The sequence below is a fragment of the Haliotis rubra genome, unplaced genomic scaffold, assembly GCF_003918875.1.
Source record: "Haliotis rubra isolate DU_JTF1 unplaced genomic scaffold, ASM391887v1 Scf108, whole genome shotgun sequence".
Taxonomy (NCBI): domain Eukaryota; kingdom Metazoa; phylum Mollusca; class Gastropoda; order Lepetellida; family Haliotidae; genus Haliotis; species Haliotis rubra.
In genome coordinates, this window is record NW_025764981.1 from 505,339 (window position 1) to 577,427 (window position 72,089).

The 72,089-nt window shown below is 39.3% G+C and overlaps 1 protein-coding gene and 1 long non-coding RNA gene across 2 annotated transcripts in view; both read left to right on the top strand.

Moving 5' to 3' along the window:
- Positions 1-62, top strand: part of LOC124281653 (sodium- and chloride-dependent GABA transporter 3-like) — a 6,619-nt gene extending 6,557 nt beyond the window's left edge. Inside the window, exon 8 of the mRNA XM_046717593.1 lies at positions 1-62. This exon is cut by the window's left edge and continues 7 nt beyond it. Coding sequence (XP_046573549.1) covers positions 1-62 — 62 coding nt within the window.
- Positions 63-32,192: 32,130 nt separating this feature from the next.
- Positions 32,193-55,278, top strand: LOC124281052. The gene is made up of 3 exons (XR_006899836.1): positions 32,193-32,204; positions 40,157-40,160; positions 55,126-55,278. It is a non-coding gene; the product is annotated as an uncharacterized LOC124281052 (long non-coding RNA).
- The last annotated feature ends 16,811 nt before the right edge of the window (positions 55,279-72,089 follow it).

Genomic DNA, 72,089 nt, shown 5'->3' on the forward strand with positions numbered 1-72,089 from the left:
AGAGTGGTCGGTGGTTGTTGATGGTGACGTACGCGCCGTCCACAGATATCCCACACGATTGACAAGTGACAAGTATTGACTGTAAATGCTAGCAGTGGTAAGGTGGTATGACACTCAGTTACAACGTGAGTACTGTGCACTCGTGCGCTGTCATCCTGAAACACGAAACGAAGACAATGTTGGCGCGCAAATGGCCCAACGTGTGCCTCAAGGTGTTACCACGGTCGTTAACATGTAAAGGCACAGTGATCCCTTCCCACACCATTTCTGAGCCAACCCTAAAGCGGTCGTCCTATATAAAGTTAACGCCATGAAAAGCGCATTCCATCTACGCCACACTCTGTTTTACCTTTTGAGAAAGGCCAATGCATCCGACAAAATATTTCGTTTGCCCGACGGCGACTGGTCCCGATACCAGCGTGATTTTGCAGTAATGTGACGTGTAGCCAGTAACGAATCGTTTGTCCATTCACTGTTACACCTTCAGCTCTGTGAAGCTGACCTCCAACCAAAATGGAATAGCCCACCTGTCTTGAAAACAGGAAAAGGGACTTAGTGAGTGAGTATGATGTTACGAGGTATATCGCTTTTTGCAATATACCAGCAATATCAAGGCGGCCGAAAGAAATTGGCTTCACAATGTACCCATGTGGGGAAATCATGTTTTCAGTCTGACGAGTGCATGCACGACGAACCCGAAAAAGATATAGATATACGATTTATCCTTACAAAGTACCAAAACTTAGCATGGCCACTTCATTATTTTCTTCGACACAAGCTTGTCAACATGTGATGTGGAATGGTATTTCTCCCATTGCAACAGCATGACGTTATAAAGTGAGTGAGTTTAGTTTTACGCCGCCTTTAGCAATATTCCAGCAATATCACGACGGGAGACAACAGATATGGGCTTCACACTTTGTACAATTCAGGTTTGGTAATCTTGAAAATACACGTCTTATTATACCATATCTTGTTTTAGGGTGGAATATACGTGGTGACGCTTGTTGACTGGTACGCCTACTTCCCATCGACGGCCGTGTTTGGCGTCCTTGAGTGCATTGCTGTGGGTTGGTGTTATGGTAAGAATTCATCATTATTGGTGCCCTTAAAAAACGTGAAACTACTTTAAGTCCCTTTAATTTGCTTATATGAATACTGATAAGTCAAAATAGAGTAGTGCATCAAAAATCGTTTTCGTTACTATTGCGTCATATATTGAAATTATTTCCTTATGTCTACAATAAAATTTTGTCAGTTTTACCGGGGCCTTCCGTGTTGAAATCTTGATCGGACATCTTCTGAGCAAGAGTTGGCACCATTTGAAATCTTGATAAAAAGAGCTTGCTCGATTGCGAAATGTAACCATCAAAATCTGAAGCTGTTGGAATATTGCTCAATGTGAAGAAAAGGTTGACTGTCGGAAAGATGACATCATTCCTTTTATCATACAGCTTTGTGGAAAGGTTTATGTCACACTGAACTCAAACAACTAAATATGAAATACATGAGGGACTCGCATTTGTCCCCTATTTCATTGATGTTCATGGAACAATATTACATTATCGATATGCCTGAAGGTAAAGGGGAACGTTTTGACTAAACTACCTTGTTGCCTACTTCCTGTCTAAATGTTTTACCCCCGCGTTTTAAGCAGATGTTAACAATGAGGAAGTCCCGCATTCACATTTGTTTTCTCATAACCCTTCATTTGTGTTCTTCTGTCCTTTCAGGAACGTATTTTTGCAAAGCTGAAGATGAAACTCTTTGATGTGTTCATTTCATTGCCTTTATTTGTTCTGCAAAAGAGGCATGCTTGCTGTTATAAATGTGAAAAGTTTCTCATGATGATTTTTCCCTCGAAGGAGCAAAGAGGCTTCAGGAGGACATCCGTTCGATGTGGGGAAAGACGATACCTCGGGTCATGGTCATAAGTTTCAAGTTTGTGTGCCCTTTGTTTCTGTTTGTAAGTAATTCCTGATTTCAAAAGCTTTTATACTAGTACAAACCTGAGAAATTGTCGCGTATCCTACAAAACTCTTTTGTAGCTGAATCTCTTTATATTAACCATGAAAGTGCTCGACTAAACTGAAAGTTGAATGGCGTAAAACCTGCAGTCAACAATATTCCAGCAATGTCATGTGGATTGTTCAGTGTGAACAAGGGTCAAGCCAAATGTTTGCACAAATAGAGCCTAAACCGAACATTTGTGGAAAACTAACCCAAACATCTGTTGACAATATGAAATATTGGCAAACTGTTTGGTGATATTGTCCTCCGCACTATCCATATAGGTATATGTCTTCCGTAAACCATGCTTGTCGTAAGAGGCCACAAACGGGATCGGGTGGTCAGGCTCGCTGGCTTGGTTGACACATGTCATCAGTTCCCGATTGCGCAGATCGATGCTAATGCTGTTGATCACTGGATTGTCTGGTCCAGACTCGATTATTTACAGAACCCCGCCATATAGCTGGAATAATACTGAGTGCAGCGTAAAACTAAACTCACTCACTCACCCTTCGTGGCACAACGCCATTATCATCCCTATACCAAAACCTGGCAGGGATCATACCGATCCCTCAAACTACCGTCCTATATCACTAACTAGCTGTGTTTGTAAAACCATGGAGCGCATGGTCAACAATCGATTAATCTGGTACCTGGAGACCAATAACCTCCTCAGTGACCTCCAATGTGGTTTCCGAAAAACGAAGTACCATTGACCATCTGGTGCGTCTGGAATCTTTCATAAAAAATTCCATCGTCAACAAACAACATACTGTATCTATCTTCTTCGATTTAGAAAAAGCATACGATACAACGTGGAAACATGGTATCTTAAAATATTTACATGAATTTGGATTGAGGGGCAGATTGCCTCAGTTCATATCTCAGTTTTTAAACAACAGACAATTTCAAGTACGGTTAGGTTCCACATTGTCTGATTATTTCCACCAAGATCAGGGCGTCCCCCAAGGCAGCATCCTGTCTGTCACCCTTTTAGCATCAAAATTAACAGCCTCACTAACGTCCTGAACAGTTGTGTTGATGGGTCCCTTTTCGTGGACGATTTCAATATTTCATGTCGTGGTAAGAACATGCACGCAATAGAAAGGCAGCTACAACTCTGCCTTAACAAAATCCAAAAATGGGCCAATGAAAATGGCTTTAAGTTTTCAAAATCCAAAACAAATTGTATTCACTTTTGTCGTAAATACAGACCACACAAGGATACAGACCTATCTTTAGATGGTACTCCCATCAAGGTAGTAGAAGAGGCCAAATTCCTGGGACTCATATTCGACCGCCACCTGACATTCTTGCCACACATAAAATATGTGAAAACCAAGTGCTTGAAGGCTCTGGACTTACTAAAAGTCGTTTCAAATACAGAGTGGGGAGGGGATCAGATTACCCTCCTTCACCTGTACAGATCTTTGGTTCGCTCTAAACTAGACTACGGCTCCATTGTTTATGGTGGAGCCTGCAAAAGCAATTTAGAAAAATTAGATTCTATCCACCACCAAGGCCTGAGGCTCTGCCTGGGAGCTTTTAGGACCTCTCCGGTAGACAGTCTATATGCAGAGGCTAACGAACCTTCCCTTGAACAACGCCGCATTAAACTTTCACTGCAGTATATCACTAAACTACGTTCAAATCAGTCCAACCCAGCATCCAATTGTGTTTTCAACCCTCTCTATGAAAACTTGTTTCCTAAACTGCCAAGCCTGGTTCTACCACTTGGAATCAGAATTCAACCACACATATCTGCAGCTAAAATTGAACTCAATAGCATAGCACCTTACCGACTCCTGTCTTCACCATCCTGGCAGATGGTGAAACCACAGGTCGATCTTACCCTCACTAAATTCAAAAAGTCTGAAACAAATCCCTTGGTGTTCCAACAGGAATACATCCAGTTACGTTCCAAGTATGACACCCATAGATCCATTTTCACAGACGGATCCAAGGATGAGGGCCAAGTCGCCAGTGCTACAGTCATTGGATCTAAGACTGTCTCCTCTAGGATTCCCGACAACAGTTCCATTTTCACTGCCGAGGCCAAAGCTATCTTTTCAGCTTTGACCTATATTAAACAGCAGAATCATTCCAAAAACTTCATCGTTTTCACAGATTCATTATCATGCCTTCAATCACTTCAAAATGTTACTTCAAGTCACCCAAACGACCTCTCTACTGGCCAATGTGACATCGTCCCCTGCTGGTTGCCGGGTCACGTCGGCATAGCAGGTAACACAAAAGCCGATGCTGCAGCAAAAGCAGCTCTTGACAAGCCCTTATCTCCACTGCTGATCCCGTACAGTGATTTCAAACCCACTATCAAAAGCTATACTCGGGACCTCATGCAAAAACGATGGGACACTCAAGTAGGAAGAAATAAACTGTATGAATTGAAACCAACAATTGGTTATACCTACTTGGGTTGTCAGTCAAGACGTGATGAGGTAATTTTACGACGATGTCGTATTGGCCACAGTCGATTTTCTCATGACTATCTGCTGAAAACGGATGGGGATGTACCCCCCAAGTGTGTCTCTTGCAATGAGGTTTTCACCATCAAGCATATTCTGCTTGAATGCGTGGACTTATCGTCTGCAAGGGACTCACACTTTGATGCAACAAATCTGAAAGATCTGTTCTCCCGCGTGAGCGCTCATCTGATAGTGAACTACCTGCGGGAAGTTGATCTGTATCATAAATTGTAACTGTGAAATGTAACTATCATAAATTATACCTGTGAAATGTGACTAACAAATTGCCTGCCTTTAAATTTGATGCTATGATTTTTTCTGCTTTTAAATGACAATATAATGAATATATGTTTTTGAAATAAAACTCATTCCGAGTATGTACTTACAATGTTTATTAATGCAAACTTGTTCTCGTCACTATATGGCTGGAATAATGCCGATGTGACGCAAAACCCAACTCAACAACTCAACACTCACTCTTATTTCAGCTTCATGACGTTCTATTATGGGGGGATTCAGACAAATCAGTGATTGGCATGTTATGAACGACGAATCACTCCGTCGGTTCATGATGGATGGCATGTGATCAATCAATAATGATCCATTTTATGCCTCTTTGAGATACACATCGCTGCTGGGTATTAGTTCTAAACAGTGCTTCACAAATGGTCAGATCCTTGTGCATGATAAAAATTTACATGGTTTCCCAGAGATACTTACGTGAATATTTTATGATAAAGTTTAACGAAAGCGAAATATATGGAGATCATCACACGATCATCAGTTTTGTAGTCCGAGATGAAAATCATGATTGTGTATTATGTTTCAACTGTTATACTAGGTGATCTGCTGCTACTCCTTCTACTCCTACCGACCCCCGAAGTACGGGGACTACATCTACCCCACCTGGGCAACAGCTCTTGGGTGGCTCATGTCCTTTTCATCACTCCTGCCGTTTCCGATTGTTTTCATCTGGACGGTTTACAACACTCCAGGGGCAACAATGAAAGAGGTAAACACAACTAAAAGACTCAAGTTATTTTAATCTGCTTGGCACTCTACAATTCATTTGGTGGATACTGTCACATATATAGCATATCTGTTCTGGCTTGTACTTTTTCTAACATGAAGCAGTTGGACTGTGACAGTATGCTTACATTAACACAATGATTCTTGCAGGTCACAAGAAAAACACTCAAAATATTTACCTTTCTTTTCAGAAAGAATCCTTAAAGTACCAGGTGTGTACTCTCGGATGACCAATATTTTGTCAATAATGCCATTTTATGTCTGAGCGGGAACTAGCTGCTGGAGTGTTTGGGGCACCTGTCACATGAACGTGTCATGTCACGAAGCATGCAAATCAATTTCTCATCATATGTACCTTCCTGAGGGATCCTGTGTTTGTAAAATATTACCATCTGTTTGATGAATATCAATATGTTTTGATCACATTCACATTTCAGAAAATGAAGAAATCTTTCGAACCCAATTATTACTGGGATCGATCACAGCCTGCGGAAGGTGACCCGGATGTGTTCCAACCAATGGAAATACTTCAGAATGACGCTGTCTGAAAAAGGAAGTTCATCAACTCTCGAACAGCTCAAGTATATAATCTATATTTGTTTTTCTTCAGATGTTTTATTTTTAATTTTATGCTCAATAGATCGACGTGAAACACCAGCTTCATAGGCATGTGTATCTAGAACATCCCAGATTTTTGTTGACTACTTGGCTAATGGATATTTGCTATTACATACTCTTTAAAAAAAGTAGGGGAATCTGAGGTTTCAATTTGGATAGGAAATAGCGTTAACAAACTGTTCAAAGACAGGCATTTTATGAACGCACCACCATAACTCTTTATCACCACCCCTAAACACAACGCACGAGATGCGCGTGCACAATGCAGCAGCCCCTTACACGTGCATGGGATGTCGTTCTTGATTTTGACGGTTTTCAAGAAGGTCGATAATTCAATGTTGACCATTATTTTTGACAATGATCTTGCATCACACAGTTGTTAGTGTTTGTTTCTAGCCGTTTTTGTTTGTTTGTTTGAAAATGAAAAACATATACATGAAATTTCATGTCATACACCAATCATCTTTCAAGAGCGATTTCTGTACAATCAACTATAGTCATAAGGAAGTGCAAGTGGCGATGCACTCTCAAAAAAGTAATTATTAACATATCAACATTGCTTGACACCGATGTACGTCCCAATGTTTACAATCGTAACTTAAAAAATGAAGTTCCCCTACTTATTTAAAGAGTGTACTATATAGTGAGAGAAATGTATGTCCAATGTATTGAAAGATGACCATTAATGTAACTGTGATCAGCAGTTAGGAATATATGCAATCTGACAATGATTACCACTTGTTTTCTGGTACAACCGAAATGATCCCTACATGAGTTAGCTGAGATGCGTTTACATGCACCGTGTTTGTTCCTCAGGGAAAATGTGTCCGACGTTACAAAGGAGAAAACTCATGCTGGGATCAAATGATTCATAACATATATGGAGTATTGAGTTTTGGCCTTTCTATCTCAATGTGTATACTATCAGAGGAGGGGAAGGGCAAATGTTGTTAGACGTTACTATTATGAGTGTGAATGCCCGTTTAGATTTTTTCGAAATATTAATTGTACTCTTTTGAAAATAGAAACAAGCATTGGTACAAAGAACATGCTGGAAAGACGCAAAAGGTCGATGTAAATATGACACGTGTTACTAAAGTTCAACATTGGAATAGTCATAGTCCCGACTGGTTGAAAATAGGGGTTCAAAGGAAAGGGTTTTTCAAAATTAAATTGACAAATAACCTCCAAAAATAAGAGGTCATTTCTTGGAAAAAAGAGCGACATTCCATATTCCATTTAAATGACCACAGTTTAAAGAAATAGTGAAAGGAATGCTGAGCGAATAAAGAATAGACTTTGGTGTTTTTTTTAAATTCTATTTCAATTCACAAATAAATTGCATATGACATAAAAGGCAATATATATGACATCATTGAGGCTTTTTGGGTTATAAGAGAAAAATATACATAAAATATTGTTTCAGTTTCTGTTGAGGGTGGATAAGATTGAAGGAATAAGTTTGAATAGTAGTGAGTGTAGTGAGTGGAGACTGAAAATATCAATTGATACGTTAAGAGCACTTCGATGCTCAGTACATAACAAGGCAGATAATGTTTCCACTTCTTTAACAAGGGATCTAAGCTATTAATTTTATTATTATTATTATATATATTAATGAATATATATATTAAAAAGTAAGAGTATGTTGTTTAATACTTGAAACTTGAGGAGTATAATATGATTTAGTATTTTATTGTTTGGGCACACTCCAAACATGATAATGAATTTTGTAATGTGTCATTACATTGGAGATGTGTATTTAAAAAGTGGTCTACATTTACACATATCCATATCAACTACCTTCACCCTCAATAGTTCTTTCTTTGTATATATTATTCTGCAAATACATCTGTACTGAAAGTCTAACAGCTTACAATGATTTGTACATTTCTTGTAATAACTGAATACATAATTCCAAATTATATCATGCTCAAAGACAGTATTCCATTACTCTAGTACCTTAGGGGTATTGTTGTTCTCAATCAATTTATCATGGAATATCCTTGAGCATTTAACATGTGAGATCATATCTTGGTAAACACAACTGATGTTTAATTGATTTAAGCAGAGAATTCTGTTTCTTAAAAGCTGACTCCAGTTCACTGGAATGTTATTTAACAAATGTCTAGAATCTGAGAAGGTTCCTCTTATTTTGTACCTCTGTTTTAGATATACAAAACTGATAAATCCATTTTCATTACAAATATCTCTGGCATAATGTATATCGCAATCAAAATTTGGCATTGGTGAAAATTCAATGTCAATCTTTCATCCTTCCTCATACGTTCTACTCACATTTGACTTTTTATTCTTATCCTTTTCATCATTCCATATGAATCTGGTACGTAAGTCCCAAAAACTTTCAAAGTAAAATATAAATTTACCACATTTTAAACGTAGTATTTTTGTTATTTTAACTGTTGGCTAAAATTTCCTCCAATCGCCAGCGGCTGAAGGATGGTGTAAATCCAGCTTGGGTCCATGCAGGTAGCAGAAGTAATGTCCCCATGGTTCCTAGTATGGTGATCTGCGTTCGGTTGTTGGCGATCTATAGCCCGTGTTTTAGACTGTTTTGTCTTCTTTACTTGGACTGTTTTAGCTTTTATATTATATCTGTGATTTTCTAGTATTTTTACTGTCCATCGTCGACAGGTTTTAATCTTCAAAATGTTTTTTCTATTGTATAAATTGTTTTCGTCACGATATGGCTGAGATAGTGCCGATGTGACGTTAAATATTCACTCACTCACTCACTCACTCCCATATGAATCTATAGATTATTTTATTGAGTTGAATGAATCAATGAATGTTTTTGGCGGGTTAGGGGGTGCAGAGAAGATATGAACTAGAGTAGAAATTGCTAGAGTTTTGATAACAGTGATTTACCCAATTAGCATCAAGTTATTTCTTCGCCAAGTAGCGGTTCTTGGTGTTTTCTTGTATCAATTGCCCAAAGGTCTTTAAGAGAAGGATTCACTGTGCCAGTGAAGATATAGGTCATTGGCATTTGCCTTGTTTATGTTTATTTTGAGTCCTGGCATCTGATGGAATTTAGGAACTGAGGCTTGTTTCAGATCCATGTAGATATAGTTGTGTATAATCAGAATATTGTCCAAGTTTCTGTTCGATATATAGAGCGAATACGATAACACGGAAAGTCACGAGTTTCATATAATACGAATTATACGAAACGAGTGTCCTTCCTATGGTATCTGACCGAGCGAAAGCGATAACAAAGGAACGTCACGAGTTTCGTATAATTCGTATGTTATGAGACCGAGTGAGGTATTTTATTTATTACCCACGTCTTACATGCATTAAATTGAAAAAATGGCGTATTGCGTTTTTGTTATGTTTTTGGTTTCAAACCGAAACCGGTTTCATAAAGAGGTTGCGGAAGAGTTTTGTACTGTAGTGCAATATTTGAATGAATTCACGTGTTTGTTATGAATGAAAAAATATTTACGTCAGAATGTGACCTACTTGAGAGGCCATCGGTTATCCAATCAAGTCGTTAGAATCTCAGGCCAAGTCGTTACGACACAGGTCAACGCGATACGACACTCGTGTGACGTACGAGATTAGTATGCAACTACCAATACGTTGACGTCGTGGGTAATAATATTAAGTATCATACCCTTCATATCAGGATTCACCTTATTACTGTGCCTAACATTTCAACTGCAAGGATAAATAAACGAGGTGAGACCGGATTTCCCTGTCTACATCCCCGTTCCTGATAGAATAAGGAAGAAATGTGTCCTTTTGTATCACAGCGGCTGTATTATTAGTCAGAATTTGAGTGAGAGAGTGAGTGAGTTAAAATTTATCGTCACATCGGCAATATATTAGCCATATCGTGACGAGAACAATTAACTTTATACATAGTAATTAATGGTAAATTGTAAAAATCTGTCAACGAAGGACAGTAAAATAACTAGATTGTCACGAATTTAAAACTTTTAATTATATCTAAAACAGTTTAACTATAGATGACAATACAAGGTAAAAACAGGCTATAAATTGCCAAAAAACTGAAGGTAGACCACCATACTTGGGACCATGGGGAGGTCAGAATTTGAACTTTGAACTGCTTTATACTTTGTATTATTTTGTAAAGGAAATCTAGTTATGAAATAAGGCAGATTTTTCTGTCTCTGTTTGTCTTAGGCAAACAAGTAATAATTCCTCTATTCATTGTAATAGTTAATTCATTATTTGCAAAGGTTTCTATTATAAATCTATAGACCCATGGGCCTACACCTCTCCAAAAGAACTTAAAGAATTAAATGGTGTAGCCATCAATTCCTGTGCTTTTATCATTCTCGGTGGAAAGAACAGCTGTATTATTATCTTCTAAGCTTATCTCTTTTTTCCATGTCCTCACATTCTGTCTTAGTTACATTCGGAATGATAATAGACTTAAATATATATCATTTTCTTCCTCATGTGGGTGAATGTCTCTATACAGATTACTGTAAAATTGTTTTAGTTCATCTAAAATACCACTACCATCTGTAATCAAATCGCCATTATTTTGCTTAACACTACATATAAGCTTACTAGTAAAGTTCCTGTTTTCCAGGTGACAAAACTAGCTGGTTGGTTTCTCACCTACTACATACCATTTAGTTCTTTTATAAATTGAGTTATTCTTACATATTTTTCATTAATTTGTTCAAAAAGTGTTTTCTTAGTACCTAATTCTCCTCAATAGTTTTCACTTAGATTGTTAAAGTCGCTTCGTATATTTTCTTCAAGAGTTTGTATTGTTTCTTCAAGATCGTGTCTGTGTTTTTTTCTCTATTTATCTTAATGTATTCAGAAAATGAAATTGTTTTTCCTCTCAAATTCATTAAGAAAATTTCAAGAAATAAAGATTAAGATATTTTCAATTCATGCGTTCCATCTTTATAAGGTTGTTGAATTCATAGTCTTTGTCCATATGTGTTTCATATTCGTGCAGACTATCATGTAATGCGTTTCTGACATTGTTTTATGTATTCTTCGTTGTGGAAGAGTGAGGTATTGAATTTCCAATAAACACGGCCTCTTTCAATACCTATTTTTTTTTAAAGTGATAGTATAATTGGGGAATGGTCTGGCTTATAACCTGGGGCAATATCTCTTTCATAAGACACATTGAACAGATCCCGAGAGACTAGGAAAACATCGAGTCTAGCTTGCTGCTTAGGGTTTTTCTTCCACCATGTAAATTTCGTACATCCACTGTTTTGTTCTCTCCAAATATATAACAAATCTATTCCAGAACAGTATTTATTGCACTGGGGTTGTTGACGTTTTGGTAATTTTCAAGATCCACTGAAGAGTTAAGCACCAGATTCCAGTAACCACAAATAATAAATGATTCATTTCCGAATTCCACGATATTATTAAATAACTTATTATAGAATATAGGTTCTTCCTTGTTTGGACCATACAGAGTACTCAAGGTAATATTCATTCCATCCATTTGTTAGGTGGAAATTGTTATTTCCGTCAATTAGGGATTTACGAACTTTGCCTTGGATGTTGTTGTTAAAAAGAATTGCTACACCTCTTGAATTAGTTTTAAGAGCGGCAATAATACCGTTTAAGCCCCTTTCATTTTTCATAATATCTATATCTTTATCTGCCGAAGACCTACAACCACGCAGTATGTGAATCCCATTTCTGGTTTAACCCGCTGTGATATTGCTGGAATATTCCTAAAACGGCTTAAAACCACATTCATTCACTCCTTCATATACATTTGGGTTGCCATTGTAGAACTTGATATAATGAAGAAAATTCCATTGAGTCCAGAGCGTTGACCATAAACCTGACTCACACCTACATAAAGAATCAGTTTAGACAGCATCAAACACACAAGAATCGCTATACGCTTATATACAAGTAAATATAAAACAATATTTCAAATTTATCAAATAACTTTGGATTTATCTAGCGCTGGTATCCAGTGGATCACTGCTCAAGAGCCTTTGACTGGAGAAATATTAATGTCATCAAATACATAATGAAAATTGTCATACCATATGAACCTTGTTAGAATCAGTGTACAAAAATTAAACAAATGATTCCCTCTGAATTTGGGTAAATTCAAAAGAATTCATGAAGGACTTTATGAAGACGGAGACTCATTATTTTCGACTATCTGATGAATGGATGACTGAAGATCGGTGATGCGCATGCCTATGGCTATTTAGACGCTTTTCATTAAAATGCCAATCATTTAAACGTTAAAACGTCCCTTGCCACTCCAAGGTCACGGAGTTTCGATTCCCAACGAAGAGACCTAAAATCAGTATGACACGTCTGTATACCATTCTGTGTATTTCCTACAACTGCAGGTATTGGCGGTGTTGCTGTAACGTGGATATTCGTGAGCTACTTCAACGTCAACTTTATCACCATTCTCCTTTATCACCATCTAAATAGCACTTTTATATCAACAATTGCTGTAATGTAATTATATATTACCCGTAACAATTATGCAAAGCAATTTCTTAAATATGAGCACTTGTTACAAATGTTTATTAAATTTTAATGTTTATCATGCTCTAATTGCACTGATAAACAGGTGTGCAACATGGAAACCAGCAGTTTTTGATAAGATAAAGAACATAATTATGTTTAAAAGTTCTTGAAAAACAATTTGGAAAAGTATTTATGTTTTCAAGAGAGAGATAGAGGCTTCTATTCTTAATCTGAATTTCTTGGTGAATGAGTAAATTCTTTTCAACAATAATGAGACATACCGGTTACCTATTTCAGACAGTCAAGGCTCATGTCATATAGGAACTTCATGTCATGGGCTCATAGTAGGCAGAAAGTAAGTACAGGGGTAAGGAAGGTGATACCTGCTTGTGTCATCAGAAAATTTAGAGAGAACTTCCCAGGACAACAATACACAGACGTTAAAGAAGTTAACGAAGCCATGCATCTTCACGAGTGATCTGAAAGTGATATTGTCTTCCTGTTTCTTGAAATTCAGGAGCAATAATGTTATCCAAATATATTGTGGTTGGATGAAAATAAATAGTGGCGTCTGTTGTGTGTAAATGTATGCTATCTATTAAATAATGGATAACGTTATAATATAGATGGTAGTATAATAACAAATTATATATCTGACAATACTCACCTAACTGAGTACACAATAATATCAGTTGATCACTCAACAAATGTCCTTCATTCCTGTTTATCAAGCAAATTGCAGGGGCCATGAGTTACTCCTACCACAATATTCATCAAACTTGCAACAATAATATCAGAAGAACACTCAACACAATGTCCTTCAATACTCATCACACCGAGTACAATAAAGCTCCTGCAGAGATGTGGCAGGCCATCCAGAGGCAAAGTTTACTTCTGGAGCAGGTCCTGTCCTCACTACGTGGTCCCCTACTCAAGGGGGACAGCAGAACGTGTCTAGCGGGGTAGCGACCACCTGAAGCTTCCCCAAGGCCCCCTCAGTTCCAAGGGACATTGGTGCTGCGACCGTGCAGGCCCCGACAGTCCCGTTAGGATCGTCCAAAGGGGACGGGCATCGTCCTATGGACGTAGACTCGGACCCGGATGACACCTCGTCCGTGGACTCGAGCATCCTGTACGAGGAGGAGTCTCACACTAGGCTGGGACCCGCCTCTACCGTCCAGGGCAGTCGGGGTCTATCCACTTCCTCGGAAGTGGCAGAGGGGAGTGCCGTGGGGCATTATTCCTTCACCGAGTCCATCCTCGGTGCGACCGGACAGCAAATCCTTCAGAACTAGGACCCCCACAGCAGGAGGCCACCTGCCAGAGGACGGTAGGTCCATGAAGACGGGTAAAGTGCTGGCAGCTCCCCCCGTGCCCCCAGAGTTCTTCTCACGGTTTCCCGTGCCAAACCCAGCTAAATTGCTGATAGCTTTGGAAACCTGAGGAGATGTGCCGCCACTCTTGGCGTGATCTTGCATCTCTTCTGGCTCCTCGGTGGGAGCTTTCTGGCCCTACCTAAGGACGGGGGGCGGACGCACCTCCCTTGCAAGCGTGGATGACATCGGCTCTGACTGTGTTGTCTCATCTGTCACGCTTGCAAGGGCGCCTCATGGCAGGTCTCCTGCTAACGAGGTGAGACGCGTCCTTGACTGCTTGTTCCTATGTCGAGCAGACAAGAGTGCAGTTTAGGTGTGCCCCCATTGAGAGCTGGCAGCTCTTTGGTGCGAGTCTCCCCGACCGAATGCAGCAGCTAGCAGACAGACGGAAAGACGACGCGCTGTACACCCGTCAGGCTGTTCCTGACTCCCTCCCTCACGAGACAGATCGGCGGAGCTCCACAGGGAGCCTCCGATGCCAGTGTGTGTACATGGGACCCGGTACCCACACAGGCCTCCGTATCAGGGGCAAAATTCCCTATAGCTGGCAGGTTGTCAGGCTTCCTACCAGCATGGGAAGAGGAGACGCTCAACCCTTGGGTACAGTCCGCACTAAGGGTCGGGTATTGCTTTCAGTTTCACGGCATACCGTACCCACCATCCTCTGTCTGAACCCCCCAAGGGAGTTTCTTGGAAAAGGGGTGATCGTTCCTCTCCCGAAACCCATGTCGGGATTTTACTCACGACTGTTCCTAGTCCCCAAAAGAAACGGACACTGGAGGCCAGTATTAGACCTGTCTCACCTGAACAAGTACACGCTAGTAGAGGCGTTTAAAATGGAAAATCTCACTTTCATAAGAACCTCTCTAAATCAAGGCGACTGGGCTTTTCAATAGACTTGAAAGACGCCTATCTTCACATTCCTATTCAGAAAACGTCGAGAAAATACCTCCGGTTTGTGTTTGAGGATCACCTGTACGAGTTCCATGCTCTCCCGTCTCCAGCCCCCTATGTGTTCTCCCGAGGCAAGGCTCCACTGCCTGGGTCTCCGGTTCCATGCTTACGTGGACGATTCCCTGAGTCCTGCCAGGTCGAATCTCCTCTGTGCTTCAGAACGATTCAGCAGATTCAGGAACTATTTGTGAAACTAGGGTTTGTAATAAATTTCGAACTCGTTCCTTTCCAGAAATTTACTTTTCTCGGGGTGAAATTCTACCTATCGGAAGCCGCTTTGTCTCCCGCAGATCACCGTCTGAACGCTTTTGTCAAGAATTCTGCCTTGGGCGAAACTGGCAAAAAGAGAGCTATAGCTGATGCTAGCCTCCAAGTGGGACCATCTGAGCTGGGACACACCCATTCCCCTCGGGACGTGGTTCAACTCGTCCATTAGTCAATTGTTAGCACAAGACTTCCTGTCTCAGACCATGCCGTTACATCCACCGACACTGTCGCAGTCGTTCACAGATGCCTGCGAGACATGCTGGGGAGCTCATCTGGGCACCCTACAGGCCGACGGTCAGTGGGAACCACACCTTCGCAATCTCCACATCAATGTTCTGGAGATGGAAGCGGTCAACCGGGCAGTAGAAGTGTTCAAACCCCTTTTTGGCGAACAAAGGGATTCTCCTTCGTACCGACAACACAAAGGTTGCAGCGTACATAAACAAAGGGGGGGAACGCTCGAACTCTGTCAGCTAACACTCATGGTTCAACAAAATGAGAGAGCTGAAGGGTCACTTAATAGCTCAGCACATTCAGGTGAAGTTAAATGTATTGGCCGACACTCTGAGCAGAAAGGGCAGGGTGGTTCAGACAGAGGTGAGGTGAGGTGAAATTGGGTTTAACGTCGTGCTTGAGAATATTTCGCTCATATGACGCGGCTGCTTGTACTAGCCCAGACTTAAGCTGGTTTTAAAGTACTAGCCCACTGAGATACCACGCCGCAGTGAAGCATGAATACCCCACTCAGACACATTATACTGACTCCGAGCCGACCAGTCCTTGTTGTACCCATTAATGTCGAGTGCCAGGCAGGGACCAACAAGTACCATATTTTAACATCTTTTGGTATGACACGGCCGGGGATCGAACCTGTGACCTTCCGCGGTTCAGACAGAATGGACACTACACCATTCGGTGGTGAAAGGGATATTCTCTGCTTGGGAGACTCCCCATGTGGATATGTTTGCCATACTGTTGAATCACAGACTCCCCCTGTTTGTATCCCCGGTGCATTACTATTCCCGATCATAGGACACTATCCTAGTTTCCGATACTTTTTTCAACTCCCTGGGGATTGTACAGCCATGCTGCTGTTAGGCGCAATGAACTAAACACTCACATTGCCAGCATATACTCACGGGTACCCATTTTACAGCTGGGTGAACTGAGACAGTGTAGATCTAAGTATCTTGTCCAAGGATACTACGCAAATGGGCCCATCCCGGGGACCCAAACCTCGGTGCCTCCTCGAAACCGGGCCTTCACCGTGATAGGCAGACGCCTTACCACTGTACTATTGTGCTATCTCTTAGATAATGATATGCCCTCAGATAATATCATATAAAATATGTTCAGCATATTATTGGATGACTTCCCGTCATCATCAACATTCAAAGAATTGGATTGCTTGATTTATATTTAGACGGGGACTGTTTTTTTTAGGACACCCTGATTTTAATTTTTCAAAAACATTGTGTCCAGATATACAATATATTGAGAGCTGACATTTGTGTGACCATTCAGTATTTAGTTTGAAACCTTTACATCATGTATGAATAAGTGAAAAATTTAGGATGAGTTATATCGTTATGATGACGTCAACTGAAAGGGGGTGGGTAGCGTCTCCAAAACAAGCTCTTTCAGTAAACATGAAGGGGGAGTCACTTGAACATGCGATTATAGTTTCAAATTGCACTTTTGTGCAGTTTAATATCTAAGTTTGACTTTTACCAACATGCAAACTGCTTCTTGCATATTTTGTTTCAATTGGTGTAGGGGGATTCCCGCCAAAACACCGTGATATAAAATTGGATCAAAATCTATTAATTCTTTCCTGAGTTCGCGGCTACCAAGCTTGGCATGTGCAAAACTGTTACACCTTCGCTGTGACCTTTAAAATTATCCAAAGGTCACTAAATTCAAGTGGTGTCGGTAAATCTTGTAAATAAAACTTGGTACCAAATTTAAACAAAATCCATCTTTTCTTTCTCGAGTTCATTCAATAAACAGAAGGATGAGTCATTTGAACAAGCGATTGTAGTTTCAAATTGCTTTTTGTGCAGTTTAATATCTAAGTTTGATTGTAGCCGACTTCTACCATTCTCAAACATACAAAAATGTTTCTTGCATATTTTGTTTCCTGAAGTTTGTGATGCATTTTATTGCAGATTTTACGGGTGTTTTGGCAGTACCAAGCCATGATAGAAAGTCACACAAAACGGGGATCGTGAGGCTGCAACATAGCAAAACCAATCTGCTTGAGGCTGACAGACAATATGTAGAAAACTAAAACATAAAAACAGCTGCATTTGAATCATATTCTAGGTGAGGCTGACTACTTTTTGAACGTCCCTCGTAGATATACCCGTTAGAACACCCACCCACCCCTCCGATTCTACATGCAAGTAAGTGTGTTAGATATGCCCATTCCACTCTCTTTGAAACTCTACAGCTACGTCTTGGAGTCACTGGCGATGCGTTATCACGGTTTCAGTCGTATCTCACAGGTCGCAAGTAATCAGTTATCATCGATGGGGTAAGGTCTGAGAGCAGAGAATTAATGTTTAGAGTGCCACAAGGCTCAGTCCTAGGCCCAATCCTGTTCACTGTATATACCATACCCGTTGGTGATATAGCCCGAGCCCACAATCTTAGTTATTATCTCCATGCTGATGACACTCAGCTATATCTTGGGTTCAAGCCACAAACTGCATCTTCTGTACAGAATGTCCTGCAGATAATAACAAATTGCATAGCTGAGATCAAATGTTGGATGAACAGTAATTTTCTGAAACTGAACGATTACAAAACTGAGATTCTCATCATCAGCTCCAAATAAACAAAATCAAAGTTCAAGGTCCCTGGAGTTCAAATTGGAGACACGTTTGTTCAACCAGAAAGCCATGCTCGAAATCTAGGTGTCATCTTTGACTCAACATTAAGCATGGAAAATCACGTCAGTAACATCTGGAAATCTGCATATTATTACCTAAGGAACATCAGACAGATTAGCAGGTACATGGACACACCATCAGTAAAATGCATTTGTGACATCACATCTGGACTACTGCAACAGTCTACTCTATGGAATACAGCAGCAGTACATGGACAAGTTGCAGCGTGTTCAAAACACAGCTGCGAGGCTCATAACACGCACACATATGTATGTGCACATAACACCAGTCCTGAAGGACTTACACTGGCTCCCTGTAAAAGACAGAGTTGCATTCAAACTTCAAAGTCGATTAAAGGGCTTGCTCCATTCTATCTCCAGGAACTAGTCAACTTCCACAAGCCTGGAAAGTCACTCAGATCAGCTAGTCAGCAAAGCTTAGATATTCCATTTGTCCGAACCACAACATACGGGGACATATCATTTAGCAGAGCGGGTGCTGTACTCTGGAATGGATTACTTGAAAATGTCAGAAAATCGGAAAATATCAACAGTTTCCGATCTTGTTTCAAAACCATCCTCTTCAAACGAGCATTCGACTAAGCGCACATGAGCAGGACTCTGGATATGTTGCGCTATACAAATGTCTAATTTGATTTGATTTGATTTGATATACCCGTTAGAAACACACACCCACCCCGCCCCCACTGTATATGTATACATATCAAAACCTCAACAGATATTTGCGAAAAGACATGATACAGCGGACAGTTAGAGATTTTATATCGATTATATATCAGGACGAATATCATTTTCGTCATTTAGCTAAGATTTGTTAATTCTTTCTTGGGTTATCGCGCTAACAATCTTTATATTGGCAAAACCCTCAGAATTTTGCTGTGCCCTTGAAAATTATCTCAAGGTCACTCAATTTCACTTGTGTCGGTTAATCTCGCCAATATACCTTGGTACCAAATTTGAACAAAATCCATTATTTCTTTCTTGAGTTATCGCCCTAGCAAGCTTATATGATGTATGAAATGCAACGAAAAACAAACACACGCGTTGTTAGGACGTAAATTGTAATAAAAAACGCAAATTGTAATACTTGCAGCAAATTGTAATAACCCTTGGCGTAAATTGTAATAAAAACGTAAATTGTAATAAAAATTGACGTAAATTGTAATACGCAAATTGTAATAAAAATTGACGTAAATTGTAATAATTTTTGTTGCGGTAAAATGTAATAAATATTTACGTAAATTGTAATAACAGTTTTAATCATTCGTAAATACGCGTGTGTTCGTTTTTCGTTGCATTTCAAACATCATATAAGCTTGTTAGGACGATAACTAAAGGAAGAATTGACAAATTTTGCTTAAAAGTAGTACCCAGGTGCGTTGGGAGGATGTGCGGACACCAATTGAATTGGGCGACCTTCAGATTGATAAATATACTTATTGAAAATATAATAATAATATTCGTCCGGATATATAATCGATATAAAATCTCCAACTGTCCTCTCGATCATGTTTTTGGGGCAAATATCTGTTGAGGTTTTGATATGTAAACATAATGAGAGGGGGTATTCTAACGTGTATATCTAACACACTTAAATGCATGTGGAGTTGGTGTGTGTGTGTGTGTGTGTGTGTGTGTGTGTTCTGACGGGTATATCTACGAGGGGTGTTCAAAATGTAGTCAGCCTCACCTAGAATATGATACAAATGCAGCTGTTGTTATGTTTTATTTTTCTACATATTACCTGTCAACATCAAGCATATTTGTTTTGCTATGTTCCAGCCTCACGATCCCTATTTGGTTGACTTTTTATCTTGGTACTCCCAAGAACGCAAAATCTGCAATACATGCATCACAAACTTCAGGAAACAAAATGTGCAAGTGAGCGAGTGAGTCACATCGGCAATATTTCAGCCATATCGTGACGACAAAAATGGTATATATACTAAGTAGAAGTATATAGACTATTATATACTTTTTAATAACACTATTAAAGCAAAGGAGAGTATAACGACTAGATTATCACACATTAATAAAAACTACTTTGAGTTCAGTGTAAAATGCTAAATCGTTTCAAAATAACTATCTAAAATTGGGCTATAGATCGCAACCAACTGAAGGTAGATCACCATCCTAGGGACCATGGGGGCTTACGTTACTTTTGCTACCTGCATGGTCCCTAGCTGGATTTATATCATCTCCTCAGCTGTTGGCGAATTTTGAGCAATTTAGCCATAAATTAAAACTACAAACATTCTACGATTAACATTCTGGCAATGATCAACAAACATTGAACGATGTGTTCTTAAGTACCCTCTTCGGAGGACAGGGGCGGTGGGGTAGCCTAGTGGTTAAAGCGTTGGCTCGTCACGCCGAAGACCCAGGTTCGATTCCCCTTATGGGCACAATGTGTGAAGCCCATTTCTGGTGTCCCCGTCGTGATATTACTGGAATGTTGCTAAAAGCGGCGTAAAACTAAACTCAGTCAGTCAGTCTTCAGAGGACAATATCGATCAGAGTTGAGAGAGAATGGTTGTTGCATGAAGTCCCTCGCAATTGTCGCACTTTGCTGTTTCCTCTGAAGACTTAACCACACTTATTGCAAATATATGAATTGGATATAACTGGGCTCGAGGCAATATGAATAAAACTTAAATGTAAGAAACAAACATATCTAATTCTATAGAGCAGACAGAAGTGAAGTATATTGGGATCTTATTGACAACAGCATTGCAAATGCCGTGGATTTAAATATGTATACTTTCATTGTAGGAGATTTTAAGTTAGATCTATTGAGCGAAAATAAACAAAACACTTATTACTTAAAAGCTGCATATTGACTCAAGCAACTAATATCTGAACCCACGCGGATCACTTCTCATTCTCGTACATTGATTGATTTGATATTTGTCACATGTTTGGATGAAGTACGGAATTCGGGAGTGCTAGATCCGAAATGTAGTGACCATTGTCTGGTGTATGTTAACATCGAATCAGATATACAGAAAGAAGTGTGCTACAAGCGGAAAATCTATGATTACTCTCGAGCGAATATGGAACGCACGAAACAAGACATAACTGCTACTGGTAATAAGCTAATGGAAACTGAAAAAAATCGATATGATAGCATCCCAACTAACCGACGATTTACTCAACGTTTGCGACGCGAACATACCAAACAAAACCGTGCCGATTAGGCCAAGAGACCCGTTATGGATGAATAATGAAATATGCTCACTTATTAGAAAACGTAATAGGCAACACAAAATCGCTAGGAGAACTAACCGTCCGCTAGAATGGCCAAAATTCAGACGCGTTAGAAATAAGGTAATATCGTCTGTACGTAAAGCTAACAAGCAGCACACAAGCAAAATTGATATCACAATAGGTGAATCAACTGGAACAAAAAGTTGGTGGAAACTATTTAAGAATTATTGGCAAAATACATCGGCAAGAATTATTTGTCATACAATAATTGATGATGATGTTTTATACGATGATTTAAACGATATTACAGAAATTATGAATATCTATTTGACCAATTAATCTGAAGTTATAGACCCTGATGACGACCCCCCTCCTCTTGATGAGCGTTGTGATAGTACCTTGACTGATATAATATTGGGGATTGGGGGAGTTAAGAATATATTGCTATCTGTAGATACTACTAAAGCAACAGGTCCTGATAAAATCGGAAACAAAGTATTAAAAACGTGTGCCAACCCACTAGCCCCGATCCTAACTAAATTGTTTAATTTGTCATTAGAACTGTCTAAGTTCCCCACCTTCTGGACAGAAGCGTACGTAATCCCTATCCATAAAACAGGTAATATATACGATTGTTCTTATTATAGAGCGGTAGCATTAACAAGTTGTATTGCTAAAGTATTTGAAAAGTGTATCTTTAAATATATATATATAATTTTCTGAGAGATAATAACCTTCTGTCAAATCTCCAATCTGGTTTTTACTCCCGGCGACTCGACAACTAATCAGCTAACCTATCTATATGATTCCAAAGCTAAAGCACTAGACGATGGAAAAGAAGTAAGAGCGGTATTTTGCGATGTTAGCAGAGCGTTTGATAAAGTTTGGCAAAAAGGAATCCTGCATAAATTGAAATCCTATGGAATTCAAGGTAACCTACTGAAGTGGTTTGAAGGTTATTTGAATGGTAGAACCCAGCGAGTTGTAATTAATGGACACACATCAAATCCTTGACCAGTATGAGGGGCGCGGTGGGCGAGCTGGCTAAGGCGCCAGGCTAGTGATCCAGCGAGCTTCGAGGTGCCGGGATAACATGTCCACGGGTGTAGAAACCTTGGAGTCAACTTTGTGTGCAGACTCTTTCATTGTTGTCACAATCCCTAGTGTACAGTACACAACCCTGTGCACTTAAAAGAACCCACGAATCCGTTGGTATATGACCAGATGGTGGCCACATGAATACGTGCAAACACCTAGTTGGGGGTACAGCAACGTGCAGTGGACTTGGACAAAGTACTGTGACTATGTGTCCCAGTCCACCCAGCTGTGAATGGGTACCTCGTTAGGATGAGAAAGCCACAATAACTCGGTGCGCCTAGTGGCAGCAAGAGTTGTATACTCCCCAGGGAGGAGTTGAGATTGATAATACGATGTGCCGTTGAGATTGACACCCAGTGATCGAGGGAAAAAATACCAGCGCCTTGAGCATGCACTAGTTGCGTGGATATGTTCCCTATATAAATATCCTAATAATAATAATTAGCAGGCGTCCCCCAAGGATCAGTCTTAGGACCCCTAATATTCATAATATATATTTATGATATTGTAGATGATATTGCTAGTAATATTAGACTTTTTGCAGAGACGACACGTCTCTATATGTTATAATTGATGATCCTGACATTGCTGCAGACTGTTTAAATAATGACTTATTAAGAATTTCAAATTGGGCCAAAGAATGGAAGGTTTCATTCAATCCTAACAAAACAAAATCAATACACTTCAGTAGAAAACTAATTTATCAGCGCGATCAGTTAAATGTAGAACGATGACATATGCCAGATCATTTCTACCTGATACAATAAAACTAGGGAATTCCCTAAGTTCTGAAATTCAATATATTGATACTTTATCACGATTCAAAAACTCGATATTAAGACCAAATAACAAAACTATTATCTTTGACCTAAACTATGGACCAAGAAGATGCCAAATTATCCATTCTCGTCTCAGGCTCCGTTGTAGTGAATTGAATGCTGTTTGGATTGAAAGACACATCATCGACAGCTCCTCGTGCTCATGTGGTCATCCAGTCGAAAATGCTGTGCATTAAATAAATACACGGAATTGAGACAAAAATCATATTTCTATTTAAAGGCGTTTAGTATCAACACTGTAATATGGGGATGTACATCCCTCACTAGCAATGATCTACACAAATTATCAAAATCTATTCATGATTACATAATAAGCTCTGATCGATTTGATGTTTCATAAATACTTTGATTTTGACTGCTAAACAAACGAATCGATATTCACGCATTATCCTTATCTTGATTGCTGGTAAGACTTGTAACAATGTGTCATCTGTTTCTAAATCTGCATTTACTTATACATGTATTTGTTTATGGGAGCGGCCTTCAAATAAGCTCCTCGGAAAAGCAATCAAATTCCATCCATTAGTTTGGGGGATATCGCAAGCATACTCGCTGTGACCTTGAACATTATCCGAATATCACTGAATTCGACTGACGTCAGACTATACTCCCAGCACATTTTCCTAACATACTTTTAAGCAGAATATATTAATTCTTTCTTGTATCGCACTAAAAAGTTAGAAATGTGCAAAACAATACACTTTTCGCTTTAAACTCAAAATGAGCACATGTTCCCCAATCAACTGGTGTAGGGGGAATCCCGCCAATACACCTTGATATAAAATTGGATCAAAATCTATCAATTCTTTCTTGAGTTATCGCGCTAACAATCTTTATATTGGAAAAACCCTCAGATTTTTGCTGTGACCTTGCAAATTATCTCAAGGTCACTCAATTCAACTGGTGTCTGTGAATCTCGCCACGACACCTTGGTACCAAATTTAAACAAAATCCATCATTTCTTTCTTGAGTTATCGCCCTCACAAGCTTATATGATGTTTGAAATGCAATTAAAACGAACACACGCGTATTTACGAACGATGGAAACTGTCATTACAATTTACGTAAATATTTATTACATTTTACCGCAACTAAAATTATTACAATTTACGTCAATTTTTATTACAATTTGCGTATTACAATTTACGTCAATTGTTATTACAATTTACGTTTTTATTACAATTTACGTCAAGTTTACTACAATTTGCTGCAAGTATTACAATCTGCGTTTTTATTACAATTTACGTCATAACAGCCTGGAATCGTGTTCAGATGTTTTCATAAATACACTCACACGAACGCCCAAGTGCACTTTGCGCCCTATTGGATAGTGTTTACAAAATCACGTTTCGCAAGGCCGGTATTGAAACGCCAATTACATTACTTGTATTTCATATTCAGCGGCGACAAAGGAATCACTGCATTCTAAGGCTGGGACGGGTACTCGGGTACTCGAATCCGGGTCAGGTACAGCTGGAATCGAGTCCTATTTCTAGAAATCGAGTATCCGGAAAGGGAGAGAGCTCTGTAATGACAAGGGCAGACAATAGCTTGTCTTTTTCATTTTTGACGTAACACACATTTACATCATTGAGTGAGTGAGTTTAGTTTTACGCCGCACTCAGCAATATTCCAGCTATATGGCGGCAGTCTGTAAATAATCGAGTCTGGACCAGACAATTCAGTGATCAACAACATGAGCATCGATGTGCGCAATTGGGAACCGATGACATATGTCAACCAAGTCAGCGAGCCTGACCACCCGATCCCGTTAGTCGCCTCTTACGACAAGCATGGGTTACTGAAGATCAATATTCTAACCCGGGAATTCACGGGTTTTTACATCATTGGTATTGTCCGATTAATGGAGCATAGTTTTAATGACTGTAATTTATCTTTACATGGGCAGTGAGTAGTTAAGTTACAGTAGCAGCAGGAACAAAACGTTCGTTGTTATAACGAGGAATGTAAGTAATGGTGTTACTCTCTATATTGGTTAAACAGACGTAAATTAAATAGCTTGAGGTCAGTTTTAATGTCTTATTACCAACTGTTCAAGTTTTCTACAATAATCTCTATCAAATCGTGATTGAATATTCAGAAAGTTGACCCGAATGTATTTCTTACATTTCCGGGTACTCGATTCCGATTCGGGTACGTACATGCGTGTACTCGATTCCATTGTTTCCTACTCGTCCCATCCCTACTGAATTCCTCATACATTTTAGAATCTAATTACAACTGGTCTTTTTGGCACCAATACCAAGTGTCTAGATAAAGTGAAACGAAAGATATTGGGGTTGGAAACAACTGCTGTGCTCGAAAGACAACACCTTTTTGAAATGTAAACAAAGAAAATTTCAGACTTTACACTGTGTAGCATTTTCTCAAATTTTCAAACCCCCAATTGCATGGAAAGAGCATAGTAGCAAGAAACAGGAAATTAAAAATAGATACAATACAGGAATGTGATGTGTTTACACGAAACTGTCAAGTTTCTGTGCTGCGTGACGCCATGACTGACGCAAAATCACGCAGAACGACAACGGTAATAATCGGCATTTCTGGCTTCTTCTCTTTCTTAAAATGGGAGTGTATTTGGCAATTTCTCTGAGGTGAAGGTCGGTAGAATAAGAGTATACACAATCCCCATATCCCGCCGATTATACTTTCAGTATCATAATGTAATCGTTAGGATATCTTTTCATGAAACTAAATTAATTATCTACATGTAGCCTTGTTCAATATCATATCATACGTGGGTATAGGGTGTACGTGTTATATTCTTTGAAAGTGTTTGTTTAAATAATATTTACAGAAGAAGTTCACACATTTAGTGTAGTAAAGCATATATAAACCTTTCCACAAGTGTTAAAAGATGAAACGTATGCATCATGTACTTGTACAACATGTATTTTAGTTCCTAAGATGTGCATAGATACAGTTTCGTATGTAACTCTTCGTCAGAATAATTACCAATATCGAAGTCCAGTCCACGATACACCCTATCCTTTCTTTGCTGAACTGGCATCATGAAAGCAGTGTTAGCCATGAACGCCATTTGCGAGTTAACCACACTGTTAAAAAGTTAGCGGCGGTCCTTAGGTGTGTTAACTTAACGTCACGTTAACAGCCTGTTAAAAGTTAACAGAGTTTTGAACAACAAGATAACCCTCTGTTATTAGGTAACAGTCGGTTAAATGTACTTAACGGCTGGTTGAAAGATAATCGAGTTTTGAACAACCAGGCCCTGATAGACGACAATGTGTCTCTTAATGGAACATTATGAAAAACTAAATGTTACTGCAGGGGTTCCTCAAGGATCTGCCCTTGGTTAATTTGTGTTCCTTGTATATATCAATGATTTACCTGGAAATTTACAAAATATCACAATAATGTTGGCCGATGACACATCAATCGGTGTTGCGGGAAAATATGTAAAATCCATAGAAGCAACTCTCAACTATGATTTAGACCAATTGAATAAATGGGCAGAAAAGTGGTGTGGTGTGTTCTAACGGTTATATCTAGCATACTTTAAGACATAGAGGGGTGGGGGGGTGGGTGGGGGTTCTAACGGTTATATCTCAAATACATGTAGAGGCGGGAGGCCTAACGGGTATGAACAACAATAAAAACTTTCATGCATTTATGACCCACATTTTCGAACCTTTTATCAGTCTCTAAAAGGGAGCTGGCAATAGATTTTAATGAGCTTCGTCCTTCAAGCCTGAAAACCTTTTAATATGGTTGATTAGTCCTTTGTCATTTATCAAAAAAAGTAGTGAGGGTGTGCTTTATTGTTATAGATTTCTAAAACATATGGACACTATTGGGACGTTGGTAACTGTCATCAGACATTATTTGACGACATTTCTCATGGTTTGAATATAGCCGACTTTATAGAAGAAACATATCAGTTTACAACACAACTGCCTAAATCTTGGTCATTTTCGGAACCAGAAGGGATATGTTACCGATATTTAGGTCGTTAACCTAGCATATTATGGTCACGAATATAATTTTCTATTCATTACCGATCAAAAGTCTTTAATTGCGGAAATTACGCGATAATCTACTTTCTCACACAAAGGCAGGCTCCCCGTCATCGTTGTATTTAGAAGGCGGCTTCTTAGAAGCAACGTGACGTCATAACATTGTTCATGATGTCATGTCACCATGACTAAGTGATATTTTACCTGATACTTCAAGGGTTTTGGTGATAGTCCTGGAGACAAGACGGGCTGGGTAGTGCATATCGCATGAAAACAAATTATCCCTGAAATGTCTATGGTTGTGAACGTATCATCTATTTGCCCTCGTAGGTTATAAGCATTGCTATGATCATTCTTTGAGGTTAATGCCACCCGTTGAATTCTTTGTTGTATTTTGACAATGCCTAAATCTTGGTATTTTCGGAACCAGAGAAGGGATATGCCGAGGTGAAACTAATTTAGAAGGCGGCTTCTTAAATGATTTCTTTGGTGTACCCATAACAATTAAGGTGTCAACTTCCACTGTATACCTTACAGAAAGAAGTTTTGACTTTACTTTGATAACGAGCACATTTGATCGATTCCTTGAAGCAAATGATAAAATTCAATATCATTTCTACATTTTATTTTAAAAGCATCAATCAAATACAACAAATGAGTAGACAGATTGACTGCTATGTGGCAAGGAATAACCAGGCGCCAGCGATTTATGATATCCTTTAAGTTAGCAAATGTAACTTAAAATTCCCTCTCATAAAAATACAATAATATGTAGTAATTACTAGTAATATGATGAAGAAAAAATACGAACCATGGTTAAACTATGACAACGCAATATATGAATGTATGATCGAAACATAAATCATAATAAATCACATATGATTAAAACATTAAATTAACTTCAAATATGTCATTGCGTCAACATTGAAAATAATTCGAAAATGAAGAAAAAGAAACGTACAGTTCAAAGCGTAAACAAACAATATCCTGTTATTTTGGGATATGCTATGAAGAACTTCAAAATGTAATAGAAATATACATCTATTCCATTTCAATGTCACATATGTTCTCGTCACAATATGGCTGAAATATTGCCGATGTGACGTTAAATAATAACTCACTCACTCACTTTACGGCATTTTAACGGTATATGATTGCAACTAGTATTAATTCAATGGGAAGGCTTGCAACTACTCAGTGGTGAACAACGGAACCTGCTGTTGCAACTTTAGTCTTCCTATCATACATTGCACAATATTGTCACTATATGAGAAGATATCAAGATTCCAGTAGGATTCCAAACCAAAACCGTTTGATCAAAATACGACCACTGTCTCTCCCAAAGTCTTTGTAACCTCAGAATGCATGCAATCAAAGAAGATAGTGGAAATACTGTAACTTTGTTTTGTATGTCTAGGCATCCAGTTGTTTGCGTTATTTTGAGCAGATGAAAATATCATTCGTTTTTGCACTATCACACCTTATCTGTTAACAAGACACATTCAAATGAACACACGGAAACTTCATACTTATAATTGTTTTATGGCTGAAAGAACACATGCATCACCTTTAACCCGTGTTTTCTCACTTAAACACTTGTATCAAATTCTAACCCCACCATCATTTAAGTGGGCACTCCATTGTCAGTTTAAAAGATATCGGTTTTCTTTTTCATTTAGTGGGGAAAATCGTGTATATTATGAATCTGTCCTATCTCAATAACGACCATGTGGTCCCTTTACCGGTAGCCCAACCCCCAACACAATACTCACAATTGAGTCTGACTGGGAACACCAACAGATACACAAACAACAAATTGATTACCTCCCTTTCCGGTATGTACAAAATTCGGACTCAAATCCGAAAACCGGACCCATATTTAAGAACAAACAGAAAAACAAACGGAATAGGGTTTAAAATAACATTTTTGGGTCTTTGACCATTACACACACTGTCTTGGAATATTAGTATTATATAACGAAATTATGATAGCTCTATTTTTCATTTAAAACCGAACGCCTCTTGTATAGTAGTCATGACACTTGATTTCTTGTAAACTTGTTATTATAAACAAATATGTGTGTGCCAAACCACTTAAGCTTTATACCTAATGGATTTGAGACTATATAGAAATGGTAGAGACTAACTACGATTAATGATGTTACCTGTACGACCGTCTGCTTTAAGCGATTTATGAATGCCTGTCATGAATTTTGCTTATTGACTAATAGTTACTCAATGAAACATGTTTAAACGTTGAAGATTTTGGTAATTCAGTCTGCTTTCCTTTTGTATTTGAGCCATACGCTTTGGAGCACATCCCGTGCTCAGCTCAGCTCAGTCATGTCTCGGTGCAGGTTATATGGAAAACTAGACACACGTAGAGTACCGAGCGCACCTGCTGTTTCTTTTCAAACTCCCCAGTCAGCTGCCTATAATGCGTTTGATCTTATGTAAGTGTGCAACAAATTAAAACAATGTTGATGATAGATCATTATTATTTTGCCACCTTTAGCAGCATCAGTCCTAGTAGCCAGTGTCTTGTCAGGTAACGCACGAAACACAAGATCCGCTTCGTCGCAATTGAAAAAACGTGTTCAGGTGAGTACCCATCAATCAAACTAGAAAGGCGGGACTTACAGTCGTCTACGTCAATTTGATTGATACATGCACTTTCGCCACTAACCTTTGATGTTTGACTTTGAACTGATGGATTAAGGGACCTTGATTGCACTGTTCATACCCATGCCGGCTTAGAGCGTTTGATGCACCGCGCAATCACTACTTCCTGATTATCTAGCGTGCCAAGAGGATTAATTAGTGTATTGGATTATGGGTCCTTGATTGGACTGCTCATACCCATGCCGGTTTAGACAGTGTTAATTACAATTAAAATTGCTTGTTGGGACCGGAAAGTCGTGCCGGAGTACGGAATAGACAGGTGCCGGATTAAACAATGTTTGTTTGTTGTTAGACATAGTAGCCATTTGAGTGCGGTTTGTAAATAAACCAATCTGGAGCAGACAACCAGATTCATATCATAAGCATCCATACCTTCAATAGGGATAAAATTACATGCATCAACCAAGTCATCCTGACCACAAATCATGTATATCAAATACTGAAAAAACATATCATGTTTGTCTTGAAATATTCTTGTGTGTAGCCAGTCTGTGTAAAATTAATATTAGTCTTACATGCAAGAAATCTGATCAATGTATCTAGTCTAGACGACGTAATAATAGTTACCAATAGTTGAACAAAAGCAAATAATATATTAATACCTAACATACAACATAAATACACCCACCTATGAGGTATGATTTTCATTGTTACAACTTCCTTGGACATGTTAAGCTATTTACGTAGTGTAAATATCTCTGACAACTATACGACTTGTGAAAAAATGTATGCACTACCACGAAATTCATCTTCTTCAGCCACCTACTTGGTTAATCAAGTGATATGACATCTATTTGCAGCAGCTTTACGAGAATATGGCTGTTCACATTAGATCGTAGATCGTAACTCATTAACGGATGGATACATAGAGGAGAAGAAGCACTATAAAGAACAAGCATTGTAACTGGATTTATACTTTCAGGGAAGTTTAATTCAATGTACACGATATTGGAAACTATGACAGTTAGTGATTAAAGTATGTTTTCAATTTTGTCAAGTCCTACAAGGGAATGATATTTGTTTCTTCAACTTATTAATTCATGAAAGGTCTGGGGTATTTGTTTATTGATAAAATAGACAATAATGAAATATTTGAGAGCAAAACCTAAATATTGGTTAAGTTACGTTTTGTAAAGGAAATACGTACGTTTCGTGGTTTTAGGTCATTATTGGCACACTACTACTATGTGTAAAACAAATATGATCTTAGAGAGATCACTTTGATCGGACATGAGCATGTCGGTGATTACAGATTCTAGTAGTTTTCCTTGGTTAGTCATTCGCTTCAAATATTCTTTACTTGGTCTATTTCTGCCATGTCTAATGAGCGTACTTCAGGATTATACAATCCCCGACGAATTAACTCTTAACTTGCTTAACAACATTGTTTGCAATATGCAATGAGTGCGTGCTCGAGTGAATACCTTAAATACCTGTCTTCTCGCTTTAACGGAACATTAAACATATATACTTAATAGCTTTTGTTATGTAAACGGTTTTAGGGCAAGCGCACTTGTAGAGATGGCGGAGTGACCTTTGGTGTCAATAGAGGATTTAATTTCATATTTCCCACAACTTTGTGTTAAGATGTGTTGTTGGGCTGAATATTACACCAGGATACCCCTGGAGTTCCAAGTTGGAATTAATCTTCAGCAACCCATGCTTGTCGTAAGAGGCGACTAACGGGATCGGGTGGTCAGGCTTGCCGACTTGGTTGACACAAGTCATCGTATCCCAATTGCGTAGAACGATGCTCATGCTGTTGATCACTGGATTGTCTGGTCCAGACGCGATTATTTACATACCGTACAATCCATGTAGCTGGAATATTGAACACTGTGGCGTTAAACAGTAACCAAACCACACCAGGACAGTTTTCTGTAATACAAAACTAAGATGATCTGAAATTTACAAGTGAAATGTTGGTTGGTTGACATTTGTCCCTTCCATTAAATTTCCAACCGACCCGAGAAGATCCGGGGTAGAAAAGGTCTTCAGCAACCCATGCTTGTCCCAAAAGGCGAATATGCTTGTCGTAAGAGGCGACTGACGGGATCGGGTGATCATGCTCGCTGACTTGAGACGCCCATTTTCTAAAGATGCTGATCCTATTGCCACGCAAGGAGCTCAAGCAGAGATCACTGTTTAATGCTGACTGCTGCTGACTGGTCTGGATGCACTCGTGCTACAGAGTTTTTGTTGGGCCTCTGCAATATTATGGTGGCCAGAACAAGGACTCTCTGTTGAGAGTTCGATTCAGTTAGGTGATTTAGTTATCATGGAGGTTGTGAGTTGCAAGATTACTTTGGAGACGATAAGAAACAAGTTTCTCCAAGATTTTGGACATGAATCTGGACACCGATCTGTAACTCTTCGTTGCCTCTTTGTAGACGTCCAAGCCCCCCTCCTTCAGCAATGGTCTGAAGGCCCTCCTGAAACATTCAGGGACTTCTGATTCCATCAGTGATTTGTTTATGATTGATGTGATCAAAGCTTGTTCTAGGCAGTGATTCATTCAATTTGTTTAAATTCGCTCTTAATGATCCCCTAGGTATATATAATATGTACAAAGTACATTTAGAAACAGTAATATCTCGTTATACAGGACCCGTGAAGGTCCGGGTTAGAATATTGTCCTTCAGTAACCCATGCTTGTCATAAGAGGCGACTAATGGGATCGGGTGGTCAGGCTCGCTGACTTGGTTGACACATGTCATCGGTTCCCAATTGCGCAGACCGATGCTACTGCTGTTGATCACTGGATTGTCTGTCCAGACTCGCCTATTTACAGACCGCCGCCATACAGCTGGAATATGAAGCTTGACTGCAAGGACATGGCCATCGATGTGCAATCGGTATCCCTTCTCCTTCCTGAACCCCTTGAGTCTCTCTTTACTCCAACGTCCATGCCCTAGCAAGTAAACTAGGTTGTCAGCGTGACAGAAAATGGGAAGCGATGGCAGGTTATCAGTCTACGATTTCAGTTTTGTCGACACAACCACGGGAAAAGTCACTGTTTCGTTGTCAACAACTACCGTACATCTCTCAAAAAGCAATGAAACCGTATTATTGGGAGTCGTTAGCACTGGTAAACCAAGTTCAACTGCCTTACTCTCCAACTCACGGAGCTGTGCCAAAGTGTACTTCGACACAGCCATGCCCCTTGTCATTAGAAAGGATCTTAATTCAGGTTTCAGCATCGAATTGATACATTTTGAATTACCCGCCACTGCGACACTTAAAACAGCCCCACCTTCCGGCTTGTTGCACAACCTATTTGCGCCTCCCCGCGCAGAAGTGTGACATCTCGAAACCTCCGTAGTTTTGGACCGTGGCTGAGTGGGTCAGATCGCTGACTGTGTGGTGGCTACTTGGATCAGTTAAGTTTTATGGGTTCGAATTCCATATCGGACTCCCAATCCCCCAAATTCTAGAATGTTTACTTTACTACGAAAATGAAATTGTAAATAGAACATTTCATTTGATACATTCTATCATAACAGTACGGACACGGACACAAAATTAGGGCAAAATAAACATTATAATATTTTGTGCATCGTAATAATTTCAAGTGAAATCGAATTGTAAACACTGGCAAAATAAGACACAAAGCCATTCTAAAACATATCACGTGTGAAAACATGTCTGACGTTGAAGGGTGTTTTTTCAGTAATTCAGTCTGCGTTTTGTTTGTATTTGAACGTTACACTTGGGCGCTCGTGTCTCGCTGTAGTCTAGACACACATGTAATACCTGCTGTTTCTTCTCAAATTCCCCAGTCGGTAGCTTACAAGCCACGCACATACGGTAGGTATTTCTTACCTATTTCATTAGACAATTGTGTATTGAATCGTGTTCAAATTAACCTCAACCAACATTTTGTTCCGACAACTGCCGGTATAGCAGTCTCAAATAAATCCTTAAAATATTCAGCCATTCAAGACTTTCACAACTGTCCATGTGTCTTTGATCTCACCTGAAACAAAACATAATACATGTAGCCACAATTGGGATACGATAAAACAAACACAACATTAAGTACCTGGTATTAAACCACTGTGGAAAAATATCTAATAGTATTTCCGATCGTAAAATGAGCCTGTTGTTGACTCCAATACCTTATGTATGAAATATATTAGTCTATTTACTTATCCTATTTAAAACTTTACACAGCGTAATTATTTCCAGTAAAAAGTCCTCATGTTTTCTTTCGTAAATATCAAATGATAATTATAGTTTATGCTTTCCCCAACTTGAACTGAAGCAGTGAATGTGTCTGTGCCATGGCAGTGTTGTATACAATATACTCATGCCAATACTGGTTGTCACCCCCTTCAATGTTTTTATTGGAGAGGGGTGTGGGGTGTGGATGCTGGGTGTGTGTGGGGTTGGGTAGGGGAAGGGGATGACAACCATTATTGGCATGAATATAATATGCCAAGGCAATCGGTCATATTCAGGATATCTTTAACAACTACGAGTAGTATTATATACTGACAACTAGTGGATGAATAATTTGCATCAAAACAGTATGTAAGGAAGAACCCCGTAAAATCACACTGTTCGAATAAGCTCAGATGCACGTCTTTTTGGCACCCTAAGCGTGTCATTGTGGTGGTATGTAGCATCATAAATATTACTGAGCAACTATGTGATATAATGAAAGGGTTCAGAAGCAGAACGACCTAACTCAAACTTAGGTTGTTTTGACATAATAATACCCCACTAACCGTCATGATGAGATCTACATTGTGGTGAAATGTCACGTTGAGACATTAATAATTTGCAGAATTACAGCGTGTTGAATATACATGATTTATGAAAAAAGACCTAACTCAGACTTAGGGTGTTCTGCCTCTGAACAGGCCTGACTTATGTCTTTTTGCCCCAAAACAATTTATAAAAAAGGCTGGAGAGCAGTCACGCTGAATAGAAGCTCTGAGAAAAGAGAAAATTACTCCAATATGAGTTTTGATTAAACTAGTAAGTATTGAGCAATTCTTTCCAATGTAAGTGTCAGAGTATACTATAATAGTGATTTAGTGTAGAATGACAATATAATTATGTACATACTAATATGTGGTTTCAGGATTTAGGTTGATTTGGCACAAAATCATTTGAAGCATACACAGGCCTACCATACAAACGGTGAACAAATTCTCAAAACTAAACTCATATACACCAAAACATAACAGAAATCACCAAAATAGGAAAATAAACTTCCAAACCTCGCGTATCAGCTACATAAGCGCTCGAGAACGGTCGCCGAGCATACTAAACGGCAGTCATAGAATCCCAAATCAGCAGTCATAGCATCCAGAAATGGCATAAAAATCGTCAAAGATGGCTTTGGTAAATATTGTTTTTCGTCACTATGAGTCTAATCTTGCTAATTTGATATCGGGCTGTAGCGCATCAACCCCCTATTGTATTAAGCTTCAAACCTATGTTCATGTTTCTCAGTGTCAGGCTTGCCATTCTGCACAATGTGGTCCTCCGTTCGACCGAAGAGGGTTTGTACTTTGTTGTCAACATGTCGTGCTTCTATTTCTCTTCAGTGTTGTATTCAACGGTAATATTTAAGGATTATAATGATATATACAGATGATGTGTCTTTTAGCATGATCACTTTCGGCAAGTAGTGAGTGATTGAGTAAATATTTATCGTCACATCGACAATATTTCAGCCATATCGGGACGTGAACAAGTAATTATTGTATTAGAGAATAATAAAACTACAAATTTAAAGCCTGTTGACGAAGAACAGTAAAACTACCAGTGTATCACAGATATTAAAGTAAAACTAGCATGTTATCATCAAACCATACAATATAAAACCAGGCTATGGATTGTCAACAACTGAAGGTGCATCACCACAGACCATACTTTCGGCAAGTAAGCTGGATAGAAAACATATACAAGTGTAATCAAAACATGTTTTTGCTCTGCAAATTGTATTACCCAGTTGATGACTTCAGTGCATCATCGACACTTATATTTGTTTTTAGATTGAACAAAAATGACTATGCCTGGTTCAGACCTTTAACGTTCATACTTATAGTGAATGATAAAACCAACAACTCTGAATCAAAGCCCAATGCATGGTAACTTTTGTTGTGTCTGTTTATTTTGTTTCATGCAATGTTTTCTTATATTTATAACAATTGTGCCAATGTCAGCGGACGTCTTTCTGACTGCTGTTGATCTGTGAGTACATAGAGCGCATGTAAAAGATTATATCTGTGTACACGTGTATTCAGAGAGGCAGTCGGATACTGTCAGATATGCAAATATACAATACAAGTTCATATCTCCTCACAATACTCAAGAGACAGGTCGCCATGACATTCACATCGGCTCTCTGGCTTGAGTGAGCCTGGCAGATATACATTACCGCGGGTATATGGATGTCTTAAACTGAGTAACATTCTTCTTGGTGCAGCGTATCAGGGCAGGGTATTGAAATGGCCCAGAAGAGCTATGTCCTGTCACAAGATACTTGTCACAGGCTCCCCAGAATTTGACATAAGTCATTGTCGAGGTATGTGTCATGACTGTTAAGAAATGAAGTGAACGTTTTTCATGATACCTGTAGTTTCATATAAAACAATATACTTAACAGCAAAAGAAACGCAAGTTTCGAAAAAATGAAATCTTTCATATTTCATATTTATGGAACGTTCATGGTAAAGTGATGCAATGATTCCCGATGAGATTATGTCATGCAGTTTGACGTCCATACGAAACATTCGCACAAACACAACCACAGTGCAGCCAAACCATACTTTTAGCACGTGCATTGAGGGTTCTGGATGGAAAGCATGCATTTCACTGTGAGGTTTCATTTATAAAGGTTTGTTTTAAGAAAACAACAGTTGAGCAGGACCTCGTGTCCTCAGAGATTAAAGGATTAAAGATTTTAAAAATATTGTTTTGAGATGTCCCCGATGTTTACATTAAGTTGTAATCGATTGCATGCGAGAGTAGCATAGCGATCGGCAAAGCAGGCGAGTGGGGTGTACCAAAGTTTCCGGCATCGTTTTGATATATTGTACTGTGAAGCAGTTCGAGTGGGGGGTCTTCTCAAATATTTATATATATTTTTTTAACACTTTAATCCTCCCAAAGACACGAGGGCCTGTGGCTAGAAGGTGTACACGTCACACAAACGATGCCTAGAGTAACGACTGAGCAGAGGGGAATGGCCATTGGAATGTTGCAAGGAGGTAGCTCTGTCATCTTACCACCATTACACGCCTTGCTCAACGTCATCAGCAAACATGGGCAAGGTCAGACAATCCAGTGATCATCATCATGGACATCGATCGACGCAATGGGAATATGATGACATGTCAGCCTGACCACCCGATCCCGTTAGTTAGTCGCTTCTTACGAAAAGCATGGGTTGAAGACCAATTCTAACCCGGATCTTCACGAGTCGACCTTCTTGGAGAACGGTACCTTCATACATTCCACGCACACTTCATGAAAAAGATGTTTCACTGAAGTTATGTGCTTTCAGTTATCCATTTAGCCTGTATGTTACAATGGGTCTATAGAGAAGTTGTCTCAGTTGAGAATCAGCCCTAATGGTTTCTTGTCGTGTTTGAGCCGATCCTGACTAAACGTGTCCTATAAACACGTAACGTGGTGGAAGCTAAAGGGGATTTGTATTCAGAAATGATTCTGATGGCACAGTGACTTATTTCATACAATATAGTGACTCTCTCTTCCTACAAACGAAGAAAAACTACTTCTGCTGAAACCACGTGCTTTGCTAAACTCAAAAAATGTCTGTACTGAACAAACTGAACGAGGTGAGCATGTCCCTGTGACACTGAAAACTATTCCGGGCGTCAAAACCTCAGGTCCTCTCATATTAGGAGATATTGCAACTAAAAACGGGAAGTTATGCAAGCAAAAATGGCACAACTGTGAAATCTTAGTGAATCTGGCACCATACCCTCGTGAATATCAAGTAGCTTCATTAATGAATGCTCGCAGTGACTAGGCTTTGCGTCCATACAGTGGATTCAATGGATTCAAACGGGTGAAGAGACCAGAACAACAGGTGAAATTATTCAGAAATTGGAACAATTTATAGTTGGTGAAATGAAAGAGCGGGCATCTCATAGTGAACTACCTGAGGGAAGTTGATCTGTATCATAAATTGTAACTCTTGTAATGTGAGGTTTGGTCCAGATTTCGCTTTCCCGGGCCATAACCGTGCTAGCCCACTGAGATACCATGCAGCAGTGAAGCATGAATACCGCACTCAGACACATTATACTGACTCCGAGCTGACCAGTCCTTTTTGTACCCATTAATGCCGAGCGCCAGGCAGACACCAACAAGTACCATATTTTAACGTCTATTGGTATGACGCGGTCGGGGATCGAACCCGCGACCTTCCGCTCTCCGGGCGGACGCTAACCACTACACTACGGAGGCGGTCTCCTCCAGTGTGAAGAGAACAAGGGCATCGTAACATATAAACAATTAAATTATTACATATTATTTCTCAAGCAATCAGAGAGATCACTATGATCGGAAATGGGGATGTTGAAAGATCGCTAAGTGGTGACCAGACGTTACCAGAGTAGGAAGGATAAGTTGGGGGGAAATCATGAACACAAGCAAGAAGATGATAAAAGAACTACTGTAGTTTTACGACAGATGAAGACGCCCCATTTGTCTTTCATTCTCGGGTGCTTCATATGTTGCAGATGGCATTCCCTTCCCTCGGGATGAGCAATGCAGTTAAAGGAAGCACTCGGTATAACGAAATACCGTGTCACAATGTCCTCCATAATGTATTTTACCTTTCTTATTATTCAACAAGTGACAATCAAGCCCATCTTTTCCATTCAGCTTGCGTTCACATGTCATTTTGCCAATTACGCTTCGTCAGCTATTACAGATTCTAATGATTTGCCTGGCTACACACTCGCTTCAAATACTCTTTACTTGGTCTTTTTTTGCCAAGTCTTTATGTGCTTTCTGTTTATACAATAGCAGACGAATTAACTGGTTATAAGCGTAGTGTCTGGTTGCAAATACAATGTTTGCTTGCTCGACTAGAGCCTTTTCATCAGGGCGTCTTCTCTCAACTGAACATAAAAATATATGCTAAATAGCTTATGTTATGTGAACGATTTTAAGGGCAAGCTCACTTACATGACGGAGTGACATTTCAAGTCAATAGAGGATTTCAACTCCTATTTCTCACAACGTTGTGTTGTTGGGCTGAATATTACACACATATATCACACCAGGAGACCCGCGAAGATCCGGGTCAGGATTGATCTTCAGCGACCCATATTTGTCTCAAGAGGCGACTAACGGGATCGAGTGGTCAGATTGACACGTCATCGTATCGATACGATGCGCATGATGTTGATCACTGGATTGTCTGGTCCAGACGCAATTATTTACACATTGTACATTTGAAATAGCTCGAATATTGCACAATGCGGCGTTAAACAGCAACCAAACGAAACCACACCTGGACAGTTTTTTTGTAATACAAAACAAAGATGATCTGAAAATAGTTTCATGTGAAATGTTTGTTTTCGACATAGATAGTGAGTGAGTGAGTTATTATTTAACGTCACATCGGCAATATTGCAGCCATATCGTGACGAGAACATTTGACATGGAAATAGAATATATATAGATATTATCAAAACCTGCCGACGAAGGACAGTAAAACAACTAGAATATCACAATTTGAAGTAAAACTAGCGTAGAAGTTAAAACAAATAGCACTATTTGGACAATACAATATAAAAAAGTGGCTAGAGATCGCCAACAACTGAAGGGAGATCACCATACTAGGGACCATGGGGACTTACATTACTTTTGCTACCTGCATGGACCCTAGCTGGATTTATAAATACCCTCCCTTCAGCCATTGGCGCTGATACTGACATTAAGCCATACATTTAAAACACAACAATACTACGATTAAAAACCTGGTACACTTAAAGTGACTTCAAATGTTTTGGGATTCGACATAGATAACAATTATGTGAAATACGCTCACATTTCCCTTCCATTAAGGGAAAGTTGACTATTGCAAAGTAGAAGTCACCCCTCGTGTCATACAGTCTTGCTGTGAGTATTGTTGCACTCCATAAGCATACATCCTCACTTTGAATAGATGAGGTTGTCTCACTGGTCTACATTTTTTCTAGTTCAGATAGGTGACAACGTAGAAGGGAATTGGTTGTCAAAATATAATTGATCGTTTATGTACCTGAAGCTAAAGTTAAAATTCTTGGTCTAACCACCTTGATTGGACATTGCTAGTCCGACCAGAGCATTGAGGAACAGACAATAAAAATGTGGAGTACAATGGTACCCATGGGAATCCGTTCTTCTTGTCTGAGTGTCGTTTCTCAAAGTTTCATACATGGTACCATCGAGGAAGCATTTCGAAAATCGATTGTTCTGTTTACATGGCCTTTGCTTTCAGTCTTGTCAAACTGTCCTGATTATCTGAAAATATATATTCAACTTCATCGATGGCTACCTCGTTTCGTGACAAAAACTCCCTGAATGAAGTGTGTCCCTTAATTTGTCATCAGGGACAGCCGTCTACAGAGTTGACAAATCAAATGTTTTATACTAGTAATTTGAGCTTCGGCCTTTGTCCGAATTATAAACAAAATCAAGCAAATACTTTGACGATCTCCAAAGTAATATTAATTCTCTCAAATACTTCCTTGCGTAAAAGCTTTTGGCAGATTTTTTACCAAACATTTACTGTTCTATACCATTTATGTTAATGATGTTGTTATTGTATATTATCAGGTGATATACTTTAAAATTTCTGACAAACAGGAGTACAAGGAATAAGCGCGAAAAGTTGGTTCATAGCAAACGTTGCGTATTTTAACACACAAGTCTCTTTTGTTGCCCGGGAAAACATAGAACACACTATGACCTTCCAAAACATGTATATCGCCTTGCAATCTCCACTTAATGAACAAGATTAATAGGATTAAACACAACAGTATTAACGCTCTTCTATAACTTCTGCTTTTGTAAAAGTAATCAACCAGGCTTTTTAATGAACCCAGCCGTTTGCCGTGTTAAAGTTTGAAATCGTGTTCATCCTGTGGTTTACCGTTTTATGGTGTAAACCAGCACACAACATACATTGATTAGGAAAAATATATAGCATGACCGTTGGCAAAACCAAATATCACCAGTCGCAATAATGAACAGACCAGCTGCCATGTATCTTAAATAGACTGATATTTCACCATTCTTTTGCGCTGACGTTCTATATTTAGATCCTCAGTGTTAATGTAAATTGTGTTATAGTTTGGATGGAACCATGTCTCATGAACAATGGCGCAGTCAACTGGACTACATCATCACCCTTGTGGGATACTGTGTTGGGTCGGGAGCATTCATCAGGTTCCCTTTCTATTGCATGCGCAATGGGGAGGTAAGCCTAACTCACATAATATCCATGTCTGCGTCTCGGGACCTTTAGAAGTTCTACACTTCTTTAACTCTAAGTCTTTTAAGCTTAAGGATTGGGGGTAGTTTTTTTTATATATCACGGTTATGATGAGGACTCAATTTTGCGTTGGAATCCATGGCATGCAATGAAAGGTAAGTCATAGTCTGTGGATGGATGACACAATAATTCAAAAGTCTGTACCTATAACCGAATATGGTACTCAGTTTTTCTGCTTATGTTGTTTGGCTGCCTTCCGTTGCAAGGCGCAGGTTAAAAATGCCACGCAGGTTAGAACTGATGTTATTGATTTATACCATGGGGATATATTTTTTTAGCTTTGGAAATATTCAATGTCAGTCTTGGAAATACTGAGGTATTTATGTTTGTTGACAAGGAGCATTCCTGATACTGGTCACGTTTTTCATCATAATTGGAACCATCCCCTGTGTGTTTCTGGAGATGACAATCGGACAGTTCTCTCAGAGTGGACCTATAAAAGTTTGGAATATGTGTCCTGCTCTCAAAGGTAACAACTGAAATACAGCCAAGTGTCAAACGGACAAATACCTAAACTTAAAGAGCATGACATATTTCGACATTGTAGCAATGGCATATAACAACTATACAGAGCCAATTCAGAGCAACAATGCATATTCGGCAGTCGAAATTGAAATAGTTTCATAGGGAAACCTACCCAAACGCTATGCATCCATCAGTTAAACCGGTGAACGTGGATTTCATTCACGGGTAGGCGCTGGTTGTAAGCTTTGCTTTGTCACCACCACACCAGATGGTCGTAATGTATCAATGAACTTCTCAAAAAGGATATTCAGACCATGTTTCGGAAAGCAGAATGACGCGCTTCGACACCTATTCCTATTTTCCCAAATATTTCAGGTATAGGAGTCGGTACCGTTGTCGTTACATGGATATATGTCAGCTATTGCACCGTCCAATTCGCATGGTTTTTGTACTACTTCTACTACTCGTTCTTCCACACCCTGCCCTGGGATCACTGCGGCAACGCGTGGAACACCCCAGCATGCATATGGAACAAAAACGCTACATATGTATCTGACGACGCAACGTCTAACACAACGCTAACAGACGCTGGACATCCCTTGAATGAAACAGCCGGAAGGATGACAGCAGCTGAAGAATTCTGGAAGTTGGTTTACGAATACATATTAATGTCTACAAGCATTATTATAAGGCGTATACTTTCTTTCTCTCTAATGTAAGATTGTTCTTAAGGACATAAAATAGATTCCATTAACTTAGTTCAAGAAACATTAACATCATCATCATTATTGGTTTCTTAGCTCACTTCATGGTACGTTTTCAAGGCCTGCGCCTGTTTCTGCTGACGTCTTTCTTCTGACTTACATATTGCTTGCATGACGCCCACTTCACTCACTCTCGTCCCTGATGTAGCCTACTCACACAAGGTTGTTCACCTCCACAGATTCCGGATGCTGGGAGAGAGTGATGGGCTGGACAACCTTGGAGGTCTAAGATGGCATCTTGTTGGGTGTCTGGCCGCCACCACAATGATCTTATTCCTTTGGATATTTCAAGGAATCAAAGTATCAGGGAAGGTAATTTACACAATTCAAGGCATACTGTTTGGGGCCAAAAACATATTATAAAGAGTTACTGTTATACTGTTTTGTCTCTTTTAAGAAGTTATAGATAATGCAAATGATGCATTCGATTTCTTACATTTACGGAGAAATCTTTAGTTTTCATGAAAACTATTAGATCACATATTTCAGTCATTATATTGACTTGTTAACCTAACCGAAACAAATTATTCCCTCAGTCACTGAATAATTATTATTCCACCAGCTTGTCTACATCACTGTAATCCTCCCCTACATCCTCATCTTGGTTTTCCTCATCCGGGGCTGTCTACTTCCGGGTTCAGTAGAAGGAATATACTACTACATCTACCCTAAGTTTGACAAGCTTGCAGACCCTAAAGTGAGCACAAATCTGTTTACGCAAATGTGACTTTTGAAATTACAGGTTTTCTTTCACCCTTCTGTGTTATTATTGGTTCGTATTTATCACAGCGACTATAATAACAATGCAATTTAGCTTTTAGTATGCTCAATTGTAGGTGTGTAGCATTCATAGTCTCCAGGGATGAAGGATTAGACGGGTTTGAGGTTACCATTGTGAAATATTCAAAAGTGGCATAAACACAGCCACATATTACAGGAATATCTTTTCACTGAATGTTTCATAAGAATGGTTTCATGTCAAGACTATTATTATACACCTTGAGATGTACGTAAATGCAATCTTCAAAGATTATGTTACATTTTAGGATGCTGATTAGCGATGTATACACATAACATGATTCCATGGCTTTAAGGTGTGGATTCATTCATGCAGTTACGCCCTGCTTTCGTTGGGTATTGCCATGGGGTGCATCATCACTATGTCTTCACACAACAGAAAGGATAACAACTGCTTCAGGTATATTCTAGGTCGTACTGGTGTTACAGAAATGCTTTAGTTGTTGCATCAATACATGGTAATTTCTAAATTATTTGTGACTGACCAATATCAAACTCTAGAACGAAGTATATGTGAACCAACATATGAGAAGGACACATTTACTTCCCTACACAGGCAAAAACTAATGGTTGGTTCGATATTCACGTAAATGCATATATTCAAATACCTGAAAGCTTTAACATTCAGACATTCAACAGTATTACAGCATGATGTTTATGTTTTTCTTAAAGGGATGCAATAAAAATTTGCCTAATTGATACACTCAGCAACGTTTTCTTCGGCTTCGCTTTCTTCTGTATCGTTGGTCACGTGGCCTTCCAACGTGGAGTGACTGTTGAAGCGTTCCAATCCTCTGGTGAGTAACATATTGATACCTGAAAAACTGTTACAGTTTACTAAGTGATCCAAATCTGTACAACTGACGTTTTACAGTTTGATAGCACCACCCCAATCACACAAATGCTATCAACAAATTATTCCTTTCATAATTCAATAATCTGTTGCCATGGGAATGTATCATCATTGTTTGTAAGGTGCGATGAGGCTACAGAATGTACCAGAACGCGAAAAACAACCCGACTAACTTTATGACCATTTTTCTTGTACAAAGAAACACATTTAGATGACAGTGAATTGACATTGATTCTGTGAATCGTTTCGCTCTACTTGTTACCATGTAGGGTACGTAAGTCCCAAAACATTCAAAGTCAATTGAAACTTACTACCTTTTTAATCGTAGAATATATGTTCTTTTACTTTGTGGCTAGCTCATATAAAATTGCTTATAGCTGAAGGGATGATGTAAATCCAGCTACGGTCCATGCGGGAAGCAAATGTACTGTAAGTCACCATGGTCCCTAGTATGGTGATCTATCTTCAGTTGTTGGCAATATATAGCCTGTTTTTAACTTGTATTGTCATCTATAGTTACCCTGTTTTAGATTTAATTACTAGTTTTAAATTCGAATCTGTGATAATCTGGTTATTTTCCTGTCCTTCGTTGACAGGTTTTTACAGTTTACCATTAATTACTATGTCTTAACTTAATTGTTTTGACACGATATGGCTGAAATATTGCAGATGTGACGATAAATTTTAACTCACCCACTTGTTACCATGTAAAATAATCTTTTAGGCGCCACAAATGTTGTCATAGATGCAGCGTGTTGTAGTAGTAGTATAAAATCGATATCATCTGAGCATCGGTACTCATTTACTGTCAATTCAGACGAACATAAATTTAAACTAATTTCATTAAATATTTAGAATATTTTATAAAGTATCTTCATACACAAGTAGGTTTGTACAGACAGTGCTACTTTTATATTTCTATATGTGATACTCTAGTATTTTTACTGTCCGTCGTCAACAGGTTTTAAATTCAAAATGTTTTTATTTTGTATTTTATAAATTGTTTCCATCACGATATGGCTGAGATATTGAGGATGTGACGTTAAAAAATAACTCACTCACTCACTCGTTTCTTTCTAATGCGACATTGATTCTGCGAATCGTTTCGCTCTACCTGTTACCATATAAAAACATCTTTCAGACGTCACAACTGCTGTCATAGATGCTGCGTGTAGTAGTAGTGTATTTCACGTCACTCAAAGAACGGATGACCGTTTGTTTGAACGTTTCGCTTTAGGGCTCCCTGGTACACCCAATAGTTCACGTTTGTCACTGAAATCATACCTGTTTTTCTTGGCACATGCGTTAACAAAAAGGTGTTGACCAGTCTGTCTCACAATTCAAATACAAGAACTGTTCCGGATATGTTATTTTGTCTGTTGTGTTACAGGACCTTGCTTTAATCGTCTACCCCGAGGTCATTTCCGCTCTCCCTCTGCCACAGCTGTGGTCTGTGATGACCTTTGTGATCTTGATGTCCTTGACTATTGATTCTATGGTGATGATGAAGTTTCCAATTCTCTCAGAATCAATCAATAGGATAAAAACAAACTAAAACAGAACTAAATGGTATTAAGAAGCTGAAAAACCTACCCGCTATTGTTGTCACCTGGGAAACAGGAATTTTACTAGTAAGCTTATAAGTAGTGTTATGAAAGATAACGGCGATCTGATAACAGATGGTTGTGGTATTTTAAATGAACTGAAACAATTTACAATAATCTGTATATATGATATAGATTTAAGTACTATTATTATTCAAAAGATATCTAAGAAAGAATTTGAGGATTTGGAAAAAGAAGAAATTAATAAAACTGTTGTTTCCATGAAGAATGATAAAAGCACAGGAATTGATGGCTACTTGGTTTTGAAAAAGCCTTGAAGCATTTATGATACAGCAGCAATGATACAAAATGGGCACATTTCTTCCTTTTTCTATCAGGAACGGGGATTGTAGACAGAGACATCCAGTCTCACCTAATTTATTTATCCTTTCAGTTGAAATGTTAGGAATTATGATAAAGTCAAACCCTGATATAAAGAGTATAACATTTAATGATATAGAACAGACACTTGGACAACATGCTGACGATACATAGCTATATCATAACCCTGATATAAAGAGTATAACATTTAATGACATAGGACACAAAAAACGTGGACAATATGCTGACGATTCACAGCTATATCTCGATAGATCTGAAACAAGCCTCAATGCTGCAATCGAAAGACTGAACAAATTTTATCAAGTGTCAGAACTTAAAATGAACATAAACAAGACAAAAGCTATCAGGTTAGGCTCAATGACAAGTAGAAATATATCTTTAGACAATGATTACCAACATTTGTTAAATAACATTCCAATGAACGGTAGACATCGCTTAGGAAACAGAATTCAATAGTGTTTACCAAGATATGATCTCAAATGTTAATATGATAAATTGACATTGACATTGATCATATTCTATGATAAATTGATTACGAACAACAACACCCGTAAGGTACTAGAGTCTTTGAGCATGATATAATTTGAAATGATGTATTCAGAATTTCAGTACAGATTTATTAACAGAATAATATGTACAAAGAAAGAACTTATTGAAGATGAAACATGTATTTTTTTAAAAATACCTCAGAAGACATACCGCATGTATGTTTTACTGTGATTAAGCTAAATGCTTTTGGCAAATACCAATCTCCAATGTTATGTTACATTTACAAAATTCATTATCATGTTTTGAGTATGGTCAAACAATAAAATAGTAAATCATATTATATTTCCAGCTAAATTCATATATGTTTGAAAGATTTCTTAAGTTATTCAAAGACATATTTACAACTAACAATATGTACAGCTAAGTAAATGTGTCCTTCTTATATTATATTTTGAATCTATTTCTGTTATAACCCTACAAAACCTCAATGGTGTCACCCGTGAAGATCCGGGTTAGAATCTTCATCAACCCATGCTTGTCGTAAGAGTTTGACCCTTGTAATCGTATCCAAATTGCGGAGATTGATGCTCATGCTGTTGATCACTGGCTTGTCTGGTCCAAATTCGATTATTTACAAACCGCCACAGTATAGCTGGAATGTCACTGAGTGTGACGTAAAACAAAACTCACTCACTCAGTCACTCAATGATGTCATATATATTGCCTTTAATGCCATATGTAATTTATTGTGAATTGAAATGGGAAAAAAAAAAGATAAATAAAGTAAATGGGATCAATTATAATACCCTGAATCTCATCATTATACCCATGTGGCCATTATCCAACATGATGATGTGAATGACGTGATTGTTATCACGACATGTTTGGGGTCTTTTTTAAATGTCATATATGTTATACATGCGCTTTTACCTCCTTCAATTTCCATAGTTTCGGTAAAGACCTCACAATCGTTCCAAAACACAAATGTGAAAACTAAGACTTTCATACGTTTCTGTTCAATGTTACAATGCTTTACAGGTGGTACACTTTTAAAGCCTGTTCTGTTTTCCTACAAAACAAACCGTGACACTAAAGAAATCAAATATAGTATTAACAATCATGGCGTTGAACCCAACACACTTACTCACACACTTCCAATTTGATTGGAACACCGCCAGGAAAAGCATTTGGAAGCGTTCGTAAAATGACCATCGTTTAGCCATTAATATTCCAACAGTATCACATGTACAGCTTCATTGCACCTATGTGGGGAATGTGATGAGCAAATACTTTTACCGCTAGGATTCAACACCACCAAACACTTCATAAATTTCACACTCTAATCGATTATGAATGTGCATCTGTGCAGGCACCGGGTGTTGAAATTGTCGTCGCTGCCTTGGAGGACATGTTTCCGCGGTCGAAGAAACGACGTTGGCTCATCATCGGTGCTGTGCTCCTCAGTCTGTTCCCGATTGGTTTGATATATATTTCACAGGTAACAGTGAACTGGTTGGTATAAATGTGATTGACATAAGTAGGGGATATTTGACAAAAAAATGATAAGCAATTTAACAGCGCACCAGGGACCATTGATTTAGTTAGATGATTATCCAAAAGGGCCCTACTGACCATCATGGCATTTTCCAGGTTAAATCTTATTAATATTGACCACCTCCATGGTGTAGTGGTTATAGCATCCGTCCGGAGAGCGGAAGGTCGCGGGTTCGATTCCTAGCCGCGTCATACCAATATGGTACTTGTTGGTCCCTGCCGGGTAACATTAACGGGTAAAAAGGACTGGTCGGCTCGGAGTCAGTATATTGTGTCTGAGTGGGGTATTCATACTTAACTGCGGCATGGTATTTCAGTGAGCTAGCACTATGAAACCAGCTTAAGTCTGGGCTAGTACAAGCAGCCACACATACACTTGCATGCACGTCGTCATATGAGCAAAATATTTATATGGACGACATTAAACCCCATTTCACCTCACCTCACCTCATTAATATCGAGTGAATGCGAGCCCATCCTCAAAGACAATCACAGATTCAAGTAGGGATACTGCTAATCCTGCCTTCAGTGTTACCTTGATTCATGCCATCCCATTATTCCTGCAGTTCTTCGACAGTGGTCGGTGGTTGTTGACGGTGATGGCTCTATATAATGTTAACGCCATGAAAACGTCATTCCGTCTACGCTACACAATGTTCCACCTTTTGAGAAAGTCCAGTTCGTCCGAAAATATAACGTTTGCCCGACGGCGACTGGTCCCGAAATCAGGGAGGTTTTGCAGTAATGTGACAGTCCGTCATTCGTGAGATAACGCCTTCACGTCGGGCATAATGTTCAACCTGTGTAGCCAGTTACAAATCGTCTGTCCATTCACTGTAACACCTGTAACTCTGTGAAGCTGACCTTCAACCAAAATGGAGTAGCCCACCTGTCTTGAAAACAAAAAAAGATATAGTGAGTATGGTTTTACGAGGTTCATGGTTTTTGCAATACTCCAGCAACATCACGGCGGGTGGCAAAAGAAATGAGCTTTATAATGTGCCCATGTGGGGAAATCATATTTTCAGTCTGATGAGTGCATTGAAGACGAATCCGAAAAATGGATAGATATTTTATCCTTACACAGTACCAAAACTTAGTATGGTCACTTCATTATTTACTTCAACACAAGCTTGTCAACATATGACGTGAAATGGTATTGCTCCCAATGCAACAGTATGACCATAGAGTGAGTTTTACGAAGCTTTTAGCAATGTTCCAGCAATATCACGCTGGGAGACACCAGAAATGGGCTCACACATTGTACAAATGTAAAGAATCGAACCCAGGTCTTCAGCGTGACGAGCGAACGTTTTAACCACTAGGCTACCTCATCTCCCCTATTTGACGTTAGAACATTTCAAATGACAAATCAGCTTTGTGAATCTTAAAAATACACATCTCATTATACCATAACTTTGAGCAATCTACATGTTTTAGGGTGGAATATACGTTGTGACGCTTGTGGACTGGTATGCCTACTTCCCATCGACGGCCGTGTTTGGCGTCCTTGAGTGCATTGGTGTGGGTTGGTGTTATGGTAAGAATGCATCATTATTGGCACCCTTAAAAAACGTCAAACCACTTTAGGTTCCTTTAATTGGCATATATGGATGCTAACAAGTCAATATTGAGTAGTTCATCGGACATCAGTTTCGTCACTACTGTGTCAAATTTTGAAATTATCTCCACATGTCTACAATAAAGCTTTGTCGGTTTTACTGAGGCCTTTCGTGTTGTAATCTTGATCGGACAACTTCTGAGCAAGAGTCGGCACCATTTGAAATCTTGATAAAAAGAGCTTGCTCGATCGCGAAATGTAACCATCAAAATCTGGAGCTGTTGGAATATTGCTCAATGTAAAGAAAAGGTTGACTATCGGAAAGATGACATCATCCCTTTTATCATACAGCTTTGTGGAAAGGTTTATGTCACACTGAACTCACACATCTAAATATGAAATACATGTAAGACTCTCACTTTCACCATGTAGTTCCTGGATGTTCATGGAAGAATATTAGATCATCGATATGCCTGAAGGTAAATGGGAACGTCTTGACTAAACTTCCTTGTTGCCTACTTCTTGTCTAAATGTTTTACCCCCGCATCTTAAGCAGATGTTATCAACGAGGAAGTCCCACAGGCCTTCGTGTCTTTGCGAGGATTAAAGATTTTAAAATATATATATATATACAAATTTGAGATGACCCCCGATTCAAAATGCTTCACAGTACAATACATCATGACAAGGCCGGACACTTCGGTGCACCCACAGCCGCCTGCTTTGCCGATATATCCGGACTAAAGGTGTGTGCCATTGCTGGGGGAAAAAATCTTACATTTCCAATCAAGCAGTCGATGAAAGTAAAAATTCCCGCGAATTTATAAAGAATGTGCAGATTTACAAGCGTTGACCAATCAGAGGGTTTGTTTCGACCACACCCCAGTTTTGTGCGGATATATCGGTATCCATTTGTGTTTAGTTGAGAGTCAAAACCAGTTTTCAATCGACTTGCACAAAAAACAATAAAGGAGTGGTAGGTGTCATGCTAGGCCAATCATCCACGGGGTTCGAAATCTATGCTAGTCCGTTAGCCCGAGGCTAGTAAATCTCCCGGAGGACTACCAAAACATCTAACAGTACTGGTCCGCCGGGCTAGTACAATTTTCTGCTTAACCCATTCAACATCGTAGGCCGGAAAACTGGCCAAGACGTCACGAGTCCCTAGACACCGTAGGTCGGTAAGTATGATTGGCTGCCTTAGGTCATATGTGTGATTTTGACCAATCACGATCCTTTTAGCAGACTGTGACAGAATTGCGTCATTAGAAACCAGTCTTTATCCAATAGAATCGCTTCTTACAACTGTGAAAATATTCTTGGCAAGGGTACAGTGATATTGATCATGTTCAGAGCTTTCAAACGATATCCCCATAAAACGAATCGCCTCACATGTTTTTCATACGAAGCTTCGAAGACGGAGGTATTTCCCACTGTTGTATCACGCTACCGAGCGGAAAGCCACTGGTATCGGGAAATAGACGGCCATACATAGATGCCATGATTATGTTTCCATTAAGTTTTAATCGATTTATTCTTTTATCATTGCAAAGACACGAGGGCCTGTGGTTCACATGTTTTCTCATAACCCTTCATTTGTGTTCTTCAGTCCTTTCAGGAACGTATTTTTGCAAAGCTGAACATGAAAAGTTCCAAGATCTATCAATACTCTTTTATTGTGTTCATTCCATTCCCTTTATTGGTTTTGCAAAAGAGGCATGATTGCTGTAATATATGTGAAAAGTTTCTCATGATGATTTTCCCTTGCAGGAACAAAGAGGCTTCAGGAGGACATCCGTTCGATGTGGGGAAAGACGATACCTCGGGTCATGGTCATAAGTTTCAAGTTTGTGTGCACTTTGTTTCTATTTGTAAGTAATTCCTGACTGGAAAAGGTTTTATACTACCACACACCTGAGAAATTGTTGCGCATCCTACAAAACTCTTTTGTAGCTGAATCTCTTTATATTAACCATGACAGCTATACCCCTGCTCGACTAAACTGAAATTTGAATGGCGTAAAAAGCTGCAGTCAACAATATTACAGCAGTATCATGTGGATTGTTTAGTTTGAACCAGGGACAAGCCAAATGTTTCCAAAAATAGAGCCTTAACCGAACATTTGTGGAAAACTAACCAAAAAATCTGGTGACAATATGAAATATTGGCGAACTGTTTGGTCATATTGTCCTTCTCCCTATCCATATGGGTATATGTCTTATTTCAGCTCTATGACGACAGATTATAGGAGAATTCAGACAAATTAGTGACTGGCATGTTATGAACGATGAATCACTCCGTCAGTTCATGATGGATGACATGTGGTCTATTTTATGCCACTTTGACATATATATCGCTGCTGGGAACCAGTTCTAAACAGTGCTTCACTTGTGCATGATAAAGATTTACATGGTTTCCCAGCGATACTTGCGCGAATAGTTTATGATAAAGTTGAACGAAAGCGAAATATATGGAGATCATCACATGATCATCAGTTTTGTAGTCCGAGGTGAAAATCATGAGTGTGTATTATGTTTCAACTGTTATACTAGGTGATCTGCTGCTACTCCTTCTACTCCTACCGACCCCCGAAGTACGGGGACTACATCTACCCTACCTGGGCAACAGCTCTTGGGTGGCTCATATCGTTTTCATCACTCCTGCCGTTTCCGATTGTTTTCATCTGGACCGTTTACAACACTCCAGGGGCAACATTGAAAGAGGTAAACACAACTAAAAGACTGAAGTTATCTTAATCTGCTTGGTATCTGTTCTGGCTTGTACTTTTGTTTTACCTGGAGCAGTTGGACTGTGACAGTATGCTAACATTACGACAATGGTGGGACTTGCAGGTCACAAGAAAAACACTCAAAATATTTACCTTTCTTTTCAGAAAGAATCCTTAAAGTACCAGATGTTTCCTCTTTGTGAATAATACCATATTATGCTAAATATCTAACCACAAGAAACTTACTGGACCCAGCTGCTGGAGTGTTTGGGGCACCTGTCACATGAACATGTCATGACACGAAGCATGAAAATAACTTTCCCATCATATGTACCTTCCTGAGGGATCCTGTGTTTGTAACGTATCACACGATCTGTTTGATTAATATCAACATGTTTTTATCACATTAAAACATTGCAGAAACTGAAGAAATCTTTCGAACCCAATGATTACTGGGATAGATCACAGCCTGCAGAAGCTGACTCTGGTGTGTTCCAACCAATGGAAGTACTGCAGAATGACTCGGTCTGACAAGGGAAATACATCAACTATCGAACAGCCCAAGTATATTATCTTTATTTGTTTTTTCTTCAGATGTTTTTAATTCTATATTCAGTGGATACGTATAACATTCTATTTCAGTTCACCTTCACCTTGTGTTTTCCTCAACATGAAACACCAGCTTCATAGGCATGTGTATTGAGAACATCACATATTTTTGTTGACTTGGCTAATTGATATTTGCTGTTATATAATCATTATAAAAAGTAGGGGAACCTGAACTTTTTATGTGTGTAGGAAGTAGCGTTAACAAACGTTTCAAAGACAGACATTTTATGAACGCACCACCATTTATCTTTATCACCACTCCTAAACACAACGCACAGGATGCGTGCACAACGCAGTAGCCCCATACACGTGCATGGGAACCGCCTCCGTGGTGTAGTGGTTAGAGCGTCCGCCTGGAGAGCGGTAGGTCCCCGACCGCGTCATACTAAAAGACGTTAAAATATGGTACTTGTTGGTCCCTGCCTGGCGCTCGGCATTAATGGGTACAACAAGGACTTGTCGGCTCGGAGTCAGGATAATGTGTCTGAGTGGGGTATTCATGCTTCACTGCGGCATGGTATCTCAGTGGGCTAGCACTATAAAACCAGCTTCAGTCTAGTACAAGCACCCGCACATACACATACACACGCATGCACGTCGTCATATGAGCGAAATATTCTCAAGCACGACGATAATCCCAATTTCACCTCACCTCACGTGCATGGGATGTCATTCTTGATTTTGACGGTTTTCAAGAAGGACGATAATTCAATGTAGACCATTATTTTTTCACAATCATCTTGCATCACACAGTTGTTGGGGTTTATTTCTAGCCGCTTTTGTTTGTTTGACAATCATCTTGCATCACACAGTTGTTGGGGTTTATTTCTAGCCGCTTTTGTTTGTTTGAAAATGAAAAACGTACACATGGAATTTCACGTCATACACAAGTCATCTTTCCAGAGCGATTACTGTACAAGTAACTATGGTCATAAGGAAGTGCAAGTGGCGATGCACTCTGAAAACATTCATTATTATCATATCAACATTGACTGACACCGATAGATCTCCCAACGTTTCCAATTGTAAATTACAAAATAATGTTCCCCTACCTTTAAAGAGTATACTGTAGTGTGAGAAATGTATATTCAGTGTATTGAGATATTACCATTAACTTAACTGTGATCAGCAGTTAGGAATAAATGCAATCTGCCAATGGTCATCACTTGTTTTCTGGTACAACCGATATGATCCCTATAAGAGTTAGTTGTGAAAATGCGTTTACATGCACCATGTCTGTTCCCCGGGGAAAATGTATCCGACGTAACAAAGGAGAAAACACATGCTGCTTTCACATGATTCATAACATATATGGAGTATTGAATTTGGCCTTTTTATCTGACTGTGTATACTATCAGAGGAGGGCAAAGGCAAATATTATTAGAAGTTACTATTATGAGTGTGATTACGAATGCCTGTTTCGCTATTAATTGTACTCTTTTGAAAATAAAAACAAGCATTGGTACAAAGAACATGCTGAGAAGACGCAAAAGGTCGATGTAAATATGATACGTGTTACTAAAGTTCAACATTGGAATAGTCATAGTCCCGACTGGTTGAAAATAGGGGTTCAAAGGAAAGGGTTTTCAAAATTAAATTGACTTATAACTTCCAAAAATGAGAGGTCATTTCTTGGATAAAAGGGAGACATTCCATCTTCCATTGAAATGACGACAGTTTGAAAAAATATTGAAAGGAATGCTGATTTTGTTTGGGTTTTTTAATTCTATTCCAATTCACAGATAAATTACATATGACATAGAAGGCAATATATATGACATCACTGAGGTTCTGTGGGGTTATAACAGAAATATATACATAAAATATTGTTTCATTTTCTGTAGAGGGTAGATACGATTGAAGGAATAAGGTTTAATAGTAGTGATTGTAGTGAGTGGAGACTGGAAATATCAATTGATACTTTAAGAGCACTTCGATGCTCAGTACATCACAAGGCAGATAATGTTTCCACTTCCTTAAAAAGGGATCTAAGCTATTAATTTTCCTTGCTATATATCTTGCAGTTGTATATATATATAACTTCAGAAATCCCTCAAAAGTAAGTGTATGTTGTTTAATGCTTGAATTAATCTTTTGGCTAGGAGTATAATATAATTTAGTATTTTATTCTTTGAGCACACTCCAAACATGATAATGAATTTTGTAAATGTGACATTATATTGGAGATGGGTATTTAGAAAATGTTCTATATTATGCCAAAAGTTTTTAACTATATCACAATCAGAAAATACATACGGTATGTCTTATGAGGTGTTTTTCAACTGCCTTCATCCTCAATAGTTAATTTCTTTGTATATATTATTCTGCAAATAAATTTGTACTGAATGTCTAACAGCTTACAATCATGTGTACATTTCCTGTAATATCTGAATACACAATTCCAAATTATATCATGCTCAGTTCAATGTCAATCATTCTGAGGCCTCCTTCCTCATACGCTTTACTGATATTTGTTTTTTTCTTATCCTTTTCATTATTCCATGTGAATCTATAAATGTTTTATTGAGTTCATCAATGAATGTTTTTGGCGGGTTACGGGTGCACAGAAAATATTAACTAGAGTAGAAATTGTTTTGATAACAGCGATTTCCCCAATTAGCATCAAGTTTCTTATTCCAAACTCGCGATTCATGGCGTTTTCTTGTATCAATTACCCAATGGTCTTTAAGAGAAGCATTAAGTGTTATTCCTAACATTTCAAAGTCACCACTGTGCCAGTCAAGATATAGGTCATGGCTTTTGCCTTGTTTATGTTCATTTTGAGTCCTGACATTTGATAGAATTTATTCAGTGCAGCAATTGCAGCATTGAGGCTTGTTTCAGATCCATCTAAATATAATTGGGTATCATCAGAATATTGTCCAAGTTTCTGTTCTATATTATTAAGTATGATACCCTTTATATCAGGATTTACCTTATCACTGTGCCTAACATTTCAACTGCAAGGATAAATAAACGAGGTTCGACCGGATTTCCTTGTCTACATCCCAGTTCCCGATGGAAAAAGGAGGAGATGTGCCCATTTTGTATCACAGCGGCTGTATTATTAGTCAGAATTTGAATCCATTTGATAACTTTGGGCCCAAATCAAATCCATTACCTGTATCATAAATGTTTTGGAGATATTACCTTAGGCGTTTTTCAAAACTAACTAGTAATAATGGGTCAGGTTTATTAAACTTTCAGGTTTCAAAGACTATATCACGGAGAAGTCTTATATTTTCACTCAATCATCTCCCAGTGATAAAACCTCTTTGATTCTCATGTACAGTTGTATCTAATGTTGATTTAATACTGTTTGTTATGCACGTGCTTATTATTTTGTAAAGGGTATATAGTTATGAAATAAGACGCCAGCTTTTTAGACATTTTCTGTCTCTATTTGGCTTAGGCAAACAAGTAATAATTCTCCTTTTGATTGTAATAGTTAATTCATTATTTTCAAAGGCTTCTTTTATTAATCCATAAAACCCATGGGCCTAAATCTTGCCAAAAGAACTTAAAGAATTCAATGGAGTAGTCATCAATGCCTGTGCTTTTATCATTTTCGGTGGAAAGAACAGCTAACTTCTTCCAAGCTTATCTCGTTTTCCAAAACCTTAAATTCTATCTTAGGTATCTTTGGAATGTTAATAGTACTTACATCTATATCATTTTCTTCCTCATGTGGGTGAATATCTCTGTACAGATTACTGTAAAATTGTTTCAGTTCAATTAAAATACAACTACCATCTGTTATCAAATCGCCGTTATCTTTCTTAACACTACTTATAAGCTTACCAGTAAACTTAATGTTTTCCAGGTGACAAAACTAGCTGGTAGGTTTCTCACCTACTTCATACCATTAGTATGAGTTGTTCTTACATATTTCTCATTAATTTGTTCAAAATGTTTTTTTCTGAGTAGCTAATTCTGCTCAATATTTTCCACATAGATTGTTAAAGTCGCTTCTTATATTTTCTTCAAGAGTTTGTATTGTTTCTTCAATATCTTTTCTATGGTTTTCTCTTTATTTTTCTTAAAAATGTAGAAAATGAAAACAAAATTTCTCTCAAATTCATTACGAAAGTTTCAAGAAATAAAGATTCAGATATTTTCAATTCCTGCGTTCCATCTTTATAAGGGTGTTGAATCCATATTCTTTGTCCATATTTGTTCCATATTCGTGCAGACAATCATGTGATGTATATCTGACATTGTTGTATGTATTCTTCGTTGTGTAAGAGTGAGGTATTGAATTTCCAATAACCACGGCCTCTTTCAATACGTAATTTATTTGAAACTGATAGTATAATTGGGGAACGGTCTGGCTTATCACCTGGGGCAATATCACTTTAAATAAGACACATTGAACAGATCCTGAGAGACTAGGAAAACATCGATTCTAGCTTGCTGCTTGTGAAATACACAATACCATTTAGAAAGTGGTCAAATGTAACATATGTTATATTTGGGATTACACTTTCTTAGTAAAGTACAGATTCTAGTACTTTTGTTGGGTTGAGTCCCCTCCGGGATTCGAACCCACACCATCAGAGTCAGGGACCTAATCGCCAGCAGACTAAGTCAGACGCCTAGACCGCTCAGCCACCGCGGCTTCCACAAAAATGGAAGTCGGACAACTGGTTGTCTAGACTGCGGACTTTGTGTACTCCTCTGATAAGTGTTAATTGGCACGGCTCCCACGGCCGAAAGCGATGAAATACACAACACCATTTAGAAAGTGGTCAAATGTAACATATGTTATATTTGGGATTACACTTTCTTAGTAAAGTACAGATTCTAGTACTTTTGTTGGGTTGAGTCCCCTCCGGGATTCAAACCCACACCCTCAGAGTCACGCATCTAATCGCCAGCAGACTAAGTCAGACGCCTAGACCGCTCAGCCAACGCTGCTTCCACAAAAATTGAAGTCAGACAACTAGTAATCTTTGTGTACCCCTCTGACTCTGAGGGTGTGGGTTCGAATCCCGAAAGGATTAAAAAAAGAATTGCTACACCTTTTGAAATAGTTTTAAGAGGGGCAATAATACCGTTTAAGCCCCAGTCATTTTTCATAATATCTATATCCTTATCTGCCGAAGACCTAAATCCACGCACTATGTGAATCCAATTTCTGGTTTAACCCGCTGTGATATTGCTGGAATATTCCTAAAACGGCGTGAAACCACATTCATTCACTCCTTCATATACATTTGGGTTGCCATTGTAGAACGTGATATAATGAAGACAATTCCCGAGAGTCCAGAGCATTGTGTAGACCATTAATCTGACCCACACCCAGATAAAGAATCACAAGAATCGCTATACGCTTATATACAAGTAAATATAAAACCATATTTCAAATATATCAAATAACTTTGGATTTATATAGCGCTGGGCCTAGATTTTCGAAGCTCTCTTAGCGCTAAGATAATATAAGGGCCATACATTAACATTAACATACGACTATCTTAGCGCTAACAGAGCTTCGAATATCTTTAAACGTTTAAACGTCCCTCTCCCACTCCAAGGTCACGGAGTTTCGATTCCCAACGTAGAGACCTAAAATCAGTATGACACGTCCGTATACCATTCTGTGTATTTCCTACAACTGCAGGTATAGGTATTGGCGGTGTTGCCGTAACGTGGATATTGTCTTCCTGTTTCTTGAAATTCAGGAGCAATAATGTTATCCAAATATATTGTGGTTGGATGGAAACAAATAGTTGCGTTTTGTGTGTAAATGAATGCTATCTATTAAATAATGGATAACGTCACAATATAAATTGTAGTATAATATCAGGTGAACACTCAACAAATTATATATCTGACAATACTCACCAAACTGAGTACAATAATACCAGTTGATCACTCAACAAATGTCTTTCATTCCTGTTTATTAAGCAAATTGCAGCGGTCATGAGTTATTCCTACCACAATATTCATCAAACTTGGCTACAATAATATCAGATGAACACTCAACAAACGTCCTTCAATACTCATCACAACGAGTACAATAAAGCTCCTGCAGAGATGTGGCAGGCCATCCAGAGGCAAACTTTACTTCTGGAGCAGGTCCTGTCCTCTCTACATGGTCCCCCTACTCAAGGGGGACAGCAGAACGTGTCTAGTGGGGTAGCCACCACCGGAAGCTTCCCCCCAGGCCCTCTCAGTTCCAAGGGACATGGGTGCTGCGACCTTGCAGGCCCCGATAGTCCCATTAGAATCGTCCCAAGGGGACGGGCATCGTCCTATGGACGTAGACTCGCACCCAGATGAGTCCTCGTCCGTGAACTCGAGCATCCTGTACGAGGAGGAGTCTCACCCTAGGGTGGGACCCTCCTCTACCGTCCAGGGCAGTTGGGGTACATCCACTTCCTCGGAAGTGGGAGAGGGGAGTGCAGTGGGGGATTATTCCTTCATCGAGTCCATCCTCTCCCTGAAGGATTTCCTCCGGTTGTTGCGACCGGACAGCAAATCCTTTGGGAACTTGGACCCCCATGGCAGGAGGCCATGCCTTTCCTGACTCCCCCGCAGGTGAGTCGGTGAATGCGTGCGCCTACGTCCTCCCTCTCCCTACTCTTCTCTAGGGACCTGGATGAGGTGTGGACGGAGCTGAATGACCTGATCCGAGGATCGGCAAAATTCAGACCTGCCAGAGGACGGGTAAAGTGCCCACCCATTAATCCCCTCGGATTTATGGTCCTGGCACATACTCTTCCTTCGCCCAGGACGGGTCGGAGCCCTTCTCGCTGGCAGCTCCACCCGTGCCCCCAGAGTTCTCACGGTTCTCCCGCGCCTAACCCAGCTAAATTGCTGATAGCTTTAGAAACCTGAGGAGATGTGCCACCACTCTTTTGGCGTGATCTTGCATCTCTTCTGGCTCCTCGGTGGGACCTTTCTGGCCCTACCTAAGGACTCAGGGGCGGACGCACCTCCCTTGCAAGCTTGGTTGAGGTTGGCTCTGACGGTGTTGTCTCATCTGTCACACTTGCAAGGGCGCCTCATGGCAGGTCTCCTGCTAACGAGGTGAGACGCGTCCTTGGCTGCTTGCTCCTATGACGAGCAGACAAGAGTGCAGTTTAGGTGTGCCCCCATTGAGAGCCGGCAGCTCTTTGGTGCGAGTCTCCCTGACCAAATGCAGCAGCTGACTCCCTCCCCTCAAGAGACAGGTCGTCGGAGTTCCACAGGTAGCCTCTGATGCCGGTGTGCACATGGGACCCGGTACCCACACAGGCCTCCGTATCAGGGGCAAAATTCCCTATAGCTGGCAGGTTGTCACGCTTCCTACCAGCATGGGAAGAGGAGACGCTCAACCCTTGGGTACAGTCCGTACTAAGGGTCGGGTATTGCATTCAGTTTCACGGCGTATCGTACCCACCCTCGTCTGTCTGCACCCACCGAGGGAGTTTCTCGGAAAAGGGGTGATCGTTCCTCTCCCGAATCCCATGTCAGGATTTTAATCCCGACTGTTCCTAGTCCCCAAAAGAAACGGACACTGGAGGCCATTATTAGACCTGTCTCACCTGAACAAGTACACGCTAGTAGAGGCGTTTAAAATGGAAAATATAACTTTCATAAGAACCTCTCTAAATCAAGGCGACTGGGCTTTTCAGTAGACTTAAAAGACGCCTATCTTCACATTCCTATTCAGAAAACGTCGAGAAAATACCTCCGGTTTGTGTTTGAGGATCACCTGTATGAGTTCCATGCTGTCCCATTCGGACTAGCTTCAGCCCCCTACGTGTTCACCCGAGTTATGAAAGCAGTGGTGGCAAGGCTCCACTGCCTGGGTCTCTGGTTCCATGCTTACGTGGACGATTCCCCGAGTCCTGCCAGGTCGAATCTCCTCTGTGCTTCACAGAGTCAGCAGAGTCAGGAACTTGTGAAACTAGGGTTTGTAATAAATTTCGAACTAGTCCCTTCCCAGAAGTTTACTTTTCTCGGGGTGAAATTCTACCTATCGGAAGCCACTTTGTCTCCCGCAGATCACCGTCTGAACGCCTTTGTCAAGAATTCTGCACTGGGCGAAACTGGCAAAAAGAGAGCTACAGCTGATGCTAGCCTCCAAGTGGGACCATCAAAGCTGGGACACACCCGTTCCCCTCTGGACGTGGTTCAACTCGTCCATAAGTCAATTGTTAGCACAAGACTTCCTGTCTCCGATCATGCCGTTACATCCACCCACACCGTCGCAGTCGCTGTTCACAGACGCCTGTGTGACGTGCAGGGGAGCTCATCTGGTAACCCTACAGGCCGACGGTCAGTGGGAACCACACCTTCACAATCTCCACATCAATGTTCTGGAGATGGAAGCAGTCAACCGGGCAGTGGCTGTGTTCAAACCCCATGTGGCGAACAAAGTGACTCTCCTTCGTACTGACAACACAACGGTTGCAGCTTACATAAACAAGGGGACACTCGTGGTTCTCAACAAAATGAGAGAGCTGAAGAGTCACTTAATAGCTCAGCACATTCAGGTGAAGTTAAATGTATTGGCCGACACCCTGAGTAGAAAGGGCACGGTGGTTCAGACAGAATGGACACTACACCATTCGGTAGTGAAAGGGATATTCTCTGCTTGGGAGACTCCCCATGTGGGTCTGTTTGCCACACTGTTGAATCACAGACTCCCCCTGTTTGTATCCGCGGTGCCGGACCCCCTAGCGTGGGCACACGATGCTCTCACTTTAGATTGGACGGGTCTGGTCGCCTATGCCTTTCCTCCACCCCCGATACTGGACTGGGTGATAAGGAAAGCGCGAAAGGAAAGTTCAGATCTCAGCATAATAAGGCAATGTTTCTACGCTTTGTGACGCATGAAAACACGTTTGAACCTTGAAGGATGTTTCTTCGGTAATTTAGTCTGCATTCCTTTTGTATTTGAACATTACACTTGGTAGCTCATGTCTCGCTGTTGGCTACTTTGAAACTAGAGACACATAGAGGGCCGAGCACACCTGCTGTTTCTTCTCAAATTCCCCAGTCGGTAGCTTACAAACCACGCACAAACGGTAGGTATTTCTTTCCTATTTCATTAGACTATTATGTATTGAATCGTGTTCAAATTAACCTCAATCGATATTTTGTTTCGACAACTGCCGGTATAGCAGTCTGAAATACATCCTTAAAATATTCAGCCTTTCAAGACTTTCACAACTGTCCATGTGTCTTTGATCTCACCTGAAACAAAACATAATACATGTAGCCACAATTGGGATACGATTAAACAAACACAACATTAAGTACCTGATATTAAACAATTGTGGAAAAATATCTAATAGTATTTTCGATCATAAAATGAGCCTGTTGTTGACTCCAAAACCTTATGTATGAAATATATTAGTATATTTACTTATCCCATTTAAACCGTTACACAGCGTAATTTTTTCCAGTAAAAACTACTCATGTTTTCTCTTGTAAATATCAAATGATAATTATAGTTTATGCTTTCCCCAACTTGAACTGAAGCAGTGAATGTGTCTGTGCTATGGCAGTGTTGTATAAATATACTCATGCCAATAATGGTTGTCACCCCCTTCAATTTCTTCTATTGGAAAGGGTGTGTGTGTGTGTGTTTTGGGGGGGGGGATGACAACCATTATTGGCATGAGTATAATATGCCAAGGCAATCGGTCATATTAACAACTACGAGTAGTATTATATACAGACAACAGTAGTGGATGAATAATTTGCATCAAAACAATATTTAGGAGGAACCCCGTATAATCACACTGTTCGAATAAGCTCAGATGCACGTCTTTTTGGAACCCTTAGCGTGTTATTCTCGTGGTATGTACCATCATAAATATTACTGAGCAACTATGTGGTATAATGAAAGGGTTGTTTTGACATAATAATACCCCACTAACCGTCATGATGAGATCTACATTGTGGTGAAATGTCACGTTGAGACATTAATAATTTGCAGAATTACAGCGTGTTGAATATACATGATTTATGAAAAAAGACCTAACTCAGACTTAGGGTGTTCTGCCTCTGAACAGGCCTGACTTGTGTCTTTTTGCCCCAAAATAATTTCTAAAAAAGGAGGCTGGATGTCACGCTGGATGGAGGCTCTGAGGAAAGAGAAAATTACTACAACGGAGGACCACATTGTGCAGAATCGCAAGCCTGACACTGAGAAGCATGAACATAGGTTTGAAGCTTAATACAATAGGGGGGTTGATGCGCTACATCCCCATATCACATTTTTCAAGATTAGACTCATAGTGACTAAAAACATTATTTATCAAAGCCATCTTTGACGATTTTTATGCTGTTTCGGGATGCTATGACTGCTGATTTGGGATGCTATGACTGCCGTTTTGTATGCTCGGCGACCATCAGCGAGCGCTTTTGTAGCTGATACGCGAGTTTAGTTTCAATTTTAAACTATTAGTTTTCCATTACAGATGTGTTTGTTTCAGTTTTAGGGGATATTGTTGCAGTTTTGGAAGTTTATTTTCCTATTTTGGTGATTTTTGTTCTGTGTTGGTGTATATGAGTTCAGTTTTGAGGATTTGTTCACCGTTTGTATGGTAGGCCTGATACATAACATACAGTGGAAACCTGATAAGTAAAATTCCAAGGGACTCGCCAAAATTGTTTACTTATCAGGTATTTTACTTATCCAAACCTATAAAAATCTGCCAATGACAACCATATGCATGTATATGTATGCATATATAACAATGAACAAGTTACCAGGGCTGGCCTCCAGTTGTCAGTGTATTGTCAACTGCTTGACGCCAGCGAGCTGTAAGTAGGATGTTTGTTTAACTGGAGACTGACACTTGCCCCTCATGCCGGATTATGTGGTGATCGCTAATTTAGTTATCCAGTCTCTTTTGTTAAGTAATTTACTTCCAGGGACTGTGAGAAGACGTTTAGTTAAGCAGTATTGTTTACTTATCCAAGTTTAGTTAACAGGACTCTAATAGTGATAATTAATGACGAAATTTGCCGGGACCAAGGAAAAGTGTTTACTTATCAGGTCTGTTTAGTTAAGCGGTCTTTACTTAGGCGGTTTCCACTGTATTTAATAAAAAAATATTCAGTCAGTAGTCAAATTGTCTAACAAACGTATGTTATAGACACTTTCAATCGTAGTCATCAAACAAATATAGTGCTATCAATTAATATGTGTGCAGAATAGGGTTCAAAGGGGACAGTACTTTTCGGGCTAAATACTGGAATCTGTAAGTCACGTTTTCTCTCGTTGCAGGGCCCTGCGGAATGATCTTACACTATGTCCCCATGACATTTGTTTATACATCTGGGTGTGGAAATATTGCATTGCGTCCCTATTACGTTTTCCTTACATAATATTTCGTGCATGGGTAGACTACGCGGGTACGGTGCAGAAAAAACGTGTTGCAACGACTTGTTCTCTGAAGCTTCCTTGTCCAAGGTGGAGGTGTTATTTAAGCTATTTGCGAAATGATTATAAGGATATATACAGATGATGTGTGTTTTAGCATGATCACTTTCAGCAAGTAGTGAGTGATTGAGTTAATATTTATCGTCACATCGACAATATTTCAGCCATATCGGGACGTGAACAATTAATTATTGTATTAGAGAACAATAAAAGTAGAAATTAAAAGCCAGTTGACGAAGAACAGTAAAACTACCAGTGTATCACAGATATTAAAGTGAAACTAGCATGCTATCATAAAACGATATTTTTAGAGAACCATACAATATAAAACCAGGCTATGGATTGTCAACAACTGAAGGTGCATCACCACAGACCATATTTTCGGCAAGTAAGCTGGATAGAAAACACATACAAGTGTAATCAAAACATGTTTATGCTCTGCTAATTGTATTACCCAGTTGATGACTTCAGTGCATCATCGACACTTATATTTGTTTTTAGATTGAACAAAAATGAGCATATGCCTGGTTCAGACCCTTAACGTTCATAATTGTAGTGAATGATAAAACCAACAACTCCGAATCAAAGCCCAATGCATGGTAACTTTTGGTGTGTCTATTTATTTTGTTTCATGCAATGTTTTCTTATATTTATAACAATTGTGCCAATGTCAGCGGGCGTCTTTCTGACTGCTGTTGATCTGTGAGTACATAGAGCGCATGTAAAAGATATTATCTGTGTACACGTGTATTCAGAGAGGCAGTCGGATACTGTCAGATATGCAAATATACAAGACAAGTTTATATCTCCTCATAATACTCAAGAGACAGGTCGCCATGACATTCACATCGGCTCTCTGGCTTGAGTGAGCCTGGCAGATATACATTACCGCGGGTATGTGGATGTCTTAAACAGAGTAACATTCTTCCTGGTGTAGGGTATCAGGGCAGGGTATTGAAATGGCCCAGAAGAGCTATGTCCTGTCACAAGATACTTGTATCAGGCTCCCCAGAATTTGACATAAGTCATTGTCGAGGTATGTGTCATTACTGTAAAGAAATGAAGTGAGCGTAACTCATGATACCTGTAGTTTCAAATAAAAGAATATACTTAACAGCAAAAGAAACGCAAGTTTCGAAAAATGAAATCTTTCATATTTATGGAACGTTCATGGTAAAGTGATGCAATGATTCCCGATGAGATTATGTCATGCAGTTTGACGTCCATACGAAACATTCGCACAAACACAACCACAATGCAGCAAAACCATACGTTTAGCACGTGCATTGAGGGTTCTGGATGGAAAGCATGCATTTCACTCTGAGGTTTCATTTATAAAGGTTTGTTTAGAGAAAACAACAATTGAGCATTGACGCTAGAAGCACAGGACCTCGTGTCCTCAGAGATTAAAACTTTAAAAAATATTGTTTTTGAGATGTCCCCGATGTTTACATTAAGGTGTAATCGATTTCATGCGAGAGTAGCATAGCGACTGGCAAAGCAAGCGAGTGGGGTGTACCGAAGTGTCCGGCATCGTTTTGATATATTGTACTGTGAAGCATTTCAAGTCGGGGGTCATCTCAAATATTTATATATATTTATTTTTAAACTTTAATCCTCCCAAAACACGAGGACCTGTGGTTAGAAGGTGTACACGTCACACAAACGATGCCTAGAGTAACGACTGAGCAAAGGGAATGGCCATTTGAATGTTGCAAGGAGGTAGCTCTGTCATCTTACCACCATTACACGCCTTGCTCAACGTCATCAGCAAACCGGGGCTGTTGCTGATCGACCCGTACCAGACGGCCAACTCATGCGCATGATCCCGTTAGTTAGTCGCTTCTTACGAAAAGCATGGGTTCAAGACCAATTCTAACCCGGATCTTCACAAGTCGACCTTCTTGGAGAACGGTACCTTCATACATTCCACGCACACTTCATGAAAAAGATGTTTCACTGAAGTTATGTGCTTTCAGTTATCCATTTAGCCTGTATGTTACAATGAGTCTATAGAGTAGTTGTCTCTGTTGAATCAGCCCTAATGGTTTCTTGTCGTGTTTGAGCCGATCCTGACTAAACGTGTCCTATAAACACGTAACGTGGTGGAAACTAAAGGGGATTTGTATTCAGAAATGATTCTGATGGCACAGTGACTTATTTCTTACATTATAGTGACTCCTTGTTCCCTACAAACGAAGAAAAACTATTTATGCTGAAACCACGAGCTTTGCTAAACTACAAAAATGGCTGTAACTGAACAAACTGAACGAGGTGCGCATGTCCCTGTGACACTGAAAACTATTCCGGGCGTCAAAAAACCCCATGTCCTCTCATATTAGTATGCAAGCAGAAATGGCACAACTGTGGAATGTTAGTGCATCTGGCACCATACCCTCGTGAATATCAAGTAGCTTCATTAATGAATACTCTCGGTGACTAGGCTTTGCTTCAATACAATGGATTCAATGGATTCAAACGGGTGAAGAAACCAGAACAACAGGTGAAATTATTAAGAAATTGGAACAATTTATAGTTGGTGAAATTAAAGTGACCTATGAACTTTTCAAATTCAACAGCACAAATCAGATTGGTGAAACTTTGGAAACATTTCATTCACTTTTGAAAGCTTTGTGTTAACTGTACTCTTTGAATATTGCAAAAATGAATTGACACATGAAAATGCTAAAGCCCAATTTGATGCTTACAAACCTGTATCTGAGAATGTAAATGCTGTTGTTGGTCATCGTAGGACAACTTCCAAACCTAATGGAAAACCAAGACAAGGTTCTGTTGTCAAAGACAAACCTGATTGTAGACATTATATCTCTTGTATTTCTTGTTGACTCTGGAGCTTCTCCAGACATATGTCCAAAGACGGGTCTGTCTGGCCTGTTGAGGATTTCCACTACTGAACGTCAGATGGTGATATTGTCGTAACTGGCGCTTGGGCGTTAGTAAACCCTACCACAGTTACTTACTACGTGTGGCCTCACCCATTGTCAGGGGGAGAATGTAGTTCTGCCTCTCCACTCGCTTGGTCCGTTGCAGGATGCTAAGTCCCGGAGTGAGGGGTCGGACGACCTGGACTCTTAACTAACCATATCACATTCATGTACTGGCCCACATACATTCAAGGATAAACGCAACACCAAGTTCTATACTCACATAGGTTTACCGTCTCTCAGTCCATATCTCTCCAAGTACAACTTCAACACAAGACAGAGCAGGCTCGTATCCTACGGGGAACTTAGTAAAGTGGATTGGCTTCCGAAATGTTGAGCTAGTACTCTCCGCACTCTCTGAGCTCTTAAATGAAACGAGCCTGACCTTATCTTGATCACATATTTCAACCTATTGTTTTGAATCGTTAATAACTGTATCTGATCTTTTACTCATGTGTATTATAATTAGAAGGGTCTCGGACAGCACCGTTCAGTGACTCCCCGTTTCAGTGATTCGCAACTTCTGTCTTCTGCTGTCCTTTGAACCCTTAACCCTATTGTATACAATGATAGCCTACACTATGGTTCTATACCAGCCGGTAAAGAGTTAAGTGACGTCTTTATATAACGAGATTACTCATGCTGATGGGAATGTGTATTGAAATGTTATGAATAGGAACCAAGCAAATTTGAATAGGATATTGCTATTAAAGTTGAAATGGGTGAAATGTTGCTCATGTCTATAAATTCATAGCTGATTCTAACCGCTTTCAATAAGTGCTTGGTACCATAAGCAATATGTTCATTAAGTAGTACATTATTTGTTAACACTTGTAAGCTATTCTGTCGTACAGACCCTGAAGAAATATATCCAAGAAAGCCCACGCAAGTCTAGAAAATGTGGCAAGTCTAGATTTCCTCAGCTTCTGAAAATGAAGAAAGTCTCAGGGCTCCTATTCATTATATTTTTTTTACTATGAAGTTTTTTCAGTAAAATATGTTCATTTCAGAGACTAGTTGTTAGTGTAACTTGTAAGCATGCAACACTTCTAACGTTATATTCCATCAGAATTCTAACCTAGAAATGCAGCAGTCTATTTCCTTTTATATGTAATATCAATGTTCAAACCTTGTACATATAGCTTCTTTGGAAATAACATATTGTTTAAATCAATTGGTTTAAAAATAAGTACAAACATATGTAAATATGAATGGAAGGTTTAGCCTGGTGAGTCACGCAGATTGGAATGTCAGTTACTGAAATTGAAAATATTCACCCAAACGCAACCGTCCACGTTAAAGTGGGGTCGAAAGTTGGTCATCTCGCCTCAAAGTTGTGTTTTGGCGCTACACTCCAGCGGATCGCAATTTTTTCAATCTAAGATATACTACCCATCAAAAGCTTAAACTCACTAGTGAAAATTAAGTAAAAATAAAGGTTAATGGTACCTGCGGCAAAGATTAATTATTTACAAAACCCTGCAAGATATCATTACACAGCCAACTTACATGAATTCGATATGGGTCATGCTTCCACAAAACAAGGTCATTTCCGATTTCCGTAATTCTGCAACAAACATAACTCTCTGAGATTGGAATGTGTATTGAATTTCAACTGAGTATTTCTCTACTCCAGCAGGTAAAGGGTTAACAGAATGTATGAAATACAGCTCACCTTTTCTAGCTCATTGTACATGTCTGCATATGAATATAATTCTGCAGTATACAAGCAGGTCAAAATTAAGACTATTCTCTGCATGAAATGAAATATCAAATGCTCAATGGATGAGAAATACTACTTATAAGTCAATCAATTATAACAATTTGTACAAAGTTTCAATTACATACCTTCAACTGAACAACATAGGGTTTGCAGAAACACCGTTCCTGGTCTGGAATTGATAACACTTAATTTTTCACTTTGCTTTTGAGGATAGGTATAGTTTCACACAACTGCTTATCATTCAGCTGAATCACACGCCAGGAAAAGATGTATGCGTTCACCTGTACCTGTGATATTTTTATATCAACATAAAATTAAATCACGTATGTCTTCAATGTTGTACCACTTTATTTTGAATGTTTAATGGTAAACGCTATTTAGAAAATGTCACGATTTATATCACACTATATCATGACTTACAATTCCTTTGAATGTTCAGTACACATATTCTATTAAAAATGTCACGATCAAGATTTGCAAACCTTTTTGTTTGCAGACAAATAAGAAAGTATACCATATGACCTCTTTACACTATTATCTGATTATTGCATTGTATTCCAATAGTTGTGCCACAAAATATTTTATTGATACTTCATCAACTACAACCTTTATATTAAACTGAGGTCAAATTCAGTTTCATGTGTTTTCTGTGGGAGGTTATTTAGTATGTATGTAACTCATTAATAGCTAAAGATATGCATGACGTAACAAGTCAGCCAAGTCATGGTTGGGTGTATTGTTCTCATGCACTGATACATTCAGTCATCACAGCCTTCATTAAAGCAAAACAATGGATAGTATAAAAACGTAGTAGCCATTTCCAGTGCTGACACAGAAAAGAATGTGTATTTACGTGACAAGCTCACTGTGTGGTCATTGTTGAGATGTTATTATTGATCATGAGCCACAACTGACTAGTGTGTATGTGTATGTGCGGCTGCTTGTACTAGCCCAGACTTAAGCTGGTTTTATAGTGCTAGCCCACTGAGATACCAAGCCGGAGTGAAGCATGAATACCCCACTCAGACACATTATACTGACTCCGAGCCCACCAGTCCTTGTTGTACCCATTAATGCCGAGCGCCAGGCAGGGACCAACAAGTACAATATGTTAACGTCTTTTTGGTATGACGCGGTCGGGGATCGAACCCGCGACCTTCCGCTCTCCAGGCGGACGCTCTAACCACTACACCACGGAGGCGGTCGGCTGCGACTTGACACTATTGAAAAGAGATGCCGTGTGTCAACAACCTGTTTGTGAGCTTTTTAGGTAGATAGCAGAATCCGAAGAACAGTATTTTGCAAAAATATGAAATTATCTAAGCTGTATCGTTTTGTGTTTTCCTCAAACGAAACATTCGAGTTCAACAACACCACCTGGAAATATTGTAGGAATAATTTCATTGGTAAATACTTTAGGTTTTTCTGCTTATTTGGTCAAAGTTTCTTTAACTTGCTTTGTTGTTACCTCTCGGTAGTTATGTAAAGTGCATGAACACTCATAAACATGCAATGTATGCATGACATCAAGGTTAGACGTGATGACAGATGCTAATACACTTATGCTATATTAACCTAGACTCTTCATTCAGCCAAAACATGGCGTAGCAGACCTTTCCATATAAGGTTATGCTACTACTTGATCACCCGATCCAGAGCGGGGGCGGTCTTGTGAAAAGACAATTACACTGATGTCAGCAATATATATATATATATATTCGAGGGTTCGGGGGCGGTGGGGTAGCCTAGTGGTTAAAACGTTGGCTCGTCATGCCGAAGATCCGGGTTCGAATCCCCACATGGGCACAATGTATGAAGCCCATTTCTGCTTTCCCCCGCCGTGATGTTGCTGGAATATTGCTAAAAGCGACGTAAAACCAAACTCAGTCAGTCAGTAACAGCCTGTTCAAGATCATATTGTTTTGAACAATAGGATTGCTGAAACATACTTACAATGTGTATGACACCATAGAAACATGAATTAAAAACAACGAAACAAAAATTGTAACAGACCTTTTATTAACAACATAAGGTGTCAGTCTTCACAAGTGTAGGGTTCACGGGATTTTTCACCAGAAAAAAAGCAATCTTGATGGTTCAATGATTTTAAAGCTTGTATTGTGTTTTAGTCTTAACATGAAACATGAAACAACTCAGATACAGCAGGTATAAAACAGAGAAGACTATCGTTTAGCGGCATTTATGCCACAGAAAGATGCTCTCCTGATGTATAGGACCAAGTGTTTCTTTGATAGGGAGCTGTTGGTGTCATTTCGAGAAAACTGTTTTGTCTTCTTGGCAGGTTGTGTTTTTAATATGTGGATAAGTCCACATCTCTTCCTTCCTTTATGTTGGCTTGGTGACTGATTCTTCTGTGTCATTATTATGGGATGATAAAATCTCGACTGAAGGGATGATATTTTATTCTTGCTGACCCTCTTCATCATTATCATTATCGTCATCGGCAGCCATGACAGATTCACTGTCACTTTCTACTTCGGGCATATCTATACGAGTCAGAATGTATTTCATGATAGTTTTCATGAAACGGGTTATCTTGTATTTGATGATAGATTGATCAGTGCCAGGGTCCATATTACTCAGGCTGTCTAGGTTGGGTCGAAATAGAGGTTTAAAGTATTGAGTGAACTTGAGTAACATTGTTAAGGCTATTGGCCAATTCAATTCCCCCTATCTGTTTTCCCCCTATTTTCCTTCACGTAATGGTTGATGTTGTACACACGATTCCAGATGCGTTGTAAACCCACATTTTGCCACTC